Source organism: Globicephala melas, chromosome 2 (assembly GCF_963455315.2).
Source record: "Globicephala melas chromosome 2, mGloMel1.2, whole genome shotgun sequence".
Lineage (NCBI taxonomy): Eukaryota > Metazoa > Chordata > Mammalia > Artiodactyla > Delphinidae > Globicephala > Globicephala melas.
In genome coordinates, this window is record NC_083315.2 from 92367382 (window position 1) to 92436942 (window position 69561).

General features: G+C 42.0%; 1 protein-coding gene and 1 non-coding gene across 2 annotated transcripts; one reads left to right on the forward strand and one right to left on the reverse strand.

The window, feature by feature from the left end:
• Positions 1-3361: 3361 nt before the first annotated feature.
• RTF1 (RTF1 homolog, Paf1/RNA polymerase II complex component) lies at positions 3362-53616 on the reverse strand. The gene is made up of 18 exons (XM_030843083.2): positions 53419-53616; positions 39906-40016; positions 28463-28610; positions 26881-27085; positions 19390-19504; positions 18601-18712; positions 12965-13100; positions 12295-12472; positions 10685-10767; positions 9433-9520; positions 9218-9325; positions 8557-8634; positions 7907-8028; positions 7694-7751; positions 7159-7236; positions 6590-6685; positions 5746-5857; positions 3362-5501 (listed from the first exon to the last, which is right to left on the reverse strand). Exons 1-18 carry the CDS (start codon positions 53614-53616, stop codon positions 5395-5397), a joined length of 2133 nt encoding a protein of 710 aa, XP_030698943.1. The 3' UTR covers positions 3362-5394.
• Positions 53617-64955: 11339 nt separating this feature from the next.
• On the forward strand, positions 64956-65028 carry TRNAA-UGC (transfer RNA alanine (anticodon UGC)). The gene has a single exon. It is a non-coding gene; the product is annotated as a tRNA-Ala (tRNA).
• Positions 65029-69561: the final 4533 nt, after the last annotated feature.

Consider the following 69561-nt stretch of genomic DNA (forward strand, 5'->3'; position numbering starts at 1 on the left):
GCTTTTCTCGCGGTCTCGGGTCGAACCCATAAGACAGTTTGGGCTTCTACTGCAAGCAGCGTCCGCACCGCCGGGTCTCCTTCCCGCTTGCGCTGCGGTCTGGGGACACGATGGAGGGGAGAGGTGGCATCAGAAGCCCCAGAAAGCAGGGGCTTGGGAAGGACGTCGGCTTGCCCCGCCCCCCTTCCCTCCACTACGTTTATTGGGCGTTAACTAAGTGCTAGGCGGAGGAGGACACTAGTAGCTTCCAGGATGGTGGTGGTGGGGAGGCTCACAAATAACAACAGTACAGCGTGGTGGGTGCCGCCCTAGGGGAAGCCTAGGTGCTCCCAAACCCGAGTGGGAAGGGGCAATCAGGGAAGGCTTCCTGGAGGAGGTGGCCTTTGAGCGCTGAAGGGTGAAGAGGAGTTCTCCAGGGAAAAATCGGTGGAGATAGACCAGTGCATTCCAGGAGAGGTGAATGTGTTTATGGCTGAGCAAGATGTGGTCTCCACATGAACTTAGTGAAGCAGGGTCATCAACAGCTAAAAGAGAGAGAGAGAAAAAAAGTGATATTCTGAAGACGGTTATCAAGGTAGTCATCATGAAACAGATCAGAACTTGGTTGGACTTCTTTACACTTATTTTCCGGTTTGGTACTGTTTTTAATGTTTTAATTACTCTCCGTGGTGAGACAATCTTTCTGAGCCCGCTGGGGCAGTGGCGAGGTGGAGGCCTTCAGAGCCACTGAGGGCTGGGAGTGGGAGGATGCTTTCAGACTGACCATCAGTAAAGAGGGAGTGTGTTGGGGGCTGGAGAGAATAGCAGCAGCAAGTTTGGACCAAAAGGCAGCTGTCTTTCTCTGGACGGTTCTCCAGGCCAGCCCCAGCACCCACTGGAACCTCTGTGTGGAGACTGAGTTTCTTGACCCCCAAGGTGGAGGCTGCCGGGAGTCTCTGGGTCAAGTCATGCCCTCTGTCAGCTCTCAGGCTGTTCTCCTGTGACTTCCCACCCCTATTTCACCACACTGGCCCTTGCATCCCAACCCCTGCCACTCTGCCCCAACAGTCTCTCCTGCGAGGCCTAGTGGCCTCTACTCTCACTGACAACAGCATTTATCGAACCGTTATCGAGGAAAGGAACACTTTAACAGGCTCCTGACAGATCTTATAGTAAAGATGGGGAACTTGGGCTCAGAAGAGTTAACCAGCTCAGCCCTAGGTAGTTAAGTGGTGGAGCTGGGATATGAACCCTGCACTGAGCCCACTTGCCTTGTGGCTTTTAGGTCCTCCCTCCGGTCCAGGGCACAGTCTGGAAGCCCTAGACGTGCCTGTGCTCCACTGGCTAAGCCCCTATTCAGGGCCAAGAAACTCTGGCACTGAGGCTGGCCTGGGGAAACTTATACAGAAGGCAGGCTGCCCCTCTGCCCCCCACCCCACCGCCTTAGTGCTGCTGTTCCCTCCAAGCCTCTGACACTCTCCTCCCCAAGGCAGTTCAGCTGCCCCTTTGGTCAGGGAAGTCACACACAAAAAATCTGAGCTGGAGGTCCATGGCTTCCCCATTCCTGGACACCACTACCCAGGACACCCAAGAAAAGTCAGCTCCTTCGCTCCCTCAACTCCAGAAAAAGTCGATGGACCCTGCACCCCTCTCACCTTTGCATCCCTCCACCTGAGGCAGTCACAGCAAGTGGCTGCCTCACAGCAGGGAACCCTGGGAGATAACTGGACTAGGCTGTCCTCTGCTCAGAATCTCTGCTCTCTAGGCTCCCAGGGAGCCCACTGCTTCCAAAAATCAGGCAGCTGGGGACTTCCCTCGTGGTGCAGTGGTTAAGAATCTGCCTGCCAATGCAGGGGACATGGGTTCAACCCCTTGTCCGGGAAGATCCCACATGCTGCGGAGCAGCTAAGCCCGTGCGCCACAACTACTGAGCCTGCGCTCTAGGGCCCATGAGCCACAACCATTGAAGCCCTCACGCCTAGAGCCCGTGCTCTGCGACAAGAGAAGGCACCGCAATGAGAAGCCCATGCACAGCAATGAAGACCCAACGCAGCCAAAAATAAATAAATAAATAAGTAAAATAAATAAATAAACAAAAATCAGGTGGCTGGAGTGATAGAGAGCTTAAGAAAACCTCATGAGATGCAGTTGCTGGGTGAGCCCCAGGGACCCACCTCTCCCAACACCAAAGGCAGGCTTGGACTGGCCTTGTACCATTGTGATTGTCACCTCCACCTTCCCATCTTTAAAGGAGAGTTGATCCAGGATCTTGCTTCCTAGCTAACACATGGTCAGAAAGGTTTGAGACACAGCCTCATGCAGTGTTGGTGGTGAGCCTTACAGATCTCCCCAGCTTGGGCCGTGAGGGAAGGGTATCAGTATTTCCTCCATAGGCACACTCACAGCCCCTGGGCTCCCCCTTCACACTCGTGACAGGCTGAAAACAGGTTAACAAAGGAATTGTGGCTTAGCCAACTGAAAGCTGGAAGGACCAGACTCTCCCCAGTGTTAGGCAGTGTATCTGGGGCCCACCTAGTTCTGTTAAAGCTTGGTGATATATCTTCCAAAGTAGGAAGTAAACCAGGCCAGTTGGAGGTTGCCTTGGCTCTAGACAACTACTGTCTCAGAGAGGCTTCTGGGGAACCAGGTGGCTGAAGACGACAACAGCCACTTTCACTTCGGAGGTGCAGGGCTAAGGGTAGGGGAAGGAGAGAAACCAAGTGAAAGAGAGACTCTCTTGGACTTTTAAAGCATGACTTTGAGAGTTGCCACTCAGGATGCAGTCCTTGGACTAAATCTGATTCCCTTGTTAAAACAGGGCGTAAAGTTTATTTACAAGTATCTGTACAGTTTGAGTGACAGGTCAGGACTTCACAGAAACAGAAAACAAAAGCATTCTTTTTGAAGGGAAGTTGCAGGCAGTAGACTTTCCCTGCACCTGTCAGAAGCAAGACAAACAGACCTATACATCATGAGCTAGGCATATGGACATTGGCCTTTTTGCTTCTCGGAAGGAAGTGAAAAATGTAGAAAGCCGCCTTAGGTGCCGCACCCTTCAATACTGAAACCACATGGTGGGGTCGGGGTGGAGCAGTGGGCTGCTGCTGTGATTCCCCAGCACAAGAAGCCTGAACCACCTAGAAGCCCAGCTGGTGGGATAAAGCCAATGCCTGGACCAGATCTCAGTTCAGAGGTCCTGCCTCAGCTGAGACTGCAGACAAGCCCTCGGTCCTGACTCCAATCACCAAGTAGGCTACTCAGGTGACAAGTTAACATTCTGTCTTCTTTGGTTGGCTTTGCTCCCTGCTGTGTTTTGGTGTCTCAGAACGCAAGTTTCATTAGCTGCATGTGGGGAGGTAGGGGCAAAATGGCTACAGTGTGATGTAGTTTTAATAAAAATTTTATTACACAGCCATAATGTAACCGACACTTCTCCAAATCCAAATGATACTAAATACAGATCTACATGGTGGATCAGAATGACTCCAGCAAATTATATGGATTCTATAATTTCATGTCTTTAAAACCAGAAAAAAAAAAAAAAGTCCAAGTTTGTCACTATAGAAGAGGTCCCAGCAGCTTCCAGGACTCTGCTGGAGTCCAGGCAATGTTTAACAGTCTGTGATTCCACATTTACACAATAGTCTATAAAGAGTTTCGGTCAATGGACTATTCAAGTATATATGATTTTAATGAGTCCATTACCATTCCTTTGCCCAACCAAACTGTGTCACAGCCACCACATAGCTGTGTTACAGTCATATTTATCAATTTTACAGACACAATTCTTTTTAAAAACCATCGATTGCTGCTTTTTTCTTTTTTTTAAATAAAAAAAGTATAAACTAAGTTAAAGCAACACTGAGGCTCTACTAAACCCGGAAGAGTTACCAAGTTCATTTTTATGTTTAAAAACAACTTAACTCCATGATTTCCCATCATCCCACTTTCTTATAGAAAGTAGGGTGAAGAAATACAAAGCAGGGCTTTGAGATGCCTCTCCCTCTTGTGGGAATCAGAAGCTCTCAGCTGTTCCTTTATCTTAGTTCTTGTTTTATATAGTCAGCTGTACTTTGTTCTGAAAAGATCTGTTAAATGCCACTTTTATTTACACTTGGAGCTTTACACCTGAGAATGATTATCAAGCAGTCAGCTTATCTCTTTGCAAACATTTCATAAAGACATACATACTTCTTTGCTGGCTTCACCCTAGCTGCACAACAATATATATGCTTACCATATATATATGTATACACACACACAAAACTGCACATGCTTGTAACATTTGCAACCTAAATCTTTGTGTTCGTTCTCTCCACATTCATGTTGAATACTTTCTCTTAAAAAACAGAACAAAATATTATTCTTGCTGAAATGGCAAAACAGAATCACTAAGAAGAGACAAGTACATGGGGTGGAGAACAGACACACTCTACACTCAGCCAGGAAGCTGTGGGCTATACACATGGGCTGAGCAAGACACCTGCACTGCCCTCCCTGGTACCTGGCTGTGGGCTTCCCTCCCACCTGCCAGGACACAGCCGACAGGGCAGGGGCCAAACTGGGGAGATTTCTCCAAGGTGGGGGAGGTGATGGGGAAGAGGAGGTGGGGGAGGGGAAGTTACACAGCTACAGCAGTCAGGCCTGTTTAGTAAGAAGAATCACATTTAATGAGTTTCTTTCTTGCAGTTTCAGATGCTCAAGTACAGCTGAAAAAAATCTGAAACAGCTATAGACCCATGACAGACTGATACAAAGAGTACTGCATTTTTAAAAAATGATAAAAAATCCACACACTTACAGACACATACACACATACACACTCTCTCTCAAATAGACCCCCCTCCCTCCCCACAAATGTACACTTTTTGGAAACTAAACTGGTTTTGAAAATCCTTCTTCCACAGAGATGGGAAGAAGAGAAAGATGAGGAGAGAAGAAGGAGGACTGCAGGTGCCCAGTCCCCACTCCCTCCAGAGGGTCAGGTGCCAAATGTTCAATGGTTGGGTCCAAGGCAGTCCATAGAGGAGGCTGCCCAGTGCTGCTGCTATCACCGCCAGGGGCTCCAGCAAGAATCCCAGCTCCATGGTAACACTGAATGCGTGCAGAGTGGCCAATGAATTGTGCTGGTTTTTTTTTTTTAAAAAAAAAAAAGGCAAACACAAATCTAAAGACATGGATAAAGCCCAAGAGAGCCCAGGTTCACACTGGGTGGGGCCTGGGGGGTTGGTGGGAGATGTTGCAGACAAGGGAAGTCTATACAGCAAATGGTTTATATTACAGATGACTGGCAGTTTAGAGTCTCTTCCCAGTTCTACTGCTGCTCCAGCCCAGTGAGGGCAAATCAAAGGAAAAGAGGAAAGGTGGGGCACCGTGATGGGGCATGCAGGGTCAGAAGCAGCAGGCTGGGTGCGCTCAAATAAGCCCTCGTCGTTTTTTGTAGTCTTCCAAGTTCAGAGATCTCCTTGGAGCTCCATCCTTGGCTGGCGGAGCCTTGGAGGTGATGGCCAAAGCCTTTGACTCTATGGGAAAGAAGAGGCAAATCGGCATCTGAGGTCCTTTGGTCTTGTGCTTCACTCCTTCAGGTAGCCTTCCTTACTGTCCCTGTTCCCTCTCAAAACAGACCTGCAGCCTGTCTTACTCTGGTCTCCATAAATACTGGTAAGCAGACACCCCCATTTCTTCCCTAAAATCAGGCCTCCTTGCTGGCTCAGAGCCATGGAGCCACGTGGTCCTTGCTCATCACCAATCTGCACCTTCACCTACCTGAGCTGGGAACTTGTAAATCAATCTTCACGTCGAAATCATGTACTTTGAACAAGTCTTCTGAGAGGTCACTGGCTGACTTAGAATTCAAATCTTTATCCTTTCCCTGACCCTGCAATGTGAAGAGAAAAAGTAATTACAAAGTATAAATGCAAGTGGACTTCAAGAAGCAGTGACCACTAACAGTAAAGGCTCCTGCTCGAGTTCATTAGATCTTCCTACTAAGGCCCTTTTCTGATTCCTTCTCTCAGAGGGAGGACAGGAGAGGCCATAAAGAAGTTTCTTTTCTGAGCCTAAAAGAGGAGAGGGAAGGGAAGGCTCATGTCTGTGGTGTGAGGGAGAAAAGGTGGGTTTAAGACAACAAGCCATCTCTGACCCAAGGTTTTAGGAATTCCTGGAACAGTTTGGGCTCCTCAGGAAAAGGCAGAAAATGGCTTCTAAACGGGCAGTTTCTCTTGGTTTAATATTTTAGTTTTCAAAGAACTTTCACTTTTACAACTGCCTCATCCTTACACGTCAACTACCCCTTCTAATTGTCCTATGAGTTAAATAAGCAGGGTATATAATATTACCCCCACTTTACATATGAGAAAATGTGGATTAGAGGGCTAGAGGTCAGTTGCCTAAAGCCGTAGTCAAGGACTTCATTAAGTAGTGGTGTTGGGTTTAGAATTTAGGTCATCTGACCAGAATTCAGTAGTTGTTTATTACATTTGTAAATAATGAGGACGGAGAAAGGACTGCAAGTGGGACGCCATGTTCCTCCAGGTGGGGACAATCAAACCCGACCCAGGAAGTGCCTCTGGTGTCCGGACCAGCGGCTGAGCTCCAGTAATATACTTGCCTTGCTCATTTCCTTTGGAGCATCTGGTAACACTCCAGAACCGTATTTTGCGTTCAGTTGGGCCAATATGGCAGCTTGAACAGCCGGGTCTCTGGACTGAGAGACAATGCAAGTTATTTTAGAGATTGTTCAACACTCACACAGTCCTACCACCAGCTTCTGTCCCACCTACCACCACTAACATCACAGGCACCACAGTGGGCCCATCAGCAGATCAGTGGGGTTTTCCTCCACACTGCAAAAAGGGGCAATTCAAAGCTTTGAAGCCCAGCCCAGACGGGCCCTAGCTAGGCGCTTCAGCCTACACATTCCTCACCTCTGCTGCACTGGTAAACCTGCCCTGGCATAGGCGGTTAGTCCATAGGTTTCTACAAATCCATGCCAGGTTTTCACTACCTGTATGTCCTAGAGTAAGATAAAAAAAGGAAGTATCCAGACCCAAGAGTTTGAGGCAAGCAAATCCCACTAAGACAATATTATTTTTAACTTCTTTATTAATCTCCTAATGGAATTCATTTTATGTCCCAGAATCTAGGTCCTGACTAAAAACGTCCTCTCTAGGCACTCACATTAGAAACGATGGTAGGTTTACACTGTCGCCTGGTAAAAGGATCCATCTGTTGGTTTTTCATGTTGTGACTTTCAGCCTGAAACAGAGAGCATGTATTACAGAACTGTATCTCCTGCCCCCCGCCTCTCATTCATCGTAAGCTTACATATAAATAACAGTCTGCAAGGTCCTAAAAAAAGTCAAAGGCTGTCTATCGTCCTTTTCCCTTTAAGAACACCAGAGCAGATTATGGGGGCAACAACCAAAAGAAAAAGACTGGAAACTGATAAAAATGAATACGCATGGAGTAGAATCTAAAGATGGGGAGGGATAAGACAGGGTAGAAGACTGCTGCTTTTTATTATAAATTAATAACTTATGTGCTTGTATGTGTGCCTACAGAGAAACTATGTGTGTGTTAAGTGTACACGTTACTTCAATAATTGAAAGATAAACTCAAGCAAGATACAGAAAAGATTACATATTGTTTTATTACATATTGTTTTATTAATTAAAATTATTTTCAGTGATCCAGATAAAGTTGTCTTACTCACCACAAGGGCCTTCTCAGACTCCACAATGTTCCACTCCCGGTTCCGCTGGTTGATGTAACTGTGGGGTGAGTAAGAGGCATGAGTCAGTGGGCTGTGAAAGGAGGGAGGGGACCACTGAGTCCTCACCCCAGAGATACGTGGAGCCACTGGGGCACAGTGCGTACAAGGCCACAGGCTCGCCTGATAATTGTGGACCAAGGATCTGTAACACACCTGATCGCAGATATGTTCTTGGTCCGCTGGCGGTCCAGGGCCTCTGCTCGTTCCTCCAGCTCGTTCAGCTGGTCTTGGATTTGTTTGGCCTTGTCCTGATCCCCCAGGTCCTCAGCCATGGCCTGCACATAGAGAGACATGTGAGATTCTGGCTATGACTGGCTCTATATTAAGTGTCCCATTACTTCCAGCACAGGCAAGATACCTCACATGATGAACAAATGACAGGAGGTGTGAAAGAGTACTGAAAACAAACACCGTAGAACCCAGGCCCCACATGGCTAACTCAGCCTAACAAGGCTCACCCCACCCTGATGTGAAGAACGGAAAACCACCCACCGCAGCTGGGCTTGGCAATATCATTCGTCTGTTCAGACCCAGTGCTGATAGTACCCTGGGGTCTATCTTATTACACACGAAACTAAAGTGACTAGAAAGTGAGGAAAATGGAACAAGCAAGATCAGTTTCAATTTATAGAAAGGAAAACAGCCAAAGGATGCTGCCCAGGTGCCAGGAAAGCACTGTTGCTTACCTTTGAGCCCAGCATTTTCTCCCAATCCTGCCACTACTAACTTGAAAGACGGTGAACAAGTTTGATTTCCACATCTCCTTACAGGACAGGGAGAGAGGTTCAAGCACAAGTCCTCACCTTTTCCTTTAGGAGCTGCGTTTTCTTCATAGCATAGTTGGGTGGAGCTTTCCTGAATCTTTCTTTCTCTTTTACAATCTGTACCAGAGAGGAGATACCAGCAGTGAGGTATTTCTAAATTAGTTCTGTAGGCAAGATAGGTGAGCCCATTTTGGAGGTAAGCAGCTAGTTAAACGGGGGCTGCTCTTCCTATAGCAATGCCATGCCCCACAGAGAGAGCGAGTTCATTCCAAGGGATGCTATGCTGCTTCCGGGGTCACGGAGATTCTTCTGGGATAGTGGGAAGAAACATGCACCAATAAACAGCAGCAGCCCAAGGACCTTGTACTGTCGGGCTAGCCACTGTCCAAGCGAACAAAGATCAAGGAATTTTACCAAAATGTTTTGGAAAAAGAAAACTCTTAAAGGACCAAGCCTAGAAGAAGAATACAGATTCCTGAACCCTGAATACACTTCCTTAGTCTATGACTTCCAGTGAGAATGTATGGAGAAAATCTTGATGAACTATAAATAATAAGGTAGCGATATTAGTATTCCCTCTTTCTCACGCAACAGTAGCAGAGCCAAAAATGTCAAGATACAGGAAAGAAAAGAAAGGCATGATCTTCTCTAACACTGGTTCTTGATGAGCCTCCGGACTCTGGGGTACCAGGTTTCTTACCTCTTCAATGTCCTGGTCATTGAATTTATAATTAAGAGCTTCTTTAATAGATAATTCCTTCTTATTGATTTCATCTAGAGTGGGCAACTGCATGCCAGCAGAGAACATCTGGACCAAAACATGATAAAAGGTTATTTATGATAAAGGGTTTTGGAAAGAGGCTCTCTCAGTGTTTTCATCAACAACTGCTAGGGAGGTGCTGTCTGTCCACTTACCGCTTCTTTCCACTTCATGAATTCGCTTTCAGTAAACTCCTGGTTTGAGACAAACTCTAGGCGGAACACTCGCTGGTCACTGCCGTGCCTACACAAAAAAGAGCAGCTTCAGGAATGGGTATGTTGACTGCAGCGCCAGAAGAGCAACCCCACCAGACTGTACACCACCTGTCTCTGTGGGTTTCCATCATAGCTACCCTTTAGAATCATCTAGGAATATTTACAAAACTTCTAGTGCCAAAGCACCACTCTAGATCAACTGAATCAGAATCTCTGGGAGTAGGAACCAGGCACTGAAATTGTACACACAAAAAGCCCCTCCCAGGTTGTTCTAACGGGCAGCAGGGACTAAAAATCAAAGTGAGCCCCGGAAACAAGTGGATTTGGCCAGTGCTTCAAAAGTCCATTTACAATAAAATCCATCACAATCAACTGGCATCAAGAATACGAAATATTACATAGATATCTGAATGACAAGGAAGCTCTATCCCTAGAAAGAACACTGCCGTTCTACTGACTCCTGTGCTGGCCACGTGAGTCAGTGTCATCCTCCCAGAGATAGTCACTTTCAGCACGTCATGGCTGCTGCCCACACCAACTGGCTCTTTTCAAACAGTCCAGGAGAAATGACGGGAATGGGAGAAGGGAACAGAGAGACCAGAGAGGCCAAGTAAGGCCATGGCAGAGCCTTGTCTATGACCCACTATTTGCAGTCACCTGGCAAGCTATTTCTATTGCTTCCCATATAGGGCCTTTAGAATTTTCAGGCTCCAAGAGGATAGGGATTTGTGTGTGTATTTTGTTCTCGCTTCTATCCTGATGCATAGAACTGTGACATGTAGCCAGCATTCAGTCAATATCATGCTATTGAAGCAGAAACCAAGTCCAAAAAGGTAACCTGGCTTGTGAAAGATCAAGTTAGTTAGTGATGGAGCCAGGACCAGAAGCAAGCCTCCTGACCATGCTCACCGAGGAATGCCTGCAGGATTCTGGGAGGAGGGGGTCTCGCAATCTGACATTTTCCTTCTATGTGTCCCACTGCTCCATATCCCTGACTTCCCCTATGAGAGAGATATATCCTACTTTCCCTATAGGCAAAGGCAGAATACAAGTTTCCCTCCAAGTCCCCTGCGGGGATAACACAAACAGTATTACTGTAACAAGAAACATCACACTGGGAGTGAATAACAGCCGCAACAGGCAGTGCCTGTTTGCACGGGAGCAGAAGCTGCCACGGAAGCACCTCTCCTACCGTAGCTGTAGCCCTTTGTTTGTTCTGGTGCCACCAAGCTGGTAAACTTTGGCGGTTTCCACTACACCCGTGATTTCAGCAACCTAAGTGAGGACAGAGACACCAATCACAACAGACTCTTTCAGAGCTCTCCACCCCACCCTCTGGCTCCATCTGCATGAGTGCAGATGAGTGACCCCGCACTGAGAGAAGCCCACAGCTGCCAGGTGTTCTGGGCATCTTTCTCGGGCTTAGAACTCAGACGGCCAGGCACCTGTGCCCAGAGTTAAGCAAGCGCCAGGTGAGGAGGCAGTTAGCCTGGTGGGGTGTTGGAAGCTTCCCCTCCAACTTAATTCTACCTTACTAAGGGGTGCACCTGGATTTCAGAGGTCAGTTTTATCAATCAAGTGTGAAGACCGTGAGGTCTGTTTCTGTTGCCAAGGTTTCTGAGACATGACATGGCCCCTGGTCCTCACAGAAGGAGGCAAAACACGTTAAAACCAAACAACCCAGAACAAAACAAACAAACAAAAAATCAAACAGCTATGTTCTAGTCATCTAGACCACAGAAGCAGAGCTGGAACTCACAAGATAATCTCTATTAGGTTGGAGGGTTTTTTTAAAAAAATTAATTAATTTATTTTTGGCTGCATCAGGTCTTTGTTGCTGCGTGTGGTCTTTTCCTAGTTGCAGCAAGTGGGGTCTACTCTTCGTTGAGGTGCGAGGGCTTCTCATGGCGATGGCTTCTCTTTGTGTGGAGCACAGGCTTCAGTAGTTGTGGTGGTGCACAGGCTTAGTTGCTCCACAGCATGTGGGATCTTCCCGGACTAGGGCTCAAACCCGTGTCCCCTCCATTGGCAGGCAGATTCTTTTTTTAAAAAAAAAAAAATTAATTTTTGGCTGCATTGGGTCTTCGTTGCTGCGCATGGGCTCTTCTCTAGTTGCAGAGAGCAGGGGCTACTCTTCATTGTGGTGCGCAGGCTTCTCACTGTGGTGGCTTCTCTTGTAGTGGAGCACAGGCTCTAGGTGCACGGGCTCAGTAGTTGTGGCTCACAGGCTCAGTAGTTGTGGCTTGCAGGCTCTAGAGTGCAAGCTCAGTAGTTGTGGCGCACGGGCTTAGTTGCTCCATGGCATACGGAATCTTCCCGGACCAGGGCTCGAACCCGCGTCCCCCATGCTGGCAGGCGGATTCTTAACCACTGTGCCACCAGAGAAGTCCCTGTTCGTCATTTTTCACACCTCAATATAACTCCTTGTTCCAGAAGTCACTTAGTATGTAACATGGAAATTTTTCATTTATTTATTTTTCAAATGAACAAATCTTCCAGATTACATAACTCTTGAAAAATACTTCGTTAAGTGTCTGCCTTCTCACATCTACATGAAAGGAGGATAGAGAAAATTGTTCTAAATCTAAACCCTTGGGCTCCAAGTACTCCTCCTGGCAGCAGGTCACAATAGATCTCTGGTTGGCTCAGACTGTCACTGCTCTAAGGGCATCTCAATTGGAGTCTATTTTCCCATCAAATGGGAAAAGTGACAGATTTGTTCAGTAGTTCCTACTCCTAGCTAAGAATCATTATATTTAAAACATAAAACATGGACAATTGTCCAAGGAAAGAAATACTAACCCGGTAAACTGGTTTGCTGTTGTGGTTTCCAATGCCAATCCGTACAAAACATCCTGTGACAGTTTTAGCAAAGAAGGGCATGTGACACCAACGTTCCAGCTTATGCCGTGATAATCGAACCCGATTCAGTTCCTCTGGTAAGGAGACCGGTTGTGATTTTGGAGGGATCTCTTCTTTCCTGTGAGGAACAAAGGACACTGGGAAAAATGTGCATCATAAAAACAGATCAAGGTAAATAAATAATACCAACTTCTTAAAACTTAACTGAAGTATGTGTGATTTCATACAGTAGGAGAAATAAATGAAGCAACAGGAAAGTGGGACTAGAATCCTATTCCTAACCAGTAGTGTGAACTGTCTCAAATGAGGCTGCCATCCCAGATAACCTATCAGACTAGGAAAACTAATGGAAGCTCCTGGCCAATCTGAGGGTGACATGAAGGCAGCTCCTACCCGCCTGGCCATGATAAAATGTGCAGGGGTACAGGCTAAGAGCCAACAGCAGAAGTATATGTTTAGGCTGGTGTGCTGGGGAACCCAGCTCGGCAATTCAGGGTACGGAACCAAACCAAAGTTCGTCACCCGAACAGGGGAAATTTGGAAACTACACTAAACCTTTCCCCAAAGAACCACCTATCCTGACTACTAGACCAAAATGTACACAGCTTACTCCTCTTCTTCATCAGATGACGATGTTCGGGATGAGCGGTCTGACTTTTCACTGGACTTGTCATCTTCCTCCTCCTCCTCATCGTCAGAGTACACCTCACTGGTTTTTAATGGCTGTTTCTTGGCGAGGAGCTCAGCTTAAAAAAAGAGGAAATGTTTACCTAGATTCTCTCAATAAGAAGCTGAAACATCTTTCATCCCTGAAAAAGAACTGGAACATGGAAAAGGACTCAATAGACAGCTCCATCCTCTCTGGCCTGGTTTGTGATTACTTGTGTTAACAGGTACGTTAACCAGAAAGTTTAAGTCACACCGAATGTCAAGCCGCGGTAGACAAAAAAAAAAAAGGGCTGGAAGACTGTCACTAAGTGGGCAAAAAGGGTCACCAACTCTACTGACAGCTGTCTTTTATATCTCTCAAGGCACTTGAAGATTGGCAGGAAAATTGGGGATAAACTTAAGATGTCTTCAGAGAGTCTTTCAGGAAAAACTTACTTTGAGTTTACAGTACTATTTGTAATAGCAGGAGACTGAAAACAACCCAAATGTCCACAAAGGGGAGTGGCTGAATCACCTCTAGCACATCCACCCAATGAACTACGCTGCAGCTGTAAAAAAAGGAAAGAGCCGAGCCTTACACTGCATCCTGAGTCAGAAAATGTTTTAAATGAACACATAAATATTTTTAGGATAGGCATTATATGGTCACTGTATCAACTACTCAACTTTGCTACTGTAGACAGAAAGTAGTCACAATTATGAAAAAATGGGCATCATTGTATTCCACTAAAATTATTTACAAAAACAGGTAATCTACTAACCATTGCTTAACATAAAAACTAAGGAGTTATCTTTAGAATATATGGTTAAGTGAAAAAAGCAAGGCAGAGAGAAGTGTGTATAATGCACTAACATTAATCTAAGATGGAGGGTGAATCTGTGTCCTTTTGTTTAAAAAATAAAAAGGAAGGATATAAAAAAATTTTTTAAGTGGTCATCTACTATGGGAGGGAGGCAAGGGGTGAAAGAGAAGGCTATAGATGCTAAATTTCTCTGAATATACCTTGCTTAGTAGATTTGACTTTGGAACCTTGCATCGTGTATCATCCTAGAACAGAACAATAAGTCATCTCTACAGATCACAAGCAAAATAAAACAAAGTACTCATTTGATGGCACAACCACACAAAAAACAACTATAACAAGTGTTTTGTGTTGGTTTTTTTTTTTGACTGTGGGGCTTGTAAGATCTCATTCCCCTGGTCAGGGATTGAACCCAGGCCACGGCAGTTAAAGCGCTGAATCCTAACCACTAGACAACCAGGGAACTCCCAACAAGTGACTTTAAAACATAGTCATTCAAAAGACAGACATACAGACCAATGAAATAGAGAGCCCAGAAATAAACCCTTGCATATATGGTCAGAAGATTCCCAACAAGGGTGTCAAGGCCAATCAATAGGGAAATGACAGTCATTTCAAAAACTTGTGCTGGGGTGGGAGGATTTCCCTTGTGGCACAGTGGTTAAGAATCTGCCTGCCAATGCAGGGGACATGGGTTCAATCCCTGGTCCGGGAAGATCCCACATACCGTGGAGCAACTAAGCCCGTGCGCCACAACTACTGAGCCTGTGCTCTAGAGCCTGTGAGCCACAACTACTGAGCCTGCGTGTCACAACTACTAAAGCCCACACACCTAGAGTCCGTGCTCCGCAACAAGAGAAGCCACCGCGATGAGAAGTCCACGCACTGCAATGAAGAGTAGCCCCCGCTCGCCACAACTAGATAAAGCCCGCACACAGCAACAAAGACCCAGTGCAGCCAAAAATAAATAAATTTATAAAAAACAAAAGAAAAACAAAAAACAAACTTGTGCTGTGGTACTTCCCTGGTGGTCCAGTGCTATGACTCCGTGCTCCCAAAGGAGGGGCCCCGGGTTTGATCCCTGGTCAGGGAACTATACCCCACATGCCTCAACTAAGAAGCCTGCATGCCGCAACTAAAGATCTCTCATGCTGCAACGAAGATACTGCACATGGCAACGAAGATCCTGTGTGCCGCAACTAAGACCCAATGCAGCCAAATAAATAAATAAATATTAAAAAAGAAAACAAAACAAAAAAACCGAAAACAAACTTGTGCTGGGAAAACTGGATATCCCACATGCCAAAAAAAAAAAAAACAAAAGTGGACTCTAACCTTACACTGTATACAAAAATTAACTCAAATGGATCAAAGATAATTTTTTTTCTTTTCTTTTGGTTGCGCCAGGTCTTAGTTGTGGCACATGGGATCTTCGTTGCCACATGCAGGATCTTCGTTGCGGCATACGGGATCTAGTTCCCTGACCAGGGATCAAATCCGGGTTCCCAACACTGGCAGCGTGGAGTCTTAACTACTGAACCACCAGGGAAGTCCCTGGATCAAAGACCTAAATGTAAGAGCTAAAACTATCAAACTCTTCAAAGGAAACAGGGGAAAGCTTTATGACACTGGATTTAGCAATGATTTATTGGATGTGACACCAAAAGTACAGGCAACAAAAGAAAAAAAAGTGAAGGCAAACAGTACTTCACCAAAATTAACTTATGCATCAAATGACACTATTAAAGAGTGAACGGACAACCTATGGGAGAATGGGAGAAAATATCTGTAAATCGTGTCTCTGATAAAGAATTAATATTCAAAATAATTTTAAAAGTCTTACAACTCAACAAGAACCAAAGAACTTGATTAAAACATGGGCAAAGGACTTGACTAGACATTTCATCAAAGAAGATATCCAAATGGCCAATAAGCATACAAAAAGATACTCAACATCACCAGTCATTAGGAAAACGCAAATCAAAACCACAACAAGATACCACTTCATGCTCACTGAAATGGTTATAATCATAAAGACAATGACAAGTGTTAGTGAGGATGTGGAAAGAGTGGAACCCTCATAAGTTGCTGCTGGGAATGCAAAATGGTTAAGCCTCTTGGAAAACAGCCTGGCAGTTTCTCAAAAGGTCAAACACAGGGCTTCCCTGGTGGTGCAGTGGTTGAGAGTCCGCCTGCCGATGCAGGGGACACGGGTTCGTGCCCCAGTCCTGGAAGATCCCACGTGCCGCGGAGCGGCTAGGCTTGTGAGCCATGGCCGCTGAGCCTGCGCGTCCGGAGCCTGTGCTCCGCAACGGGAGAGGCCACAACAGTGAGAGGCCCGCGTACCGCAAAAAAAAAAAAAGTCAAACACAGAGTTACCATATGCTTTAACAATTCCACTATAAATGCTCAGAGCAGCATTATTCATAATAGTCAAAAAGTGGAAACAACCCAGTGTCCCTCAAAAGGTGAACGGATAAATGTGTATATCCATACAATGGAATATTATTCAGACATAAAAGAAGTATTGTTACGTGCTACAACATGGATGAACCTAGAAAGCATGCTACGTGAAAGAAGCCAGACACAAGAGATCATATATTGTATGAGTCCATTTATATGAAATGCCCAGAATAGGCAAGTCTATAGTGACAGAAAGTAGACCAGTGGTTGCCTAGGGCTGGGAGATAACAGGTCCGTAGAGGGGGGTGACAGTTAAGGGATATAGGGTTTCTTTCTGGGGTAATGAAACATCTTAAAACTCATTGAGTTTTACCACACAGCTGTGAATATACTACAAGCCCTTGCCTTGTATACTTTAAATGAGTAAACAGTATGGTACCTTAATTATACCTTAATAAAGTTGCTATAAATCAAAACAAAACAAAAAAACTTGGTATCCTGGTTTTGAAATGGACATACCAGTATGAGGCTCAAAATAAATTCTTAAAAAAAAAAAAATCCTAGCTGTGGACACTGAAAAGACTTAGAAATAATAACCAACCCAGTTGCACTCCTGCGTCTAGACTATGGTGTCTAAATACAATTTCTCATGAGAAAAAAAACCCCACCCAAAACCAAAAAAAACCCAGGGCTCCTTAGAGAAATGTCTGATTCCAAATCCAGAAAGCAAGAAAGCTATTAAAGACTACTGGGGTTTCACATCAAAAGGACTCAGGCTACAAAAAAAAAAAAAAAAAAAAAAGGACACAGGCTACAACTGCTTGAAGATAAGACAATTTGAGTCTCAACAATAATAATAATAATTGCAATGGAGTAAAAACATAAAGTATGGGGTCTTCCCTGGTGGCGCAGTGGTTAAGAATCCGCCTGCCAATGCAGGGGACACGGGTTCAAGCCCTGGTCTGGGAAGATCCCACATGCTGAGGAGCAACTAAGCCCGTGCACCACAACTACTGAGCCTGCAAGCCACAACTACTGAGCCCGTGCACCTAGAGCCCATGCTCCGCAACAGGAGAAGCCACCGCAAGCCCGTGCACTGCAACGAAGAGTAGCTCCTGCTCACAACTAGAGAAAGCCCGCATGCAGCAAAGAAGACCCAATGCAGCCAAAAAATAAATAAATAAATTTATAAAAATAAATAAATTTATATTAAAAAAACCCATAAAGTATGTTAAAATCCATGAGTTCACAGGGATATTCAAAATAAACAAATTTCACTGGTTATCTTTGGAGTTTGCCAAGGAACTATCTCATTCTTTTGAAAACTAGTAAATAAAAGGGGGAAAAAAAGGCAAGAATTTACTCTGCCTTTCCTATACAAAATGTCCCTGGTGGTAACTGAATAGCTGATGAGAAGTTTCTCTTTCCAGAAGCATACCAGATAATAAATGAAGAAAGAATGATACATTAGAATATCACCATTTTGTGGCTTAAAGACTTAAATATAAGACATGACACCATAAAACTCCTAGAAGAGAACACAGGCAAAACATTCTCTGACATAAATCGTACCAATGTTTTCTTAGGTCAGTATCCCAAAGCAATAGAAATAAAAGTAGGGACTTCCCTGGTGGTCCAGTGGTTAAAAATCCACCTTCCAATGCAGGGTATGTGGGTTTGATCCCTGGTCAGGGAACTAAGATCCCACATGCCACCAGGCAACTAAGTCCGCATGCTGCAACTACTGAGCCTACATGCCACAGCTAGAGAGCCTGTGTGTTGCAACTACAGAGCCCACGCGCCACAACCAGAGAGAAGCCCACACGCCACAATGAAAGATCCTGCATGCCACAACTAAGACCTGATGCAGCCAAAAATAAATAAACAAATAAATAATTTTTTAAAAGGGAAGAAATAAAAGCAAAAATAAACACATGGGAACTAATCAGACTTATAAGCTTTTGCACAGCCAAGGAAACCATAAATAAAATGAAAAGACAACCTACAGACTGGGAGAAAATATTTGTTACTATTTTTTAGGTATAGTAATGGCACTGTAGTTACATTTAAAATAGGAGTCCTTATCTTTTAGAGACACATATTGAAATATTTATGGTTGAAATATGATGATGCTGGGATTTACTTCAAAATAACCCGAAGGAGGAGAGCAGTGTATATTTAATAAGATTGGCTATGAGTTGACTGCTGAAGTTGGAGGATGGGTTCATGGAGTTTCATTACACTATTCTCTGTATGTGTTTGGAACTGCCTATACTAGAGAGCTAAAAAGGGGGAAAAATAAAAATTGGCATCAGGAAGTTAAATCATATGATCAAAGACACAAAGTAGCCATCACATTTTCCCCACCTACCTGTTCTGTTCTTCCGTTTTTCTCGCTCTGCTTTTAGCTCCTCCATGGCTTGAGATTTCTTATCTAGTTTCTCATCCCGTTTGGAACGTCGTTCCTTGTTATGGGATGTTACCTGGGAAGGGAAAAATATGTAGGATGGCTCTTTTTACCAACAGCTGATGATAATATTCTCTATACCTAAAAATCATTTAGTTCTCCAATGTGAATCTATATTGGTTGCAGAAATTGAAATTTGCTTAAGAGGAGAGAGCATCCTCTTGTGGACAAAGAGGATAGAGCAGTAAAGTCAGTCCTTGTCTTACCTGCCTAATAAACAGAAAGCCTAAGAAGTATAAGATAAACACTCTCTGGAAGGACTCCCTAGATCACAGCTAATATATGTTAATACTGTCAACAAAGCTTTTTGTGATAAATGCAGAGATGACTAATTTTCCCAGCTACATTTATTACCAAGTCCAGGATGACATACACCTGAGTAAACATCATAACCGATTCAGCTACCCAGGACAGGAAGTTTACAAACTTTCCCTTAAGGAGTGCTCACACACCAATGAGCTGCTTTTTACATGCAGACTTGAGTAGAATTCCCATGGAGTTAAACAGCACAGCTAATGGTGAAATGATATGTCCAGAGATTAATGAAACCTATAAGATGAAGATAGTACATAAATAGTCTTGCACTAACTGACCTAGGCTGATTAATATAAACCCATCTTTTATATAAACACACATACACACTCAAAATAGAGGTTTTATTCTTTGGATAACAAGGACTATTGAATCTCCTACCTGAGATTCTTGAATCTGTGTCAGTTTCTTCTTTTCCTGCTCCTCTTCTTGCTTTTTCTTTTTTTCTTTCTTTTCTTTCTTTTTGGCTGTTTTCAGTTTTTTCCTGATTTCAAATCTGTTTAAAATATATTTATTTGGTTTTTAAGTGGCAATGAAATATTTGTAGACTGATTTCTATTAGATAGGAGAAAGGAATTAAGTGCGGGGAAGGAGTTAATAAATGTTTTGGTTTCCTGTAAGAAACTCCAATGTATCTTATAAGTACATTAGAAATATTGAATATAAATACACCAGAAGTACTTGAAAGCATTAAGGTGGAATAGACTTAAAATGAGAGAATACTGAGGATACTGTTGTATCCTGTTGGTAATGCACTGCTCTTCCTCAACTTCACATAATGGAAGAAAATAGTTGATTCTTGGATCAACTCCAATGGTGTCCCATTAGAAACATAATGAAGCCACAGAGAGCCACTCTCCCGTTGCGGAGCACAGGCTCCAGATGCGCAGGCTCAGTGGCTATGGCTCACGGGCCTAGCCGCTCCGCGACATGTGGGATCTTCCCGGACCGGGGCACGAACCCGTGTCCCCTGCATTGGCAGGCGGACTCTCAACCACTGTGCCACCTGGGAAGCCCCACTGTCACATTTTTAAGGTGGTCAAGACACAGGCTGTATTTTAAAAACACCACTCTCCATCTTTCTTCATTAGGAAAAATGCCTCCCTCAGCTCCACCCCAGCAAACATGTGAATAAATATGCTATTCTCTTAAACAAATGCAATCTAGGCTCTCTCTCTCTGTAACAAAAAGCAGGCTTTTATGAAACAAAACTATTTTTTTGTGTGTGAATTTAAGGAACTTTGTGGAAGGAATAAAATAAATATTAAACTCTTTTCATAACATTCTAAAATAAACCCAATTATGAAATTTTTTACTTAGTTCTTAATAGGGTCAATATACAAAAATTAACTGTATTTCTATATACTTGCAATGAATAATCCAAAAACAAAACAAAGAAAACAATTCCATTTACAGTAGCATCCAAAAGAATACAATATTTAGTAATAAATTTAACAAAACAAGTGCTAGTCTTTCACACCCAAAACTAAAGGACTGTTGAAAGAAATTAAATAATACCTAAGTAAGTAGAAAGATATCACATTCATGGATTAAAAGACTTAATATTAGATGGCAATACTTCCAAATTTGATAAACAGATTCAACACAATTCCTATAAAAATCCCAGCTGCTTCTTTCGCTGTTGCAGAAATTGATAAGCTGATACTAAAATTCCTATGGGAATGCAGAGGGCCCCATATAGCCAAAACAATTTTGAAGAAGAACAAAGGTGGAGGACTTAACACTTCCCAAGTTAAAAATTGACTACATAGCTACAGTAATCAAAACAGTATGGTACTGGCATAACCATAAACATAATGATCAATGGAACAGAATACAGTCAACAAATAAATCCATATATCCATGAACAACTGATTTTCAACAATGGTGCCAAGACTGGGGAAAGAACAGTCTCTTCAACAAGTGGTACTGGGACAACTGGATAGCTACATGCCAAAGAATAAAGTTGGACTCTTACCTCACACCATATACAAAAAATGATCTCAAAATGGATCAATGAGGGGGAGAGGGATAAATTAGGAGGTTGGGATTAACATATACACACTACTATACATAAAACAGATAATCAACAAAGGCCTACTGTATAGTACAAGGAACTCTACTCAATACTCTGTAACAACCTGTATGGGAAAAGAACCTGAAAAAGAATAGATATATGTACATGTATAACTGAATCACTTTGCTGTACACTTGAAACTAACACAACATTGTAAATCAACTGTACTCCAATATAAAATTTTAAAAAATGGATCAATGATCTAAACATAAGACCTACAACTATAAAACTCTCACAAGAAAACATCCAGGTAAATTACTCATGAACGTGGATTTGGTAAGATTCTTAGATATCAAAAGCTGCAGCAAGAAAAGAAAAAATTTATTGTGCATAAAAATTTTTTAATTTTGTGCATTAAACAATACTTGACAGTGAAAAATACAACCTACAGAATGGGAGAAAATATTTGCAAATCATGTTATCTGATAAGGGTCTACTAACCAGAATATATAAAGAACTCTTATAACTCAACAACAAAAAGACAACCCAATTAACAAATACGCAAAGCACTTGAACAGACATTTCTCCAACAAGGATTTGAAAAGATTCTAAACATCATTAGTCAACAGGAAAATGCAAATCAAAACCACAATAAGACACTTCACATTTACCAGGATAGCTATTATCAAAAAAAGAAAAAATAACAAGTGTTGGCAAGGATGTGGACAAACTGGAACTCTTATATATTGCTGGTGGGAATGTAAAATGGTACAGCTGTTACGGAAAACAGTTTGGTGGTTTCTCAAAAAGTTAAACATAAAATTACCATATGACTCAGCAATTCCACTCCTATGTATATACCCAAAAGAATTGAAAATAGATACTCAAATATTTGTACATGAATGTTCATAGTAGCACTATTCACAACAGCAAAGATATCAAAAAAGATTAATAAATAAAATGTGGTATATACACATAATGGAATATTATTCAGCCATAAAAAGGAATGAAGTACTGATACATGCTACATGAATGAACTTCAAATGTATGTTAAGTGAAAGAAGCCAGGCACAAAAGACTACATATTTATGATTCCATTTATATAAAATGCCCAGAAATAGGCAAATCTATAGAGACAGAAAGTAAGTTAGTGGCTTCCTAAGGCTAGAAGCAATAGAGGGAACTGAGTACCAGTAAGTACAGGGTTTTTTTCTGGGGTGATGATAATGTTCTGAAATTAATTGTGGTGATGGCTACACAACTTTATGAATGTATAAAAAACCACCGAACCACTTTCAACCACTTTCAATGGGTAGATTCTATGGTGTGTAAACTACATCTCAATAAAGTTATTTTTAAAAGTTAATACCTGAGGTGCTGAGAAAACTGGACAGCTACATGTAAAAGAATGAAATTAGAACATTTTCTAACACCATATCCAAAAATAAACTCAAAATGGATTAAAGAACTAAATGTAAGACCAGAAACCATAAAACTCTTAGAGGAAAACACAGGCAGAACACTCTTTGACATAAATCGCAGCAATATTTTTTTGGATGTCTCCTAAAGCAAAGGAAATAAAAGTAAAAATAAACAAATGGGACCTAATTAAACTTAAAAGCTTTTGCATAGCAAAGGAAACCATCAACAAAACAAAAAGACAACCTACTGAATGGGAGAAAATATTTGCAAATGATATGGCCAATACACAGTTAATATCAAAAATATATATATATAAACAGCTCATACAACCCAACATCAAAAAAACAAACAACCTGATTAAAAAATGGGCAGAAGACCTGAAGAGACATTTTTCCAAAGAGGAAATGCAGATGGCCCACAGGCACATGAAAAGATCTCAACATTGCTAATCATCAGGGAAATGCAAGTCAAAACCCCAATGAGATATTACCTCACACCTGTCAGAACGGCCATCATCAAAAAGAACACAAATAACAAATGTTGGTGAGGATGTGGAGAAAATTAACTGGCGCAGCCACTGTGGAAAAGAGTACAGAGGTTTCTCTAAAAATAGATACTTCCTTTGTGGTCCAGTGGTAATGAATCCGCCTTACAATGCAGGGGATGCAGGTTCGATTCCTGGTCAGGGAACTAAGATCCTACATGCTGCGGGGCAACTAAGCCTGCATGCCACAACTACTGAGCCCACACGCCTCAACTAGACCCCGTGTGCTGCAAACTACAGAGCCCACGCACCCTGGAGCCTGCACTCCACAACTAGAGAGGAGTCCGCGAGCCACGATGAAAGATCCAGCGTGCCTCAACTAAGACCCGATGCAGCCAAAAATAAATAAAATAAAATAAATAATAATAATAATTTAAAAAACTAAGAATAGGGACTTCCCTGGTGGTCCAGTGGGTACGACTCTGAGCTCCCAATGCAGGGGGCCTGGGTTCAATTCCTGGTCAGGGAACTAGATCCCACATACATGCCACAACTAAACCCCGTGTGCCGCACCTAAAGGCCGGTGCAGCCTAAATAAATAAATAATAAATAAATACTTGTAAATGAAGCAACTGACAAAGGATTAATCTCCAAAATTTACACCAGCTCATGCAGCTCAATATCAAAAAAACAAACAACCCAATCCAAAAATGGGCAGAAGACCTAAATAGACATTTCTTCAAAGAAGATATACAGATTGCCAACAGACACATGAAAGGATGCTCAACATCATTAATCATTAGAGAAATGCAAATCAAAACTACAATGAGATATCATCTCATACCAGTCAGAATGGCCATGATCAAAAAATCTACAAACAATAAATGCTGGAGAGGGTGTGGAGAAAAGGGAACCCTCTTGCACTGTTGGTGGGAATGTAAATTGATACAGCCACTATGGAGAACAACACTGAGTTTCCTTAAAAGACTAAAAATAGAATTACCATACGACCCAGCAATCCCATTACTGGGCATATACCCTGAGAAAACCATAATTCAAAAAGAGTCATGTACCAAAATGTTCACTGCAGCTCTATTTACAATAGCCAGGACACGGAAGCAACCTAAGTGTCCATCAACAGGTGAATGGATAAAGAAGATGTGGCACACATATACAATGGAATATTACACAGCCATAAAAAGGAATGAAACTGGGTTATTTGTAGTGAGGTGGATGGACCTAGAGACTGTCATACAGAGTGAAGTAAGTCAGAAAGAGAAAAACAAATACCTTATGCTAACACACATATATGGAATCTAAAAAAAAAAAATGGTCATGAAGAACCTAGGGGCAAGATGGGAATAAAGATGCAGACCTACTAGAGAATGGACTTGAGGATACGGAGAGGGGGAAGGGTAAGCTGGGACGAAGTAAGAAAGTGGCATGGACATATATACACTACTAAACGTAAAATAGATAGCTAGTGGGAAGCAGCCGCATAGCACAGGGAGATCAGCTCAGTGCTTTGTGACCACCTAGAGGGGTGGGATAGGGAGGGTGGGAGGGAGGGAGACGCAAGAGGGAAGAGATATGGGGACATATGTATATGTATAACTGATTCAATTTGTTATAAAGCAGAAACTAACACACCATTGTAAAGCAATTATACTCCAATAAAGATGTTTAAAAAAAAGAAACCAAAAGGTAATAATAATAATAAATAAATATTTTTTAAAATATTAAAAAAAAAGAAAAACCTAAAAATAGAACTACCATATGACCCAGTAACTCCACTCCTGGGTATATACCTGAAAAACAAAAATGCTAATTCCAAAAGACACATACACCGCCATGTTCATAGCAGTATTATTTGCAATTGCCAAAATATGGAATGAATGGATAAAGAAGATGTGGTGTATATACATACAATAGAATACTACTCAGTCATAAAAAAGAATGAAACTTTGCCATTTACAACAACATGGATGAACTCAGAGGAGATTATGCTACGTGAAATAAGTCAGACACAGAAAGACAAACACTGTATGCTATCACTTATATGTGAAATCTAAAAAATACAACAAACTAGTGAATATAATAAAAAAGAAACAGATTCATAGATATAGAGAACAAACGAGTGCTTACCAGCGGGGAGAAGGAAGCAGGGAGAGGCAATATAGGGGTAGGGGATTAGGAGGTACAAACTATTATGTATAAAATAAGCTAAAGGATAAAATAAGCTAAAGGATATACACAGGGAATATAGCCAATATTTTATAATAACTATAAGTGGAGTATAACCTTTAAAAACTGTGAATCACTAAATTATGCATCTGTAACTTATATAATATTGTACATCAACTATACTTCAATTTTAAAAAAGTTAACAGCTTATATTTACATTATGTTCTTATATGTATTATCTCACTGAAGACTTACAACAATCCCCAACGAGAAAGCTGAGGAATGAGGAGGGTAAGTGACTAATTCAGATAACCTGGCCAGTGAGTTTGACTTGAGCCTAGATTTTTCTTCTTCTTCTTCTTTTTTTAAAAAAGTATTTATTTATTTGGCTGCATTGGGTCTTAGTTGCAGCACACAGGATCTTCGTTGTGGCATGTGGGATGTTTCCTTGCGGCGCACGGGCTCCAGAGCACACAGGCTCAGTAGCTGTGGCAGCGGGCTCTCTAGCTGCAGCGTGCAGGCTCTAGAGCACGCAGACTTAGTTGCCCTGCGGCACGTGGGATCTTAGTTCCCTGATCAGGGATGGAATCCGCATCCCCTGCATTGGAAGGCAGATCCTTAACCGCTGGACCACCAGGGAAGTCCTGAGCCTAGACTTTCTGATGGAAAATGTCAGTGCTCTTTGCACAACCAAGCTACCTTTATGCTGCCTGCACTTACCTTTAAAAAAAATTTTTTTTTAATAAAAAAAGAGGAAGCTCTAGAATAGGTGAAGAATCTAACAACCAAAAATGATACCTCACTACTGGTGTTGCTGGCTATAAAACAGGATGCTAATGGTGTTTACATTAAAAACATGGAGAAAGTTTCTGAGTTACCGTATTGTACTGCCTTGCAGCTAAACAAATGAGCTACAAAAACCTCCATTTTCTGTGATTGGCTCTGAACTTCTGTCTTAATTATCATCATTGTAAACATTCTTCCAATCACTAAAAAAGTCACAGAATCAGTCAGTCAACTGCTTCATTCATATAAGGTGAAAAATAAAAAACCCAAGTTTGAGATCAGCCACCCACTACTCTTAAGCTACTTTGTGATTTTATCATAGGGCCCTATTGGCCTTATATGAGAATCTCTTGTTATGCTCTCCCCAATTCAGAAATACAAATTTCAGAAGTCATTCTTAACCATGTGGCAACCGTGGTAGTTTCTTAAGTCCTGTTTGTTCCAATACAGGTAACCGTGGAAGCATTCACACTCAAAACAAATGTCTATTACTTGCTGCTGACTGAAAGCCAAACATTCTTGTCTAGAATAACTCACCAGACTTAATATGGTCTCCAGAAGGGACAGACAGGCTCCCAGACGAAATGGGACTAACTGCTGCCAAGGAAAATGCTTCTGTTTATTTTGCAATATTAGGTAGGTAGGGAAGGATCCAAATTGTGAGGACTATTTTATCTCCTGAGACAAAGTCAAGTTTATTTTCACCTTGAAATTCTGTTAGGAGATAAGGAAAAACTTCTGCCATTTAAATATGGCAAAAGTAATCCAAAATACTGAAGCAGCTTTGTATATCAAAATGCAATTTAACATTTGAGCTTAAAAAAAATACAAAAAGCATGCTGGGAGGATAGTCAGATTCCTAACTCATAAATAATGAGAAGAAATTTCAAGTCTTGAATCCTGTGAAGACAGGGCTCCAAATGTGAACTTTGGGAAATTACTTTATTATTTTATTTTATCATTAAGACTACCACTTTACCTTTTTTTTAACACCTCCCTCTTCTCTATGCGGTTGAACAGTTCTTGCTCTCTCTCCTTTTCTGTCATCTGTTCCAGACGGGCCCTGTCTTCCTCATCTCCCATGAGGTCTTCTCCATAGCCATCATGGAATTCCTCATCTTCTGAGGAAGAGTCTGAATCTGAACTGGAGGAGGAGCTGTTGCTGTCAGAATCTGACACTTCACCTGCAACAAAGGACCAAACACAAGATCAGGTGATGCTGCAGAAGACAGAGCCACAGGTGGCCCCACAGTGTTGATAATCATTACCCCTTGGCTCTTCTAGGTGAAGTGGAACATGGTCATCTCACCTCCCTTGGGAAAACGCTTGGTCTGCCTTTGGCAAATGCAAACACAGGTTACAGAAACTTAGGCTGGATTAAGAAACCAACATGATCTTTTTAATTTGACTTTTGTATTTTGAAAAAATTACAGACCTACAGAAAAAAGTTGCAAGAATAATTCAACTCCCGTACATCTGTTACTTAGGTTCACCCACTGTTAACATCGCCAGTTCACTTTCTGTCTACATACATAAAACAATTTACACATTTTTATCATTTATTTTGCTGAACTGAGAGTAAGCTGCAGAGATTGTGACCTTTCACCCCTAAATACTTCTTGTAAAAAGGACAGTCTCTTATATAACCAAGTATACAATGGTCAAACTCAGGAAATTTAACATTTAAGAAATAGCATTATCTGACATATAGTCCATATTCAATTTTCATAATAAGTATACGGAGATGCTTTGAGACTGTGTAAACATCTTGTTCCTCAACAAACTATCATCCAGTGGTTTTAACACTCATTGATAACACTTCAATTATTACTATGATGGTTGAAAATGGTGATTGTCTAACTATACTTTCTTCTACATTTATTAGTTGGCATTTAAAAAAATCAGTGTTTTAATAAGTCATTAAATTGATTAGTGAATTCCTAATGATACTGGATCTTGGTAGGACAAAGGGTGATGGAAAAAAGCATTACATATTGTAACTGAGTATTATGTTAAACTAGCAATTTTGTGCTTGACTCAATTTGAGCTAACATTCACAGGCATGTGCTTAAAAAGCAGGTTAGGCCAATTCTGTACAAGCCAGTTTGTATATAAACATTATTACTCAAAACAAATATAAAGTTTACCATTTTAGTCCTGGAACAAGTTCACTTTCAAACTAGTGTTAGCAAAAATTCTCATTTCAAAACAACATTTTTTTACTGAGTTTTGTATCTGGTTCAAGGATGTTCCCCCTATGAATAACCAAGAAAAAGGAAAGAGAAGGCACTCAAGTTAAGGTAAACGGAGATTCTAACGCAGGGAATCCTCATGGGTTTCCTGGATGGGTTTCAAGGGCTTCACTAACGCTTTGGAATGCATGTATTTTTCTTGCTTCATTCAGATTCTAAACAGACCATGACCATTGAAAAGATTAGAGACCCCTGCAATAAAGGCAGAGGCCATGCTGTAATTGTAATGCAGGCACCTTTTCCCTCCATTTCTGACTGCAGCTTCTACTAAATAAGAGTTCACTCCCAAGTCTGCACCACTTGACTCACCTTCCTCAGGGGCTGAGCTCTCAGCTGAACTGTCTTTGTCCGAACTGCCTGAGGAAGCAGTTTTATTGGCCTGTTTCTTCATGGTTCCTTTCTTCTCTATTTTTCTGGCTTTTCCTTTCTTCTTATTTTTATTGCTCCCAAAAGTCCACTACAAGGAAAAAAGAAAAAGGAAAATTGAACCAGGGATTTTATTGAGAAAAGCTGTAAGTTTCAAGAATTAAGAGTCTCTGACATTCATCAAAATGATTCCAAGTCTCTACTGCTTTGGATCTGAAACAAATACACTTTATAAGATGAAAGATATTGATTCTTGAAACCTTTGTTAAAACTTCATAACCTCTGGTTTGTAATTTCTTAATGTCAGTAGATAATTGATATAATAAACATAAAATTTAATTAGTATACTTTTTATCAATAGAAAAGCAAATATATCAACTTAATGGCAAGTCAACTGAGTTAACTAAAACTCAGTTGGTACAGGAAACAGCTTCTAATGTTTCCTGTGGCAGAGAGGTCAGCAATTGCTAGAGATGGGTTATGTCTGGGTTTCAGTACACAGTGCATGGCTGAGTTCTGGAGTGGGTCCCAGGAAAGCAGGGAATAAAGCTTTTTAGCAAGAGAAAACTTCAGAAAACACAGGGAGAAAATGATGAAGGCCACTCTTTGGCATGGATGGTAGTATCACTGGTACCAACTCCAAGGAGTCAGAAAGTATAATAGATCATTAAAATATATATATACATATATATGTATATATATATATTTAAATCTGCATATATTACACTACAACATAATGTTTACATTGGATCTTCAATAGGAGATCCCATACATCTAAATATAAGGAACCTGCAACTTGTATTATCAAACTAACAGGCAGGCAATACACAGCTGATCACTCCAGGGCCAAAAAAATCATCTTCATCAAGCACTTTAATTGTAAGTCTGAAAGACCATAAAATCATTTTTTAAATTCACAGAGACTATTTAGTTACATTAAACCACACCTCCTTTGATATTTTAACTTGTCAATTTAGGAGAATGATTTTAGGTGAAAAATACTTTACTCAGAAACTTTATTTTATGTACTCTAAAAATAATATTCATAACCAGCAAGGGCCTACTGTATAGCACAGGGAACTATACTCAATAATAACCTATAATGGAAAAGAATCTAAAAAAGAATATATATATAAAATAAAATAAAGTAAAATTCAAGACTTCCCTGGTGGCGCAGTGGTTAAGAATCTGCCTGCCAATGCAGGGTACATGGGTTTGAGCCCTGGTCCGGGAAGATTCCCACATGCTGCGGAGCAACTAGGCTCATGCACCACAACTACTGAGCCTGTGCTCTAGACCTCACGAGACACAACTACTAAGCCCATGTGCCACAACTACTGAAGCCCGCACGCCTAGAGCCCGTGCTCCGCAACAAAGAGAAGCCACTGCAATGAGAAGCCCGCACACCTCAATGAAGAGTAGCCCCCTCTCGCTGCAACTAGAGAAAGCCCGCACAGCAACGAAGACCCAATGCAGCCATAAATGAATAAATAAATTTATTTAAAAAAATAAATTAAATTAAAAATTTTAAAAAGTATATATAAAAACACTGAATCACTTTGCTGTACTCCTGAAACTAACATTGTAAATCAACTATATTTTAATAAATATTTTTTTTAAAAAAACGGAAATTGTAAAACAAACTGAGACAATACTAAATAAACAAACCAACCAACCAAGGAGGGGAAGGATAAAAAAATCAAAATAATATTCATCTTTCCATCATCACAGATTGAATTATAAATCTGGTATTAACATAAAAATTCTACATCTAATATTTAACAAAAGCACCAAGTCTTTGCTCCTTCTATAATGTGATCATATTATAATGTGATCATAAATGTACCTCCTACCTCACAATAGCCAAGATCAGAAGTAAATTTACTTTGGAGTTTTTTTGGGGGTGTGGGGTGAAGGGATAGTTCTGATGAGGTTTCCACCTTAGAAATGTTCCAGATGAGCTATTTTTAAGAACTACAGTCTGTTAATTTACCTTGATAAAATATTGTGAAAGGGCACTATTTTAATCTTCTGATTTTTTATTTTAATTTACTCTTAGTTATTTTAATTGCCACTTCGTTTTTGTACTCAGGAGCTAGGAAGAAGGGACAAGTGAAAATAAAACAGCTCCATGTTCTAGAATGATATATTAAGTGAATAAATGATATATTAAGTAATATACCACTTATGTATTAAGTGATATACATTAACAGCGACTTCTCTTTATAAATGAATTTACTTCTCAAACTTTTAACAATTCAACACTTAGATCACTATTTAGAAAGAAATCCTAATGCTTCTCTTCTAAAAGCTATTTTTCAACCGTTTGAAATCTTAATCATTCAAGGAAGATACTTTTTAGGTCAGTTTGAAAGAATCCAAAAGAGGCCAAAGTGTTCAGTTTCCTAGTTAACTGAGCTAAAATATATCAACTTCCTATGCTGAGAATACAGATATTACTAGAGGTAATAATGTATAAAACATCTTTTGCATTGGCTTTGTTTACAGGAAATAGCACAACTATGCACATAGTAGTCAATATTTATTGGCTGGTTATGAAAATGAGCATGACCCATCTCTTCTAAACAGGGTATCTTTTTGTACTTCTTTGTACAGAAATCCCTTCTTTGTACAAGGAAGTCCCTTTGTACTTCTACCCAATGGGAATATGAAAAGGCTGAGAGCATAAAGGGTGAGCTACCAGGGTCACATGTGTGTTAGAGTGGATAGATCTATTTTCACCTACAGATTTGGATTTCTCACGTGCAACAGAGTCAAATTCTGAACTTCCAGGGTGGGGGGAAAAGGGGGATTGTGTATGAGAGTAAAAAAAGGCTTAAATGTGAAGTCACACAGGTGAATCCAATTCAGGAGGTGCTAGAAAGCTATCTGGTTTCCTTATCCTTCCACTGTCTATCTGCTGCAATCTGCCATTGCCTAAGCTTAGCAACTGTCATCTATAGCCTATGATGTTTATCCCCTGGAGGGGAGAGATAAAAGATAAGAGTTAAAATAGAAGAAATAAAATGTTTCAATTTAACGAGGGCTTGCCTGGCTGAACCTGAGTGTGGGAAGGGAACCGTGGTCTTTTTCCTTCCAACACAATTTTCAAAAGAAATGACAGAAGTGCCTCAACTCCCATGAGGCTAACTCAATAGAGTCTGTCATGCCAATGGCAAACAACCAAACTCACTATATATGACAGGGTTTTAGGGAAATAAAATAATCACTTAAAATATGGGGACCAGTCACATTACTCCTATTTAATATAGAGAAAGAGACTCAAATGGGTACTGATAATTTCCCAAAAGATTTTTTTCCTGCAGAATAGATCGTATTTGTAATATTTTACATTTACTCCTTTAAACCAGAAGCTCCTGAGTGTTTTTTTGGTCTGAGCACATATTTTAAATACTTGCCCAGTACCTCTTCTCTCAAGATCACAGAATCTAATAAACCATAAAGGAGATGGTCAAGACTTGTGGTAGGCAAAACTGACATAGAAATATCTTAACCCAGCCATTAGCCCAGAGATTGCTCACCTATTCCTGCAAAAGCCTTATTCTGTTGACTCCAAGACAGAAGGAAAACTAATTCTTTCATTGCCAGAGTGTGGTAGTAAATGGAATCTAAAGAGTACAGTGCATGATTAAAGAGATGCTCTCAGGCTTTCCCCATCCATCAGAGAGTAGAAGAAATGACCTGGCTTTTCTTAATTTGTTTTGGGAACTATGGCTTCACTGAAAGGCAAGCTCTGTTGTGGCCTTAAAAGTGCTCTAAAATGTACCACACAGAAGGCAAGAATAAGAAAATGAGTGCCTGCTGATCTGCATCTGAGTACAGAGGCCAGAGCATCCCCCAAGGAGAGCTGCTTAAAAACAATCTGGGAAAGGGAAAGGGTCCACTGTCAGTCAGGACCCTAATACACACTGACACCCTGCTTTTCTCAAGCATTCTACATGCATGCAGGCTCACACAAAACACCAGGAAAGTATTACGTATAATGCAGTGATGAAAACCTAAAACAGTGACTAGAAGGAAGATGTCTTAACTAATAAATTAAAAGAGATTAGCACTTTGACTCTCACTGCTGTAACTGATACTCTAATGGATGGCAATTATCTAATGATACAAGGAGGGTTAGAAAGTACTACATAACCCTGTGCCATACTGAGAGTGTAGGGGTTGTTATAAGCAGGTCCCTACTCTGGGAAGCAGCTGACCTTCCTGGCATTCAGCTGAAAGACAGGAAGGAACATGGGGTGGGGAGTGGTTGCCTTGGACTTGGGTGCCATTGACATGCTGAGTACTTTTATCCTGGAGGCAGAAAAGCAAAGAAACTTCAACATTTCAGAGAGGTTATCTCTAATGGACAAGGAAGATCATATTCTAGGTCTCAGGACCCAGACTAGAAACCATTGCAGCCCAGTTACTCCTGAAACGAATTTACAGTGAAATGAAATACTTTGAGGTAAGTAGGGTTCAAGAAGAACAGCTGGGCTAGTGATAAACTATGGGACTAGAGGTTAAAAGAACTGGAATAAAGGCCCAAGCGCTTAACCTGAGACTGTTTCCTTATCTGTAAAGTAGGAATAATAATACCGCCTTGACCACCTATCCCGGTAGTGTGACACTCAAAGGAGACAGAATAAAAGACGCTAAGAGCACATCAGAAACCATGAAGTTCTATATAAATGGAGGGTACTATTTTATGATGGAAAAAGGAACTTCTGGGAGCCTGTTTTCTTATCTGAAATAAGGGAATCTAAATGATCTCTACGACCCCTTGGAGTTTTAAAGTTGTAGGATCCTATATGAACTGAGTGTTACACTAAATTGAAGTGTTTGTCAAAAGGATTCGGTAGTCATTATTCTAGATCTTAACAGTGACCAACAAAGAGGTGTGCTGAGAGGGCATGGTTCCTAATTTAGGTATTTTTTCCCTGTGAAGATACTGAAGATAGAAAAGGGTCAGCAAAGTTGAAGAGTATATGCAAATGTCAGCCTAAAGAACAATGAGGAATAGCTAAATTTTCTTTTCCCTTAAAAGAAATTAATTATTTGTAATTAATCAAACAAAGTACAAAGGGCACTACTGTATCTTATAATCAAGCAATCAGTTATATTTAACTGGAAAACACAGAGAATCCCTACACTCAATCACAAAAACTTATAATCTGGTTATGGAGATAAAAACAAAAGTGAAACAAATGACACCAAAAAAAATGTAAAATATAATCAGTACTCCACTGCACTATTTGGTAGGAAGTGTCAGAATTTGTTGTACACAGTTTAAGCAAGTGGTCCATGAAAATCACTTTATTTTTCTTGTGATGAGATTTTAGGTATCTAGATAAATGAGGTGCTACTGTATGGTAATCTACATAGCCAAGAACCCAGAAGCATGCTAAAAAAAAAAAAGGGGACTTCCCTGGTGGCACAGTGGTTAAGAATCTGCCTGCCAGTGCAGGGGACACGGGTTCGAGCCCAGGTCCAGGAAGATCCCACATTCTGCAGAGCAACTAAGCCCGTGCGCCTCAACTACTGAGCTGTGCTCTAGAGCCTGCAAGCCACAACTACTGTGCCCGCGAGCCACAACTACTGAAGCCCAGGCGCCTAGAGCCTGTGCTCATCAACAAGAGACGCCACTGCAATGAGAAGCCGCGCACCGCAACAAAAAGTAGCCCGCGTTCGCCACAACTAGATAAAGCCCGCGTGCGGCAACAAAGACCCAACACAGCCATAAATAAATAAATACATGTATACATACATACATTTATTTAAAAAAAACGTTTATGAGAAATTCAAATAGCTATTGTTAAATTCAAGTACTAAAGCAGAGTATTCCAACCTAAACTCTATGGGGCCCCCTGGTTTCCTGACCCCAGAGCAGATCAGAGACACAGGAAGATGGAAGTAGAGCAGATTACTAGGAGATGAGAACAATGGCCACTGCTTACCTTCGGTATTGGGGGAGAAAGGAAAAATAAAAACCAGCACCACAGAGCTTGGTATTTTGGAAGTCATTATTTCACAGTATAAGAACTGTCATTCATAATCATGACTAAATCAGTTAAAAAACTATATATAATAAGATCTATCAAAAAATTTTTCAAATATAGTGGTTTTATATTTTAAACTTTCAAAAGTTTAGTTTTAGTATTGGGATAATTCATCTATATGGAACATCTTTTTCCAGAGGTATTGTGTGTATGAAAACCTTACTAAATGAATATACACACAGGAAAATATTAGCTTAGCAGTGAAGGCCTTTATCAGTATGTGCTGATTATGTATTATCTGCATGGTAAAGCAACAACAAAATGCTCTTGGGTATCTAGGCTGACTTCCTGGAAAAATTATTACTAAATGAATTTTAAGTAGAAGTTGTATCTTTTTCAAAATGTTCTATTAATAAAAATATTGGAGCCAACAAGCAATAACATAGTGGGAATAGGAGTGCAACTAGATCAAAGTGGGAGTGCTCAAAAGATTAAATGGGGTTAAGAGAGAAAGAGAAGAAGCTTCAGAAAGAAAGAAAGTAGAAAAAAAAATGGAATGGGGGAAAAGCAAGAAGAGGCCAGAGACTCTGAAGTGGTAGTAAGCTGGAGCATAAAATGTATCCAGGAAGTTCTGGGGAAGAAAAAACAGGTGACAAGTGCTGAACTGCACGGCTGGGCCAAATGTTTTTATTTCTCAAAAATGTTGAAAACAGGACTGTGCATGAAGCTTTTTAAAATAATCATTCTCGCTCAGGCACAGGGCAATAGAACATAATTCAGCTGTTTCCTTACTTTGTCTAATGTAGTTATATTCAATTTTGAACAACAAATAAAGGGTTTTCTTGGTATCTATTGATAACATGATTTTTACTGGTAACAAGGGAAAATCTAGGCTTTATTCCTATTTCTTATCTAGGTGCAGCTATCTGTTTCCACAAGATTCACCATGTTTCTAAAAAGGACTCTGAAGTACCCGATTTAGGACTCTGTTCCTCCTAACGAATGGACTTTTTTGTTTTGGCCATTTTTTTTTTTAAACTTTAAATCTCATGAATGAGCACTGCTAGCTCCCCTCCTCCTAACCCTGTTATTTTTCTTCCCGGCCACTCCTGTCTGCACCCTTGGTGGTGCTTCTCTTACCAAATGCTTTCAGGGACAGGAAGTGACAGCACCAAAATGCCACACCACAGCATTGTAACCTACCACTGAGGTTGTGCTTTCCAATTTCCCAGGCTTGGTCAATGTAAACCTTACAGAAAGAGTTCTACTTCTCATGTGCCTAAGATACGACTGAGAATAATTCACAAGATATCTACTATTCTCTCCTTAATTGAACCTTTTTTTTTTTGCCATGTGGCACAGCTTGTGGATGTTAGTTCCCTGACCAAGGATTGAACCCGGGCCCTTGGCAATGAAAGCGCAGAGTCCTAACCACTGGACCACCAAAGAATTCCCCCTAATTGAGTCTTACACTTAATAACCAATGCACCCACTTTTTTCTGGATAGGAAACTTTCATAACTTCTGTGTCCCCCTCCCCACCCCCAACAATTAGCTAGATATCTTCTTGCTCTAAAGTCAGTGCATGTCTCTCCTTAAAACAAACTACCCATTAACCTCCTAAATCAGTTGTTCCTGCCTAGTTTTCTGTCCTAGCAAATCTGAGGAGAACAACATACTTCTTTCTACCTGTATTCAGCATCATGAATGACAATAAATAAGAGTCACGTGGGAGGGGAAAAGGGTTGGGAGGTGTATTTGAAAAAACTCCAGAGTAGCTTCTAGTACAAGCAGGCTCCATCTGACTGAGAACTGACATTTTAACAACCAAATTTCTTTTTTTTTTTTTTTAAACATCTTTATTGGAGCATAATTGCTTTACAATGGTATGTTAGTTTCAGCTTCACAACAAAATGAATCAGTTATATATATACATATGTTCCCATATCTCTTCCCGCTTGCGTCACCCTCCCTCCCACCCTCCCTATCCCACCCCTCCAGGCGGTCACACAGCACCGAGCTGATCTCCCTGTGCTATGCGGCTGCTTCCCACTAGCTATCTACCTTACGTTTGGTAGTGTATACATGTCCATGTCTCTTTATTGCTTTGTCACCGTTTACCCTTCCCCCTCCCCATAGCCTCAAGTCCATTCTCTAGTAAGTCTGTGTCTTTATTCCTGTTTCACTCCTAGGTTTTTCAAGACATTTTTTTTTTTTCTTAAATTCCATATATATGTGTTAGCATACGGTATTTGTCTCTCTCTTTCTGACTTACTTCACTCTGTATGACAGACTCTAGGTCTATCCACCTCATTACAAATAGCTCAATTTCGTCTCTTTTTATGGCTGAGTAATATTCCATTGTATATATGTGCCACATCTTCTTTATCCATTCATCCGATGATGGACACCTAGGTTGATTCCATCTCTGGGCTATTGTAAATAGAGCTGCAATGAACATTTTGGTACATGACTCTTTTTGAATTATGGTTTTCTCAGGGTATATGCCCAGTAGTGGGATTGCTGGGTCATATGGTAGTTCTATTTGTAGCTTTTTAAGGAACCTCCATACTGTTCTCCACAGTGGCTGTATCAATTTACATTCCCACCAACAGTGTAAGAGGGTTCCCTTTTCTCCACACCCTCTCCAGCATTTATTGTTTCTAGATTTTTTGATGATGGCCATTCTGACTGGTGTGAGATGATATCTCATTGTAGTTTTGATTTGCATTTCTCTAATGATTAGTGATGTTGAGCATTCTTTCATGTGTTTGTTGGCACTCTGTATATCTTCTTTGGAGAAATGTCTATTTAGGTCTTCTGCCCATTTTTGGATTGGGTTGTTTGTTCTTTTGTTATTAAGCTGCATGAGCTGCTTATAAATTTTGGAGATTAATCCTTTGTCAGTTGCTTCATTTGCAAATATTTTCTCCCATTCTGAGGGTTGTCTTTTGGTCTTCTTTATGGTTTCCTTTGCTGCGCAAAAGCTTTTAAGTTTCATTAGGTCCCATTTGTTTACTTTTGTTTTTATTTCCATTTCTCTAGGAGGTGGGTCAAAAAGGATCTTAACAACCAAATTTCTAAAAGGCTAGTTCGTAGGTAATAAGGATATTAAAGCCATAGCAGAAACTAGAAAACACAGCAAATTATTTCAGTATATGGGGTTCACCTACAAAGATGTATGAATATTCATTATGAGAGAGGAAAAAAACCAAGAGCCTCTGTCTCAAACACTGTATTCTAAGGATCTCTCAGAAGTCCCCTACCCACTCTAAAATATCTCTATGGCAGCCATAAATCTGAGTTTACAATACCACTGATTTCTCTAGTGGCTGGTAGGATTTTTTTAAAAAAGATTTTCTTAATTGTCCAAAATAATGAAGTATTTACCCTAACTTTGGGGTGCTCTGTACTTAAGCTAGTAGCCTGGGCCAGAAAGTGATAATGCAGACCAAAAAAACAGGCTCTTTTCAGAATGGCCATGATATAGAGACTGCAATTCCCAGTGCAGGGTGAGGAGGGACTAGAGTAGAACTGCCAGAAGCCAGTGGGCCAGGGGGCTGGCACTTGGAGGCAGTAGCAAGAGCTAAGAACCTTGGGAGGAAAGTTACACAAACTCTCAATCCCCACTAGACAGGGTACAGCTTGCCTGTCAGCTTTTTCTCCAATAAGTACATAAGTAGCTGGTAGCATTCTAAGGTGAAGACTCTCAGACTTGGTTAAGTAGCTGCGAGTGACAAAGGGAATCCTAAGCTGTAAACATTTTTATGGACGCTGGATCTACCCTAGCACAAGTTTTGGGCTTCTCTAATGCTGTGGAGTTGATACATACTTTGACCTTCTGGTAGAAGCAGCTCAAAAGGATGAAGGGAATCCCTACAGCAACTGCATACTTAGGAGTGATTTAATGACAGGAATATGGAAAACAAAATGCTTCAAAGGATAGTTATTGATTGTATCTCAAGGAAGTGCAAAGACAATAAACATGTTACAGGGTATTCCAAACAGATTCAAACTTAATGTCCCATAGCAGCTGACTTCTGAAACATGGAAAATGAAAGGAGTTGATGTAGGAATAGTGGGAAAGGGAATTATTTCAAGATTTTCCTGTATTATCTTTGCATTTTTTTAAAAATAGAAAAACAAAACAAAGCAAATTATTTCATAAAATCCACTGTTTTTCTAAGCAGATTGGGTTACTTTATCAATTTTAGAGGAATTATAGTACCTCCATGAAAAATAAACGAAACAAAAGAATAAAACTCGCACATTCACTACCTCTTGCTATCAAAGCAATTTTAGGTCTGTTGAATTATTTAAGATTAAGAGAATATCAGTACAGTCAATCAGAATGCAATCGTTCCTAATTTGCATATGCAGGGCACTGGTAAATACTGTTCTAGCTGTTAACTAAATTTCATTATAATAAAAAACATTTTTTACTTTAGAGGAACTTTAAAACAAAATACTGTTAGTGCACTGTTAAAAATATTTTCCTAGACTGCAGGGTAAGAGATTAAACAGAAAGATGATATCCGGCCTCCCCCCAGGAAATTACTAAGGGAAAAAAAGTATTTTAAATCAAATGAGGAACATGTAGGAATGCTTCAAAGACCTTTCCCCTAATCTCTCTCTCTTCCATTAAAGTTCTGGATCTTTCAGGGCCTTGTTTGGTGGTGGGCAGCAGTTTGGGAAAGTCACCTTAGCTTAAACAATGAACAGCTGGACGTTTCTCATTAAAAGCTAATGCCACTACTCTGAGAGATGTTGATTCCATCTACCCAAAGAAAGTTTCTTACCTTGCTAAAATATTTCCCACTAATACTTTATCAGGCATTACTGATAGACTTTCTTTTCTAACATAAAAGTGGGATTAAAAAGGTGCCAAGGGCTTCCCTGGTGGCACAGTGGTTGAGAGTCCGCCTGCCGATGCAGGGGACACGGGATCGTGCCCCGGTCCGGGAAGATCTCACATGCCGCGGAGCGGCTAGGCCCATGAGCCATGGCCGCTGAGCCTGTGCGCCTGGAGCCTGTGCTCCGCAGCGGGAGAGGCCACAACAGTGAGAGGCCCGCATACCACCAAAAAAAAAATGGTGACAAAAAATAAAAGAGATGGTGACTAACAAGTTGTGCTCCCTCTGCAAAAGGGCTGAAAATAAAAGACTAAAAATGGCCATGAATGCACTGCAGAGGTACCCACTAGGTAACTAGCAGTACAAAGAACATCACAATGCGAGAGCTTCTCATACACAATCTTCTTTCCAAGAAGTTCACATAGATCTTAGGCAGGAAGGTCTCAGTTTAAGGAAAAGAGGCTGCCAGGAGTCACCAACTCAGGACCCTCAAACACTCATTGGTCCCAGAGGCCTAGCCTTCCACACCCACCTCATCATCACTGTTAGACGTCTCCGAGTCTGAGGAGGCTGCAGGCTGACTAACAGGCGGCTCCTTCTCTTCAGAGTCACTTCGTTTCCGCTTTGCCAGGGACAAGAGCTCCTGAGAGGGCAAAAGTAGCCATGTGAGTATTGTTCACAGAGAAAATATATCCAAAAATAATAAAATGCCCACCTTCTCTAGATCTCTTTTACTTCTTTGTGGTTTCACTTGAAGGACATCATCGTGGGAACTTTGGTCACATGAACAGACCAACTGCCAGCACTCGCGCTAAAGAAATGCTTTCAAAGTCTGGAATTCCCTGGCTGTTCAGTGGTTAGGACTCTGATCGTTCACTGTAGGGGGCCCGGGTTCAATCCCTGGTCAGGGAACGAGGATCCCACAAGCTGCACGGCACAGCCAAAAAAAATCTGTTCCCTCACTCTTAATGGGAAATGTATGTCTGAAGTGGAAAAGTGACTGAAAACTAAACTGGAGGCTATCCCCGAATTTCCTCTGTAAGTTACAGAAGTACTGATTCTCAGCAATTGATACGATATGAACCATGTCTACAAAGGTAATTTGCTCCCTGTTCTTATTGGTATAGCTAATACTCTGAGCACCCTCTTATTATATATAACTCATGGTAAAATTGGCATTTGTGGGGCTGTTCTGAATAAGCTGACAAACTACAAATTTCTGAGGTCATTTTTAATTTTGGATGCCTAAACCAGGGGGGGAAAAAAGTATATTTCTGGTACTGAACCCAGGGTTAAGCAGTAAGTATGCTGGCCTCTACATGGGAATCCCAATTTGACAACCCCAATATTCCCATTCACCACCTCTGCCTTGTCCTGGTGATTTAAGGGAGTTTAAAGGAGAAGAGATATGCTATTTAGTAAGACATGGCTACAACCAGGATTTGCTTTCTCACATGGTTTCCCTCTCCTGTTACTTCTCCCCAACTCAGTCCAGTCACTCAAAAACACAACAAAAGGATACTTACTCTGGTTCTTGCTTTCTGCTAATATCAATACCAGCCCCAAATTATATTGTACTTACTAGATGCCAGGTACTTTTCTAAGCATCTAACATTTAATCTTCACAACCGCCTTAAGGTAAGTATCGTTATCTTCCCCATTTAAAGATACAGAAACTAAGGAGCAGGAGAGGTTAAGTAACTCACCCAAGGTAATACAGCTAGTACATGAGAGAACCAGGATTCAAACTAGGGCAGATAAAATCCTAGCTCCTATTTTAATCATGGTTTACATTTTCCCCTTGGGCCAAAAGAGAGAAAAATATAACTAATAAATACTAGTAGTATTATTCCTTGATGATGTTGGTGCTATACAATTATAGGTTAAGTGCCAAGATAAATTTTTTAAAAAGAGACTGCTATAAAATATGTTTTCTTCTTCCAGTCTTTCTATTTTAGGAGTATACCCTCCTTGGCCAGAATGAGAAAATGACCTTCTCAGATTAACAGCTGACACCATCTCTTCTTCATAAGCAGTAACTAAATGTTACTCTTCTCATTTCTTTAGATAGAGCTAGCATACTAACTTCCTGAAAAGACTTCAGATCATAAGAACACTCTACTTTTTCCACATCAAAATGGTAACTCCTATTGACCAAATGCAAATTACAGCAATGTTTGTGTGTTTACAGTCTTTTAAAAACTTGAGGGTGTAATTTACATACAGTACCTTTTATCCTTTCTTATGGATGGTTCTATGAGTTTGACAAATACATACAGTTGAACCACTCACACAATCAAGATATAGGACAGTTCCATCATCCCCCCAAATTTTGCTGTAATTTGCACTGGTCAATAGGAGTTACCATTTTGGTATGAAAAAGTAGAGTGTTTATGATCTGAAGCCTTTTCAGGAAGTAAGTGCTCTTCATATCTCTCCCTCCACCCCCTGGCAATCACATACCTGTTTTCTGTCCCTACAGATCTGCCTATTGTAAAATATCACATAAATGGAATCATATAGTGTGTAGTCTTTTGAATTTGGTTTCCTTACTTAGCATAATGCATTTGAGATTGGACAGGTATCAACCGTTTGTTTCTTTTTTTTTCTTTTTTTTTTTTTTAAATGTGATATTGAGTTTTTGGGACAGATTTCTTTCTTTTTTTTTTTTTTAATGTTGAGCCTTCTTTTAATTTATTTATTTTTATTTTTGGCTGTGTTAGGTCTTCGTTTCTGTGCGAGGGCTTTCTCTAGTTGTGGCAAGCGGGCGCCACTCTTCATCACGGTGCGCGGGCCTCTCACTGTCGCGGCCTCTCTTGTTGCAGAGCACAGGCTCCAGACGCGCAGGCTCAGTAGTTGTGGCTCACGGGCCTAGTTGCTCTGCGGCATGTGAGATCTTCCCAGACCAGGGCTCGAACCCGTGTCCCCTGCATTAGCAGGCAGATTCTCAACCACTGCGCCACCAGGGAAGCCCCAGTTTGTTTCTTTCTATTGTAAAGTAGTATTCCATTGTGTGGATACACCACACTTTATCCATATGCCAGTTGAAAAACATTTGGGTTGTTTCCATCTTGGGGCAATTATTTGTTCACGTACAGGTTTTTGTGTAAACATTAGTTTTTATTTCACTCGGATAAATACCTAGGAGTGGTACTGCTGGGTTATATGGTAATTTGTGTATGGCCTTTACTATTATCTTTTTTCCACATTACCTTCATGCAAATTTATAAAAATTAGAAAGACTTCTGGTAAGTAGTGTACTTCCTGACCCTTTGAGGTTCACAAATGCACTAGAAGTCTGTTTTAATACCAACTCATTAAAACAGGGATTTGGATATGCTAGCAATCAAATCCTTTCCTGAAACAAGCAGTAGATATATTACAAACAGTAGATATCCATTAAAAGTTACTGTAACTAAAGTGTTAATGTGTTAGTATCGCCTTCCTGTTAAAGAGATTCCACTCTATACTAAAAACCTAACAAATGTCTCTCCATCAGCAAACAACTGCATCTGATAGGCACAGTCCTTCTTCTTCTACTACATTAAATACCATATTAACAATAGCATAGAGACAGCAAAGACCTTCCTCTTAAAAAGTGTGAAAGATACCCTTTCCACAAGCTGAGAATTGTATAGGAAGTTACTGGGGGAACTCATGGCAAGGCTACTCTTCACAGTTAAGTCCTTTATATTCTTTTTTTTAAAATAAATATATTTATTTTATTTATTTATTATTTTTGGCTGCGTTGGGTCTTCATTGTTGCGTGTGGGCTTTCTCTAGCTGCCGCGAGCAGGGGTTGCTCCTCCTTGTGGTGCACAGGCTTCTCATTGAAGTGGCTTCTCTTGTTGCGCAGCACGGGCTCTAGGCATGCAGGCTTCAGTAGTTGCGGCTCGCGGGCTCTAGAGCGCAGCCTCAGTAGCTGTGACGCAAGGGCTTAGTTGCTCCGCGGCATGTGGGACCTTCCCGGACCAGGGCTCGAACCCGTGTCCCCTGCATTGGCAGGCGGATTCTTAACCACTGTGCCACCAGGGAAGCCCAAGTCCTTTATATTCTGAGGGCTCATAAATACAGCTGGACACACTAATGTGCAACAGAAAGGTCTTGCCAACACTCCACACATGAAGAGATCATCAGATTTGTTACCTGTAGGGGTTGATTTATCCAACACCAATACTGAAAAAAGCCAATCTAAAACTGATTCATGCACAGGGGGTAGGTCCTTCTGCAGCTCTCTCCTGCTAGCCCACTTCACTGTGCCACACTGGTTGAGATGACATTTCTGTGTGTCCAGTGGTTCTCTCTCACCATCCTCCTTGTATTTCATCACATCTAGTGAAAACCTCCCCTACTTATCTCAGCATTCCTCTAGGATGGAATGGCTGTGTGTGGTGCCCACATGGTTTATCAAACTTAAGCTGAACTAAAGATCTGCTGAGAGTAATGCCAATGCCCAACACACTATAGGTGACTGTGTAGGATGGCACATCTGGCTTCTAGAGCAGTTTCATTAACATTGCTTGAAAACCATATTTAACAATAAACTAGACAGCCAAATTGCAAGTCTAATTGCACTAAGGTAATATTTATTAAAATAGTATTATTCTGGTTAAAACTAGAATTCTAATCCATCAATATATGAAGACTCATAAACCTTAGGATTTAATTCCTCCACCCCATCATTCACAAACAGTGTATTTTTGCAATGCCATGTCGGGATCGATCTGTAATAAAGAAACTTATTTAAAGGAAATTACTTACTTAAAGGAAATTAAATCTCATCTCTTTAATCAAACCTCCCATGATCACACAAAAGTGGGATACAGATTCTGCACCCCAGAAAAGGAGAATAAAAGCCCAAATGGATAAACCTCAGAGGTTTTTTATAGCTAATTAGCATGCTGAGCTCTTTTTCACGTATTCATTCCACAAATACAACTAATGCAAGTGATTACTACCATCTAGGGTGACCAAACATCTTGGTTTGCTTAGCACTGTCCTGGTTTTAGCACTGAAAGTCCTGAATTCTGGGAAACTCAGTTCCTGGCAAGCGGGACAGATAGTTCCCCTGCTACCAGCACCTACTATATACCAAGCTGTGGGTAGAAAGTCAAGAATAAGAGATACATAGTCCTTGACCTCACAGAATTTAAAATCAAGTGAGGGTGTGTATGTATAACTGATTCACTTTGCTGTACTAACCTGAAACTAACACATTGTAAATCAATTATACTCCAATAAAAATTTTAAAATAAATAAATAAAATCAAGAGAGGGAGACAGACAATAAACAGGTAAACAAGTATATCTAGTGATAAGTGCTAAGAAGGAAGTGAATCAAAGTGAGTGGGAAACCTATCTGCAATAGGGTGATTGTGGGAAGGCTTCTCTGAGGCAATGGTATTTAGGCTGAGACTAGAAACGGGGGGAAGACACAGGGTGCAGTCTTCTGGATAGAAGTCTTCAGATAGAACAGATAAGGCACTGGACTTCTCTAGTGGTTAAGAGTCCGCCTGCCGCGGCTTCCCTGGTGGCGCAGTGGTTGGGGGTCCGCCTGCCGATGCAGGGGGCGCGGGTTCGTGCCCCGGTCTGGGAGGAACCCGCATGCCGCAGGGCGGCTGGGCCCGTGAGCCATGGCCGCTGGGCCTGCGCGTCCGGAGCCTGTGCTCTGCAGCCGGAGAGGCCACAACAGTGAGAGGCCCGTGTACTGAAAAAAAAAAAAAGAGTCCGCCTGCCAATGCAGGAGACACGGGTTTGATCCCTGGTCCGGGAAGATCCCACATGCCGCGGAGCAACTAAGCCCGGGAGCCACAACTACTGAGCCTGCGCTCTAGAGCCCGTGAGCCACAACTACTGATCCCGCATGCCGCTACTGAAGCCCGCGCGCCTAGAGCCCATGCTCCACAAAAGAAGCCACCACAATCAGAAGCCCACGCACCGCAAGGAAGAGTAGCCCTCACTTGCCGCAACTAGAGAAAGCCCTCATGCAGCAACGAAGACCCAACACAGCCAAAAATAAATACATAAATAAATAAATTTATATATTAAAAAAAGGATAAGGCCCTGAAATTGGCAATAGCTTGGCTTAACCAAAGAACTAAAAGGGAACCAGGGTGACTAGAGCTTCATAGGCAAGGGGACAGGGGGTGGGGGTGGGGGTGGGGGTGATGGAATGAGGCAGGTTAAAGGTAAGAAGAAACCACATCATTCACAGGTTTATACACCAGGATCAGGAAAATGAATTTTATTTGAAGGCAGTGGGGAGCCATCAAATGGTTTTAAGCAGGGAAGTAACCATCCCCTGAGGGTTTTTAAAATAGCACTCTGACTGACAGAGGAACAGATTACAGGGCCAGGGAGGAAGTGCAGAGAGGAGTCCACAGCAGGGTCATCAAAGTGGATGGTGACCTGGACAAGGTAAGAAGCCACAGGGACACAGAGAAGTGGGAGGACTTGAGAGAAGCTAAGAAAAGAGTAGTAATTCATAGAGGTTTAAATCTGAGACATTATTTTCTATTATTTCTTTCATATCAAAATTTTTGATTGAAGAACATCATTCCAACAGTGGACACTGGTTATTTTTCAGGATAAGGAACAGAGCCATTGCGCGCATATACGTTTGTGGAACAGGGAGGTATTTTTGTTTCACTGGAACTGTTTCAACAAGCATGTACTATTTTTATCATTAAAAAAAAACAAAAGAAAACAAACCAAAACAATGAACACACACACGAAAACCCTTCTGAAGTAGTAATTCCAAAGTGACAGTGTAACATTCCTTTACATTTCACATGACTGGCATGAAATGTGGCAACTTCCCTTTCCAATTTCTAGCAAAGTGATTATAATTATAGATAAAATACTGAGTTATATAAATGCCCACAATGTCATAGAATTGATAAAATAAAAGCAGTTTTCAACACATTCAAAATAAAAGGTACATTAAAAATTTTTTTAAATTTCTACTACTGTTACTTGTTTCTACTTGGTTCCCTCTTCTAATACACTTTCTAACTAATGCACATTTCCATGGTTTACAGAAGAGGTTTCAGTATTACAGCAGAGGGGCTAAAGCAAGAACTCCCAATCTGACAGTGTCCCTTTACCTCTAAGTAATACTACTATAATCAGAAAAGTTAGAATCTAACTTTCTACTGTGGATATGCCAAGCAGCACTTGCTTATTCAACAAAGATTTATTGTCTACTCTGTGTCAGGCAGGCATTATTTTCAACTACGTACTTAAATGTCTCCACTTGAGTATTTCATAGACAACTTTAATCTCTACCCATACAAGACTGAACACATGCTCTTCACCTTTAAACCTGATCTTCCTCCAGGGTTCCCCATCTCATGCCAGAATCTCCTCTTCCTCACCCTCAACATCCAACCAGTCATCAAATCCTCTCAGTTTTACAGCATGAATATTATGTCCAATTAATCCACCTTCTGTCGTCTCTATAACTACACCAGTCCAAGTCAGGCATTCATTCAACAAATACTGACAAGGTATATGCTGCAGGCCAGGCACTGTTCTAGGTGCAGGGATACTACGTTGAACAAACAGTCTTGCCCTCTTGGAGCTTCCATTCTAATGGAACTTATGCTCTCCACCATCTCTCACCTGGACTCCTCTATCTGCCATCTAACCAGTGTCCCTTCTCCAGATTACTCTCCACATAGCAGCCCGGGAAAACTTTTCAAAAGACAAGTTGGAACACCTATTTCAGCTTAAAATCCTTCAGTGGTTTCTCATTACCCTCAGAATAACGTCCACAGTCCTTACTATTGCCAACCTGGACCTGCCAGTGGCTTAAAACGTCTTTTTAACCCCAGCCCACAGAAAGATAAATTATACTTTATGACCCTGTATATACATACATACATATATGTGAAACACAAGTTTTATGAAACAACACTTATCTTTACTAGGTCTGACATATGATTTTTTTTTCTATTTGATTCAATTTCGTTTTTATTTTTAACACTGGTTGTGATTCACTAAACTGGCTTTTCCATCCTCAAAGGGTCCAAACAGACTACTTCTGCAGCTTCATTTGTACCACTCTCCCTCCAACTAGTGATGTCCCAGTCACTCTCCTTCTTTCAGTTTCATGAGGGTGCTAGGTCCTTCCTGCCTCAATGCTTTTGTACATTTTGGTCCCTCAACCATGAACATTCACATGTCCCTGTACTCTTCAGTCTCCTATCTCCTTATCCCTAACCCATATTCCAGATCTCAGTTTAAATGTCACTCCCATCAGGTGAACATAGAGTCCCTGGTCAAACTCTCACAGCATCCTTGCTCTTCCTTCATAGCCTGTAATGCAAGTGTAAGGAAATGACTCTCTGAGCAATGCCTGCCCCTGTCCCTCCCTTTGCCCCCATCCCCTAAGCTCCTTGAAGGTAGAAACTGCTTCGATTTTGTTCACCCAATAGCCCTATTGCCTCGCTCTGTCTAACACATTTGTTGAAAGAGTAAAAACAACAAAAAAACAATCTTTGCCCTTGGGCAACTTACAGTCTAGGGAGCAAATAAGTACACCAAGAGAACCAGTGTTGAAAGATAGGTTTTGAATTTTTCCTGAAAGCCTCTCTGTTAAAGGTCCCATGGGACTCAATTTTCCCTGCACTACTTCTAAAAGAAAATCAAGTGAAATTGGCAGATGAGTTACATCAGGCTAGATGCAACATTATGACACAAATTTAAAACTTCACAAGTTAACCCAACACTTCTCACAAGTTCATCCTAGACTTCAAACTCTGCTCTAATGTAAAAAGACTTTATCAATGAGAAGCACAACTTTTATTTTTTATTTTTTTAACATCTTTATTTAAGTATAATTGCTTTATAATGGTGTGTTAGTTTCTGCTTTATAACAAAGTGAATCAGCTATACATATACATGTATCTCCATATCTCCTCCCTCTTGTGTCTCCCTCCCACCCTCCGTATCCCACCCCTCTAGGTGGTCACAAAACACAGAGCTGATCTCCCTGTGCTATGCGGCTGCTTCCCACTAGCTATCTATTTTACATTTGGTAGTGTATGTATGTTCATGCCACTCTCTCACTTCGTCCCAACTTACCCTTCCCCCTCCCCGTGTCCTCAAGTCCATTCTCTATGTCTGAGTCTTTATTCCTGTCCTGCCCCTAGGTTCTTCAGAACCTTTTTTTCTTTAGATTCCATATATATGTGTTAGCATACGGTATTTGTTTTTCTCTTTCTAACTTACTTCACTCTGTATGTCAGTCTCTAGGTCCATCCATCTCCCTACAAATAACTCAATTTCATTTCTTTTTATGGCCGAGTAATATTCCATTGTATATATGTGCCACATCTTCTTTATCCATTCATCTGTCGATGGACACTTAGGTGAGAAGCACAACTTTTTAATTTCCCACCTTTTATGGGGAAGGTTTATGGAAGGATACTTTATAACAATGCTATTTTAACACATAATGTCTAAAAATAACTCCTAGAAAATACTTAGGGGCCTATTGTTTCAAAAAAATTTTTAATTTATGGTTACTTCAATAGAATGAGCATAGAAAAAGAGGACAGGACAACACAATCCCCATTTTAAATAAGGATGGAAATTATGAAATAAAGCATCCCAGTATGCATGTAGCTTTTTTTCCCTTGAAAACGGCAGAGTAAAGTTTTTATAAATACTGAGTTGTATTTATCTGAATAGACAACTCTGATTCCTTTATTATCTTGGATGCTTTTCATGTTATAGCACCCACTGCATAGATATTATTCCATAAAGAGTGCACATGTTATCTCCGTGGAGGTACGTGGTGGGGTAAAAAAGCCTAGGTTTGGCTCAAATTCTGTTATTTTTTTCCAAGAAGCACCAAAAGCAAGTATCTCCATGATTTGCAATTCTGAAATGTTGAAGAAAGGGTGTGGCCAACATAAAAAAATAAGGTCACTATCAGGTCATATGTTAAAATAAATCCTTCAAATTCTCAAAGGTCTGAGTTTTTAAAACCTTTGAAAGTTAAAACAAATTTTAAAGGACTCCAATTCAGTTACTACATACCTCTTCCCACCAAGAAGAAGGAAGGGAAAAAAGAAACAGGCCTCAAAAAAAAAATCATCCCAACAATTCAAACAGCTTCAGGGATTTAGAAAAACCGGCAGCTTTGCCACTTTGAACATCTCTGTTAAGTTCTTTTGCTTATATGTGCACACACTATGGCTGAGACAGGAAGCTATTTCTCTCCCAAACTACTTACAGTGTCTTACTAAAAGATTAACTTGCATACAGACAGTGGTCTCAGTGTTTAACACAAATAAGTACCTGGGCTGTACCTGGTAAAAATGCAGAGGAGAGAGTCCCCACAGAGTCTGGTTCAGTAGGTCTGGGATGGGAGCCCCTGCAAAGTACATCTTAAACAAGCAACCCAAGCAGTTTCTGACACACATGTTCCTCCTCTCACCACCAGGAAAAGCCAATGTAGAAGGCTAAGGACTAACTTGGAGGTAATATTTCTGACATAATGGCTTAGATTCCCACCTGGAAAACTCAGAGACAAAGGATCTCCTTATTAACTGTGCTCCACTCTCACACTTGACACTCAGAGATTTGTCATGGTTTGTTCTTTCCCACTAGACAGCAAATACAATGTTATACCCCCCAACGAAGACCCAGAACTAGATGGAGCAGTCCAAGGCATCTTGGTAAAGAAAGGTCCAGAATGCATTAATTTTGCTCAGAGGAGTCCTAAAGTCCCCAAAACTAGGCTGACTTTGAACTTCTGCTAAAGATCTCTGGGAGATCTTCTAGAGAGCATAGATCTTTTTGATTCCTCTGAGAGCCTCGCACAGTGCTGAACATATAGAGAAGGCACTAGTGCCTGTTAGGATGCGCAGGAAAAGGGAATTCTGATCTGGCTCCCATCTGATAAAAGAACGCCAATGAGTAGTTTGAAAAGGAGGAAGTTGAAATTGCTGTTAAAATGCATTACGTATTACTTACAAATTTTATGCTAATTTCTTTTTACAAATAGATAAAGTTGGGTTTAAAGTTGCAATCCCTCCAGTTCCCACTTTGGAAAAGCTTTCTGTGGATCAGAAAAATCTCTCTACTACAAAAGGAAGCTCTCAATTCATTTCATATGTCAGACTTCTGTGGAAAATCACCAAAGACAGAATAATTTACAGCTTAGTTCATGCATCATCAGAACAGGTGACTTAAGAGTGCTTCACCAAGGAAGTCCCCCAAATAATTTTTTAAACTGATGTATCAATTTTCTCTAAACTATTCAATATACTTTACAAACATGAATTCTAGCAACACAGAAAATGGCTGTGCAACATCATTTTCATTTTGCAATATTAAAAACAGATTAAGTTAGTATAGTGGAAAGAGCATAGGCCTTGTAGTTGTACAGATTTGGGTTGAAATGCCACTAACAAGTTGTGTGAATTTAGATAAGTTACATCTTCAACCTCCATTTTCCTCATATCTAAAATGGGGAAGGGGCTTCCCTGGTGGCGCAGTGGTTAAGAATCCACCTGCGGATGCAGGGGACATGGGTTCGATCCCTGGCCCGGGAAGATCCCACATGCTGCGGAGCAACTAAGCCCATGTGCCACAACTACTGAGCCTGCGCTCTAGAGCCCGCAAGCCACAACTACTGAGCCCACGTGCCACAACTACTGAAGCCCGCGTGCCTAGAGCCCGGGCTCCCCAACAAAGAGAAGCCACCGTGATGAGAAACCCACGCACCACAACAAAGAGTAGCTCCCGCTCGCCTCAACTAGAGAAAAGCCCGCGCACAGCAACGAAGACCCAATGCAGGCAAAAATAAATAATAAATTAATTTAAAAAACAATTTTTAAAAATATTTTTATAAATTTCAGGAGTCTTCCGGGTAACATTTTCAATTTACCTTTTACTTCCTATCCCATAACCAGGTGTCTATCCCTTTTATACTTCTCCACAGGCCCCACTACTCCCCACCTCCCACCTCCATACCACCATTTTCAAAACAGCCCTCTTTTCTTCAACACATCTTCAGTCCCTCTTTCTTAAAGTCCTCCTCTTTCATGCCCTAATATTTAATTTCTGAGACCTCTGACTTACTACAAAGGACTCCCAAGAAGTCATTTATAGAAATGCTTTAGTTTCTAAGTGCTTGTACCAACATTAATTCTTTTTTTTTTTTTTTGCAGTATGCGGGCCTCTCACTGTTGAGGCCTCTCCCGTTGTGGAGCACAGGCTCCGGACGCGCAAGACCCAGCGGCCACGGCCCACAGGCCCACCCGCTCCGCGGCATGTGGGATCCTCCCGGACCGGGGCACGAACCCGCGTCCCCTCCATCGGCAGATGGACTCTCAACCACTGCGCCACCAGGGAAGCCCTAATTCTCTTTTTAAAAAATAAATTTATTTTAGCTATTGATTTTTGGCTGCGTTGGGTCTTCATTGCTGTGCGCGGGCTTTCTCTAGTTGCGGCGAACGGCGGCTACTCTGCCGTTATGGTGCACGGGCTTCTCATTGTGGTGGCATCTCTTGTTGCGGAGCACGGGCTCTAGGCGCGCGGGCTTCAGTAGTTGTGGTTCGCGGGCTCTAGAGCGCAGGCTCAGTAGTTGTGGCTCACGGGCTTAGTTTCTCGGTGGCATGTGGGATCTTCCCGGACCAGGGATCGAACCCCTGTCCCCTGCATTGGCAGGCGGATTCTTAACCACTGTGCCATCAGGGAAGCCCCCAACATTAATTCTTACAAATACTTAATCCTTTATAATAACTCAATCAGATACACAAGGCTGATGTTTTGGGTTTTTTTGCGGTACGCGGGCCTCTTACTGTTATGGCCTCTCCCGTTGCCGAGCAACAGGCTCCGGACGCGCAGGCTCAGCGACCATGGCTCAAGGGCGCAGCCGCTCCGCGGCATGTGGGATCTTCCTGGACTGGGGCACGAACCCGTGTCCCCTGCATCGGCAGGTGGACTTTCAACCACTGCGCCACCAGGGAAGCCCAAGGCTGATGTTTTATCTAGACTTTACTGTTCTGGTCCAAGATACATAGCTAGAAAACAACATAGCCCAGCCTAGAACTCAAAAATTTCAGATTCTAAGTTCAGTACTCTCTCTACTCAACTTATAGAACTATTATCTCTTGCATATCCTTTCTTTATATCATTTGTTCACAAAATGTGGGGGAAAACCCTCTTTGTATCTTCTGGTATCACTGGAGCACTGCTACAAAGGACAGCTTCCTCCCCACAGTATTTTCTAGAGTATATAACAGTTCAAGCAACCCCAAGACAGTGAGACCAAAAGTTAGTTTCAATGTCTCCTGTACATCTTTCAAGTAGAAAGAATTTCTGGGATGCTGCATGAAAAGGGCCAAGAGGCCCCGCCACACTCTCTCCATGACGCCCTAGATATTTCTCCACTTATGCCCTCTTTCCTCCTCCCATGAGCCGTCTTCGGTCTGACATCTCAACGGAGACCCTTCTCAAAGACAAACGACCCTAGCTGCCAAACAGATTCGTGCCCACAGCTACGTATTCCTCGCCAAGCACGACAGAGGTTCCCCTCCTCTCTGTTCACACCCTTGTCTGAAAAACTTCATCTTCCAGAGCTTGCACCTTCTCGGCCTCCCTCCCCCACACCGCCCCACGATCACCCTTGCACCTCCTCCAAAACCTCCCAGTCTCCCGGGTTGGCGGGCGATACTTCCTATCTCTCCGTGCCCGGATCGCCTGGCCTGCAGCCTGCCGCCCCGATCTGACCCTGGCAGACCAAGGACCCCTCGAGTCCCCCGAGCCCGAGGCCCACTAGCCTGGCCCCTGCCCCGCCTCCCCGCCCAAGGCGCCAAGTCCTCGGGGCTCTGTCTCCAGGCCCCGGCCAGACTCCAAGAGCCGCGGGCACTGTGGGGAGAGCAGAAAGGGGCGGCAGCGGGCGTTCAGGACACGAGGCAGGCCGGGCGCTCCGGCCAGGAGGCCCGGGGCCCGACCGGCTCCCGACTACCGTGGCCAGGACTCAGCTCTCCCGCTCCGCTGGCCCGCGCCTCCGCGGCCTGCCCTCACCTGATCCAGGTTCTCGTCGCTGCCGCTGTCTTCCGTGTCTGAGTCGATCACAACGCGGCCTTTCCGCTTCTTTACCATCGTGGTCCCCCGGCTCCCACGCCGGACGCCGCCCGGACTCCCCTCTTGCCCGCCTGCCAGTGGGACCGCCACTGCCGCCGCCGCCGCCGCTGCTCGACCCACACAAAGGCGACCGCGCATGCGCGCTCCGCTCCGCCCCTGGCCCCGCCCCTTGCTCGTCGCACGCCGTTCGCCCGCGCCCAGAGCCCCGCCCACCCCGCCCCCGACGCAGCGTGGGAGGCGGGGGCATCGGGTTGGGTTCCGGGCTCTGAACCGCCGTTCCGTAACCAGCGCTGCCCGTTGGTAGGCTTGGGTGTGTCTCTGCTGCGGGGCTGAAGCTTCACGTGCTGCCTACCTGTCGTGGACTGCAGCGGCAAGCATCTGGGTCCGCTCTAAGGAGCCTTTCAACTGTCCGACACTGATGGAGTGTCGAGGGCACCGTCAGGGCCGTCCGCCTGGGAGACACAAATCGACTGGACCACGCTGAGGGCACCTGTCGTGGGATGAAGCCTTCCTACCTGGGCTGTGCGAGTGACAACTGAGCTGGGACGTGGAGGATGCATCTGATTTACCCAAAAAAAGAGTAGCGGGAAGGGTGTTCCAAGCAAAGAACCTCTTGGTCAGAGACCTAGCGATAATAGAAAAAGTTGGGCTCAGGGAACTGAAAGTTCATTATGGCCGAACAGAGGGTACGGTGTGTGGGGATGAGGCTGCGGAGGGACCCAGCAGCTGAATCATTCAGACCTAATAAACTCTTAGGAAGTTTGAACTTCGGAAGTTTGAACTTTGGTATTGAAAGATTCTAAACTGAAGAACAGCATTATCAGATTCGTGTTTTTAAAAAATTACTCTGGCTGCAGTGTGGCGAATGGATTACAAAGAAGGGAGACTAAGGCAGGGAAACCACAGAGGCTATTGATTGCATTTTGGCAAAAGATGATGATGCCCTCAAGTAAGGAAGAAGCAGTGGAATTGGAGAGAAGTGGATGGATTCTGGATAATTTGGAAGGTAGCATTACCAGGACTTGAAGATTAGTTGGGAGAGGGAAAATGTGACGTTCCAAATACAAATGGTGCTCAGGTTCTGGCTTAGGAAGCTGGTGGGTCCTTCGTGGAGATAAGGAACACAAGTGGAGAGGAGGTTGGGGAGACTGGAGGGTGCAGGAAATCAGTTCAGTTTTATGCCTGTTGAGGTCAGCTGATAAAAACAAATTCAGAAGTGATTTCCTTGTGGGATTTGGAATATAAGGTAGGGAGTGTCAGCAATAATAATTTGAAACTGTTCTCAAAAGTTTTTGGAGTCCCTTAATTCTTTCTTCTGGTAGTGAACTTGAGAGCTAGACTTCAGTCTTCCCTGAGCTGTTATTGGGCAGAGGCAGGCTGATGAGTTCTTGCTGTCTGGTTTCCCTTTTCCTTTCCCCTTTACTGTCTATATTTTATTTTCTCCAGCAAGTTTGTATCACAAATGTGCATGCTTTAAAATAATAATAAAAGAAGATATAACATACACAGAGAAATCCCTGGAACTAAACACATACATACATGTCAAGTTTGCTGCCAGTTAGCTTGAAAAGGGTTCAGGATTAAGGTAGAGAAGACAACCCAAATAAGGCTCAACTATCTCTTTACTCCAAAAGATTTTTTCCTAAGAGAAGTCCCCTAGACTTCTCTCCCGCAGCATACCCTTGGAACTGAGCCCATGGCCAAGATGACCCAAAATGACCAGGTCATCTCCCTTGCTTCTGGCTACCCCAAAGGCTGGTGCCCTTCTCTGAGGACCCTCTCTAAATGTGTGAATAAAAGAAAGTCATAATATAGTCAGTGACCCCTGACTGCAATGAAGAAAGATAGGTTCTTTATTTGAGTGAAATCTATTGATATTGATCTTTCTGCAAGGGGTCTTCTAATGCATCATGGACTGGAGTTAGTCCATACTGAGACTAAACTGATATGAATGAATTAACACTGTACTCTAAATTTCCTCTTGAGTTGGCTTCCCAAGGAACCCAACCTGTGAAAGTTTCCCCTTGTAAAATGAGGATAATGATAATATCTGCCTCTTTGGGTTATAATAAGGTATAAATTAGTTAACACAGGTAAAAAAAAAAAGTGCTTAGAATACTTCCTGGTAAAGAGTAAGCACTCAGTAAATGTCAGGTATCATTGTTATAATTGGAGAGGCAGATTACAGTAGAGTGGGAAGGGGCTGGAGGAAGAGTGTTGGAGATGGGAGATTTTTATTTTTTAATTTGTACACGGTGTTCTGTGAACTTATTACACTGAGTATGAATTTTTCATAATTTTAAAATGTTTTCTGGGGAAATAGAGTAATTTTTAAATTATAAAAACGATTCCTACTTATTATAAATAAATTTAAGGGCAGAACATAAAGGAATAAAAAAAACTATGTAAAATTCTCCCATCCCAAGATATCCATCCACTCTTTATCAAAACAAACAAAATTGTTTGCATGTGTATATATTTGTTCAACATGTATTTATCAAGCACCTACTATATGCCTGAGCTCAGGCACTGAGCTAGATGCTGAATAAGATGAAAAAGTCACCAAGACAAGATCTCTGCTCTCAAGAGACTACATTTATTCACACATACACATTGCAAAAGTCATGCACATTCAAAGTGCTGTGAGGATCCCTTTTCATGCAGACCACCCCAAAGGACAAAAGAGATTTTTTTTAAAAAAAACTTGTTTTATTTTCGTTTTTTTTAATGTATTTATTTATTTATTTATGGCTGTGTTGGGTCTTCGTTTCTGTGCATGGGCTTTCTCTAGTTGTGGCAAGCGGGGGCCACTCTTCATCGCGGTGCGCAGGCCTCTCACTATCGCGGCCTCTGTTGTTGCAGAGCACAGGCTTCAGACGCGCAGGCTCAGTAATTGTGGCTCACGGGCCCAGTTGCTCCGCGGCATGTGGGATCTTCCCAGACCAGGGCTCGAACCCGTGTCCCCTGCATTGGCAGGCAGATTCTGAACCACTGCGCCACCAGGGAAGCCCAAAAGAGATATTTTTAACATCTGTTGTTTCTGAGAAAATGCAATATGACAAAAATTACTATGCATTCTTAATCCCCAATGTGATGGTGTTAAGAGGTGGGACCTTTGGGAAGTGATTAGGTTATAAGGGTGGAATCCTCATTAATGAGATTAGTGCCCTATCAAAGAGACCCCAGAGAGCTTTCCCACCACTTATGCCATGTGAGGACACTGCAAAAAGATAGCAGTCTGCACCCAAAGAGGGTCTTCACCAGAACCCAAACATGCTGGCAACCTGATCTTAGACTTCCAGCTTCCAAAACTGTGAAAAATAAATTTCTGTTGTTTATATGCCAAAAAATTACTATGTATTCATTAAACATTTTAAATGAACTTGTATTCTGTTCCTTACAACTATATCTAAAAATATATTTGAAAATAGTAATACATGTATGTATGTGAACTTTGAGAGAAGGACACAGAAATCATTACTGTGTGTATTTGCCATGGTGTTGCAGGGTCCTCCTTTTGGTGACCAGACCATCTCTTAATGAATTCAGGGTCTGAAAATTGACCCAGATCTGAAAGTGGGCAAAGGATGATCACTTTCCATTGGGGCAACTGCCCTCAGCCCCCTGATCACACAACCTTAATTTCTTCTGATTGAAAATTGAGGAGTACCCTCCTTGTCTGCCTATCTGTTTTGCCCTTGGGGATGTTATATTCTGTTAAACATCTCCATAATTCTCTGAGGCTCAGACTTCTGTGGCTGTCATTCTGACCTTTCCACTCATTATAATAATTGCATCTACCTGGCTTCTGGCAGTTAAGTGTTGCCACCTGGCCTCTTGTTTCAAGACCCTATTGCCCCCTTGCTGTTAGTTAGCCCAGTTTTCTAACAGCCTCTCATACTGTCAGTCCTGGCCCAAATAGGAAAACCACCACTGAACTTTTAGTGATGCTGGTGCACCTCTTACTGTCATATTCCTTATGGCCTTGGTGAATGCAGTATCCTCTTTGGCCTTCCCACAGAAAATAATCAGTCTGTGGGATTTCTGACCTTGTATAGTACATCCACCTCATGCTGACTTCTCTGAGTTTTTAAAATCTCCTCCTACACCATCTGTCTTAGCAACTCTGGCATTTTTTACCTCATGTGGGCTGTAAAGTTTTCTGTGCTTCTGAGAGCCATTCTAGTAACAAATTTGTACCATTTCCTGGGGTCCTTGGCAGAATGATAAATTCTGTATCTTAGGAGAGTGCTCCCAAATCAATAAACTCTCCCTAACCCAATTTTACAACCTGGTCCCCTGATCAAGCACCCTCAGAATCCAGTCCCTTGCTTCTCTCCCAGTTCCTGCCCTTACATGCTTGGCTAGTTCTTGCAGCTCCTTTGGGTAGTCCCTTTCCTCCTTTATCAGTCCCAATATGTCCTTTGCTAGGTTATATGGTGCTTTAACCCGGTTATCGGCCGAGTATCCAGGAGGGAGACACAAGCAGATTTCGAGGAGGGTACATGCAGTCTTACAGGGTACAGGCTTCTGTACTGTCTACAAGAAAGAGGGAAGTGTGAAATGGTGGGTCATTTCTTTAGGTTCAGAGGGTTCAGGAGAATCTGGAAATTCAAGATGTTCAGGAACATCAATCAGATATCCCCATTCCATGTGTCATGATCTCATTATTTCCTAACTAGGGCCCTTAGCTGACCTGCATTGCTTGGGAGTTTAACCTTATTGGAGCTTAAACTATTCTGATGATTATCTGGGACCTCAGCTTTCCCTGCCGTCCCACTGCAGGTGTTGAAGACCTCTTCATATGCTGTTAAGGAGGCCCTCTGGCTTTCACACTTGGCTTTCAGTAACAGAACCCAATTTCACTATCCTTATAATTATTATGCCTCCCATATATATTTTTTGAAATATAGTTGATTTATAATGTTGTGTTAGTTTCTGGTATATAGCAAATTGAGTTTTAAATATATATATTTTTTCATATTCTTTTCCATTATAGTTTATTAAGGATATTGAATATAGTTCCCTGTGCTATACAGTAGGACCTGTTTATCTATTTGATATATAGTAGTTTGTGTCTGCTACTCCCAAACTCCTAATTTATCCCTCCCCCACCCCCTTTCCTCTTTGGTAACCATAAGTTTGTTTTCTATGTCTGTGAGTCTATCTCTGTTTCGTAAATAAGTTCAATTGTATCATATTTTAGATTCCACATATAAGTGATATCCTGTGGTATTTGTCTTTCTCTTTCAGACTTACTTCACTTAGTATGATAATCTCTAGGTCCATGTTGCTGCAAATGGCATTATTTCATTCTTTTTTATGGCTGAGTAATATTCCATCATATTCATATACCACATCTTCTTTATCCCTACATCTTTCGATGGACATTTAGGTTGTTTCCATGTCTTGGCTATTGTGAATAGTGCTGCTGTGAACATAGGGGTGCATGTATCTTTTCAAATTAGAGTTTTGTCCAGACATATGCCCAGGATTGGGATTGCTGGATCATATGGCAATATTTTTAGTTTGTTGAGGAACCTCCAGACTGTTCTTCATAGTGGTTGCACCGAGTTACATTCTCACCAACAGTGTAGGAGGGTTCCCTTTTCTCTGCCCCTCTCCAGCATTTGTTATTTTTTAAAATATATATTTATTTTTGGCTGCGTTGGGTCTTTGTTACTGTGTGCAGGCTTTCTCTAGTTGCAGCGAGTGGGGGCTAGTCTTCATTGAGCTACGGGCTCAAGGCGCGCGGGCTTCAGTAGTTGTGGCACACGGGCTCAGTAGTTGTGGCTCACGGGCTCTAGAGCGCCAGCTCAGTAGTTGTGGTGCATGGGCTTAGTTGCTCCGCGGCATGTGGGATCTTCCCGGATCAGGACTCGAACCCATGTCTCCTGCATTGGCAGGCGGATTCTTAACCACTGTGCCACCGGGGAAGCCCCAGAGTAGCACTCTTAACCATCGTCAGCAATTTGGTGCCTCTCCCTGGTCTGGTAGACAAGCACCTTCAGCTTGTTTACTCAAAGCAGTAAGGGACCAGCACAGTGGAAATAATTTTAGTGTAAAACATATGGAGGGGCAAGATAGTAAAGGTGGTCAAGACGGGGCAAGAAAGGAGAAACACAGTAGCCAGAGGCGGGATAGGGAAGGGAGAGTCTTCTAATACGTCTCCAGTGCTGTAGGCTGGAGGGGCCTTGAGCAGCTAGCATGCCCTGTCCATCAGCCTGGTCATACTCTCCTGGGAGTCCAAGAGTGGGTGACATTCCAGATTTCCCCAGTTTGGAGAAAATATCACTTAACACCCTCCATATCCATCTGCTCTGAAGGCCCTGAACTCCAAGCAGCCCCCTAATCTAAAAAGGCTTTTCCTTTTTAGACACAAATATTCTTGACAAATATACTTTTCAAGTATATTTGGCTGAAACAAATATTCTTGACAAATATACTTTTCATAATAAACTGTTGATCAATCTTCTAAATCATTCTCTCTGTCTTTGGTTAGCAGGGACTGGTTCACCAGAGCCTGAGCACTTTTCAGTGATGAACTGAGCAGCCAGACTTCAAGGGGAGAGAAGAGATGACAGCCTGGGGACTGTGAGCTCTGTGTTCCCTCAGCATAACACCATGCTTTTCATGCATGGCCCTTCCTCTTTCTCCCTGTTTTTCTTACTTTGCCTTAGACTGGATGACTTTCTCTTTCAGCCCCAAATCATGCCCTAATGCCCCAGTGTGTGAATAGAATCATATTTTCCTACTGACTGCTCTCATGCAGGTGCTATTTTTTTTTTTTGGAAGAGGAAGAAGAAGGAGAAGAAGGGAGAAAGGGAGAAGGGGAAATAAAGATGAAATCAAAAGGAAAGGAAGAAGGCAAACCCCTGGTGTGTTGAGGACAGAGCTTAAAGCCACAGTTTCTTTCAGTGTCTCCTCAAGGCTCTTTATTCATTCAAAAAATATTTTTGCAACACCGAGTGACACACATTTCTAAGTTAATCCTTTGAGTAAAGTGTAATTTAATTAGTTGGGGGGAATGTGGGGTGTGTTTCAGTCACTCTCAGATATTTTGAATTTATTTTTCAAGTGAAAAATTAATATATGCCCGTTGTGAATAAGAAATCCAAATACCGAAGTGTATAAAGTAAAAAGGTAGCCCTCATCCTCATTCTCCTTCTCTCCTTAACTCTTTTTTTTTTAAATATTGATTGATTGATTTGCCTGTGTTCTGTCTTAGTTGTGGTGCGTGGGCTTCTCTCTAGTTGTGGTGAATGGGCTCCAGAGCATATGGGCTCAGTAGTTGTGATGTGAGGCTTAGTTGCCCCACGGCATGTGGGATCTTAGTTCCCTGACCGGGGATCGAACCTGCATCCCCTGCATTGGAAGGCAGATTCTTAACCACTGGACCACCAGGGAAGTCCCTCTCCTTAACTCTTTTTTTCAAAAAAATTATTTATTTATTTATTTATGGCTGTGTTGGGTCTTTGTTGCTGCTCACAGGCTTTACTGTAGTTGCAGTGAGCGGGGGCCACTCTTCATTGCAGTGCGCAGGCTTCTCACTGCGGTGGCTTCTCCTATTGCAGAGCACGGGCTCCAGTAGTTGTGGCTCGCGGGCGCTAGAGCACAAGCTCAGTAGTTGTGGCGCACAGGCTTAGTTTCACGGCGGTATGTGGGGTCTTCCCGGACCAGGGCTCGAACCCCTGTCCCCTGCATTAGCAGGTGGATGCTTAACCACTGCGCCACCAGGGAAGCCCCCTCTCCTTAACTCTTAAGACCAGTTTGGTGTGTATTGTTCCAGACCTTTGGGGGAGCACATGTAAACACACCCCAAAAACAGGATTGGGCAACATGTATTATCTTGTAATGTGACCTCTCCCAGTAGTGTTAGACTGGCTTGATTGCCAGGCCAAGGTGGCACAAAGGAGTCTGAGAAAATGCTGCATGTAACTACAAGGTAATGTCTATCCCCATAGGCCTGAGCTCCATGACTAAGTTGTATATGCTGTACATGTTGAACACTTATTAAATGGGAAACCTGTGGTTTTTTTTGTATTTAATTGTTCCCTCCTGGTGACTGAGAATTGATTTTAAGATGTTGAAAGTCAGCTCTCTCTCTGGACTCTCTCAGTATAGCTCCATGGTTCATAACCTTTTCCTACCTCAGCACACATAACAGATGCTGTGTGCACTTGATACACACATAACCTGAAGTGTCCTCTGTACTCAAAAAAGCACTCAGGAAAAGCATGTCAGAGTGCCAGGAAGTGAAAGGGATGCTGCCACAGGGATAACCTTATATCTTTAAAATTACTTTTATAAGGGACTTCGCTGGCAGTCCAGTGTTCGGGACTCTGCACTTCCACGGCAGGGGGTGTGGGTTAAATTTCTGGTCAGGGAACTAAGATCCCGAAGCTGCTCAGTTAAAAACAGAAACAGAAACAAAAACAACAACAAAAAGCATTCAATTGAGCACCTGCTCTGTGCCAGGCACTGAACCAGGTGCTGAGGAAACAAAGGTGAACAAGACAATCTAGTACAGCATTCTTGAACTTTACTGAGAAGCAGCTGGGAGCTTATTAAAATGCACAGTCTGTTTCAGTAGGTGAGACCAAGGAATTTGCATTTTTAACAGATACCCATGGTGATTTCCTCAAGAGTATGGGATGGTCTCATTTTATTTATTTATTTGTTTATTTATTTATTTGGCTGCACCGGGTCTTAGTTGCCGCATGCGGGACCTTCGTTGAGGCACACGGGATCTTTAGTTGCAGAATGTGCGAGCTAGTTCCCTGACCAGGGATCGAACCTGGGCCCCCTGTATTGGGAGCATGGAGTCTTAGTCACTGGACCACCAGGAAAGTCCGGGGATGGTCTCATCTTGAAAAACACTGGTCTCGACACAGAGAAGCCCAAAAATTACATTAGGGGTTCAAGATCAGGGACTATTTTTATCCCTGATATTTCCTGAAATAAGCAGCACATGTGTATTATCATGTGCTGAAATTAGAGTGACCCTCTGACAATGACTCAGGAAGATTTAAATGCAGAAGAATGCAGACTTATATAAACAAATTGTCTGTCAATATGTAGGAGTTTTCGGAAGATTCCAAATAATTAACATCCTCACTTGACAAATATTGAGTGCCTAGTTTGTCCCGGGTACTGGTGGGCATTCCCTTCTGTCTAAATCTCCTCCTATGCCTTATATTCTGCTACTTCTATTTTTCTGAACCATTATTCTATTTATTATTGCCCTTTCCTGTGTCTTCAAGCTCTCTTTTTCTGCTGGATCCTTCCTTTTAACACATCTCTTTTGTCTGAAAAGTAAAAATTCTTTGACCTTATGTCTCCTCTGGTTATAATTATGTTCTATTTTCTTCCTCACAACCCCATCACTTAGGATACTTTTGGCTGCAAGTGACAGAAAACTCAATACACATTGGCTTAAACCAAAGCATCTATTGGCTCATGTGACTGAAAAGTCCAGAAGCATGTCTGGCTTTAAGCAACACTTGATGCAGTAGCTCAAATGATGTCTGAAGGAGCCTAGTCCCTTTGTGTTCTTCGCTCTACTTTAATCCTTGGTGTCCCATCCCATTCACCCCTGGCAGTTTTAAGTTCTCTCTTCATGGTTGCAAAATAGCTCAAATCCTCCCACCACCTTACCCAGGGAAAGATAGAGGATCTCACTGAGGAACCTCCAGGGAAGAGAGAGGAAGCTGTTTCTTCCTAGAAGGCCACAGTACTCCTTGGCACTGACTGAATTAGTTGTCAATTTCTGAACCAATCCCTGGGACCAAGGGTTGGGCTGTGCTGATTGGATTGAGCCAGTTAGGGCAACCCTTGGAGCTGGATTTGGAGTTAATCCCACCCAAATCTTGTGGCTGAGAATGGAGGAGGAGTGGTTTTCCAAACAATATTTGGGGACACAGTACTGGAAGGAGAGGAAATGCTGCTTATCGATCAATAACAGAGACTCGCTATAAGAGCCATGCTTCTGAAAATATAGGCCATGGTCATAGTCGAATGCTCTCATCTTCCATCTATTCTTTTTTTAAAAAACAAATTTACAGGGATGACTATTTATTTATTTATTTATATAGCCTGCACCATGTGGCATGCAGGATCTTAGTTCCCCGACCAGGGATCAAACCCCTGCCCCCTTTGTTGGAAGCTCAGAGTCTTAACCACTGGACCACCAGGGAAGTCCCCTCTGTCTATTCTTTACCCCTGATCCTGGGAAAAAAATTGCCCCTCATGCCCACATCATTAAATACTACCAAATCCATTGTTGCTTCTAGGTTCTTACCTTGTTTGACTTCTCTGTATCATTTGACACTATTGATGACTCCTCTCTTGACTCCCTTGGCTTATGTGATGCCTCTTTGTCTAGGTTCTACTCTTGCTTCTCTGACCACTCTTTCTCAGGCTTCGCCCCTTAAGTGTTGGTTTTCCATGTTAGGCCCTTTTCTCTTGTTGATCTGCAAACTCTGTTGTATCTGGCCCATTGCCCAGCATGATGTCTGGCACATATTAGCGCTCAAACAATATACTAAACAAATGAACCAATGAATGAATGGGTATTCACTTAGGCTTGAACTCCACTCTGCTAATATAATTCCCAACTGTATAATCAGCTGATTCTGCTCTCCAGGTCTCCATATATGTCAACAGGCTTACTGCACACCCCCTACCAGGTAACCCACAAGTGCCTCGGATTAACGTGTGTAAACTACCCTCCTTATCCTTATCTTTAAACCTGTTCCTCCGCTTTTACTCACTCTACTAATTGATGGGGTCACTGTCCACCCAGTTATCCAAAACTGCTTCCTGGTATCTTTCCTCATACCTCCCTCAAACACTTCCTAAGCCTTCTGACTCTACCTCCTTAGTACATCTCACTATCTTCTTCATCCATGCCCACTGCTACCGCCCTGACTTACGTTATGTTAGTCTCCTTACCTTTTTCCTCAGCCTCTACACCATCATCCATCTCTTAAAGCCATTATGACTTGTTCTTAGAGAACATTTTTAAAAGTCATATCTTATTTGTATTTCTCCTTTCAATGAGCACCCCTTTGTCTACAGGATAGAGTTCAAACTCTTGGGCTTGGTGTGAAATATGATTTGTGATGCTGTCTGGCCCAGACCACTCTTCAAAAATGTTTTTCATACTATGAGTGGTGACCTGTTTGCAAGTCATGAAATCAATTTAGTGGGTCACATGTAACATTTAAAAAAGTGTAATATATAGAATTGAAACTATGAGAGTGTATTACTTAGATTATTCAAGTATTATGTTTTGTTTATATATTACATAAGTGAGGCTAGGATAGCTTTTGCTGCAGTAACAAATAACACCCAAATCTCTGTGGCTTAACACAGCAAAGCTTATTTTTCGCTCATGCAAAGTCTACTGTGAATCTCAGAAATGCTCTAGGGCAGCTGTCCTCTTCTTGTTGGATTAACAATTAAGGGTGGGGAATTCCCTGGTGGTCCAGTGGTTAGGACTCCGTGCTTGCACTGCAGGGGTCACAGGTTCGATCCCTGGTTGGGGAACTAAGATCCCACATGCTGCGCGGTGCAGTCAAAAAAACAAAACAAAAAAAGAGCAATGCAGGGTGTTTCAATTCTGTGGTACATCCAGCTCAGTACATGCTTTCACAATCACTGTGGTGGGGAAGAGAACATTGGATGGTCTTGAACCTGAAATGAAATGTTTTGGCCAGAAATTGGTAAGTGTCACTTCTGCTCATAATTCACTAGCCAGAAGTAGTCATATGACTGCCTAATTGCCAGGAGGCAGAGAAATATAATCCTCCAATATGCCCAGAGGGATAGAAGAACTGGATGTTTGTGGGCCCTGGAAAATTCCACCATATTAATATGTATGTATGTATTGGGTCATAATAAATTACATTTCTTACTGTGGGTCACAGTAAAAAAAAATAATTGAGAAACTGCTCTATTGCTTCCTTTTCCCTCTGCCCTCACTATACCCTATGATCCAAAGGAGTGCATAGAGATATAGGACCTACAATCAGAGGCCAGTTCTACCACTTCCCTGCTTCTGTGAACTTGTTCAAGTCACCTAACCTCTCTGAGCTTCATTCTCTTAAGAGATATCAGAGGGAAATAACATTTGTCTTGTAAGATTGTGGTAAGATGTAAGAGACATGATATGGTAAATGTCTGGCCCTAGGCTTGACTCTGTGTGTGAATTTAGTCCCTGGAAATTGTCAGCATTCTGCCAAACAGAACTCCTTTTTTCAGATACAGGATCTCTTTCATAACCCCGTGCATTTGGACATGCATGCTGCCTCACCTGGATTGCCTTTTCCCTTCTCATCTGTCTGTTAAATGCTTTATCCTTTAGTACTCAGCTCAGTTTCCTCTAGGAACTACTCCATGACTCAGATGAGCAGATATGATACAGAGTAGTGGATAATGGGCATGTACCCTGGAGAGAACCAACAAACATAGTTTGAATCCCAGTTCCACCACTTCACCAGCTATGACAAGCCTGTGACTAGCAAGTTATTTAACATCTGTTAGATTCAGTTTTCTCACCTGTGAAATAGGCATAATATTAGTACCTACTTCATAGGATGTTGTGAGAATTAAAAGAGAAATTGCCTCAAAAGTGTTAGGTTTGGTGCCTGGCCCATCACACCCTTCTTTGGGCCACCCTGTACCTAGTAACTCCCTCTGCTATAATTCCTCTCACTCTGTGCTGCCATTTTTTATTTGACACCATGACATGCACTAGACTGTGGACTTGTTGAGCACTGTCCCAGAGTTCAACAATAATAGCTAGCTTTTTTGGCTTCCCTGGTGGCACAGTGGTTGAGAACTCGCCTGCCAATGCAGGGGACATGGTTTTGAGCCCTGGTCCGGGAGGATCCCACATGCCACGGAGCAACTAAGCCCGTGCGCCACAACTACTGAGCCTGCGCTCTAGGGCCCGTGTGCCACAATTACTGAAGCCCACGTGCCACAACTACTGAAACCCGTGCGCATAGAGCCCGTGCTCTGCAACAAGAGAAGCCACCACAATGAGAAGCCTGCGCACCTCAACGAAGAGTAGCCCCCGGTCGCCGCAACTAGAGAAAGCCCGCGCGCAGCAATGAGGACCCAACACAGCCAAAAATAAATAAATTTATTTAAAAAAGAAAAGCTTAAGTACTAAATCTTGAGGAAGCCCACATTTAGGGGATGGGGGAGAGAAAATGCAGAATAATGCCCTACTGGTTGAAACCACCCAAGCCAGTATTACCTGACTCTTCTGATGGTTTAATCTGTGACAAAATTTATACTTGAGTTATATATTTCCCATATGACGTTTAGTAATCTCTGGCTTTCACATGCTGACCCATTCAGGAGTAATTCAGGGTTCTTGCACCATTATCTAGGACCACACTGTCCCATATCGCAGCCACTAGCCACATGCGGCTATTTAAACGTAATTAAAATAAATAAAACTAAAAATTCAATTCCTCATTTCAAGTGTTTAACAGCCACATGTGGTTGAGGTCTACCATATTGGACAGCGTTGATAGGGAACATTTCCATCATCACAGAAAGTTCAGTGAGTTTAGGAAGTCCCTGCCTATTTGTCTGTCTTTCCTGGTGGGTCTACCTGGATGTGTTGTCATCGTTGTTTGTTGTTGGCCACACTCTTGTGCGAGATCTTAGTTTCCTGACAAAGGATGGAACCCGTGCCCCCTGCAATAGAAGCGTGGAGTCCTAACCACTGGATGGCCAGGGAAGTCCCTGGGGGTATGTGTGTGTGTTGGGTTTTTTAAAATCTTTATTGGGGTATAACTGATTTACAATGTTGTGTTAGTTTCAGGTGTACAGCAAAGTGAATCTGTTATACAGATACATATATCCACTCTTTTTAAGATTCTTTTCCTATATAGGCCATTCCAGAGTAATGAGTAGAGTTCCCTGTGCTACACAGTAGGTCCTTATTAGTTATCTGGATGTGTTACTTTTACTAAAAAAGAAACATGACCCAAAATTGGTCAAGCTGTACACTTACAGATAGTGGTACAAAGTGGGATACATTATTTAGGATTAGAGTCACCTGTGGATGATAAACTCTAATTAGCAGTGTTAATAGGAAAAAAAAAAAGCTTACTTTTCATGTTAGAGTCCAGATATAGGCGATCCAGGGCTGCTTTGGCTGCTCTGATTCACAAAGTCCTCAAGGTCCCAGGCTCCTTCTAGCTTTCTACTACTTCTGCAGGAGCTTGCCCTCATCCTCCTGGTCCAGGATGGGGTTCTGTCATGACAGGTTCTAAGCAGTAATATGAAAACAAAGGGGAAGGATGGAGAGGACACCTGTCAACTTTTTTTTTTTTTTTTTTTTTGCAGTACGCGGGCCTCTCACTGTTGTGGCCTCTCCCATAGCGGAGCACAGGCTCTGGACGCGCAGGCCCAGCGGCCATGGCTCACGGGCCTAGCCGCTCTGTGGCATGTGGGATCTTCCCAGACCGGGCCACGAACCCGCATCCCCTGTATCAGCAGGAGGACTCTCAACCACTGCGTCACCAGGGAAGCACCCACCTGTCAACTTTTTTAAGGAAAGCTCTTAGCCACTATCACATAACATTCCCACTTCCATTGGTAGCTGCAAATGGGAAATGTAAACTTTATTTATGGGCCCAGCTAAATATTCTATTACAATGAAACAAAGGAAGAACAAATATCAGGAAGCAATGAGTAGTTTCCCTCTTAGGGCTCAACTCCAGAAAACAACTACCAGTTAGGAAATGTCAATCAGAAACTGAAGCTATTAAGTCTGTCCAAATCTTGCACCCTGGCAAGTGAAAAATAAATTTTCTCCTAGGTTTAAGCAAAAGCAATTCAGGTTGAGGAGATATGTAATGCTGTGGCAGACACAGCGGATCTTTCCCAAATCTAAGTCAGGAAGGGACAGTGATAGAGCCACCTGGATTGTGATTGTAATTGTAAAGGAGGATAAAATCACCTCAGTCTGAAGGGATTGTCGCTGCTCATATACTGGTGGGGGATGGATTGGGGTTTACCTACCTGGAGTCAACTAAGACAAGAGCCACGGAAAAAGAACATGTCTGTGTTTATATACTGATTAAAGTGGCGTCATAAAATGTCTGGTCTCAGAACAGCAGATAGAAATATCCCCAAAGGAAGAATAGACAATACCTGTTGTTTAAAGGACAGTTTGCTTGAGCACTGCCAGCTGTTTCTAATTATGTGACCCTCCTCACCCACTGGTCTGTGTCTGGCCTGGAGGGTGGGTTTCCCCACCAGGAGGGACTGTCCTGGGTAGGTGGTCTTGGGTCTCAAATCAGACCCATTTTCTGTTGTCAATTAATAAATGGACATTCTGGTTTGTCATTTCTCCTCCTATGAAGTTGCTTGTCATAAAGTAATCCTCTGAGTAAACAGATAAAATCGAGTTCCTGGATTAGCAAAGCAGGGAACTAACCCTGGATCTGTAGGGTTACAGATGACCTCAAACTCCCACCAGGTAATCTTTTTCTGAAATCATTTATTTCCTTTGCCTCAAACTCTGAAAGGACTCCATCAAGAGGTGAAATTGCTGAATCATATTTGCCTCTTGCCCTATTACAATATTCTTTGCTTGACTGTGTCACTACAGCCCTTCTAAAATGTTTTCATGAAATTTGTCTTCTGTTTGGCTTCTTGAGGCAGTGCCCATTCTGTCTAAATTTGTGCAGGTTACTGTCATATATATTTTAACGTATATGACAAAAATCACTACCTTCAAGGGTCTCACTCTCTGTTGAAAAGTCTTGTATACGTAAAACAATGAAAAAGCAGTTTAGTCATGTTTGTAATCTAGTTTTCACTTGAACACAAGTAATTGCCAGTGTTACAGCATAAAGAATAAATATTATAGGATGTCAGAAGGAGAGCAATCATTTTGAGATGGAGGCATTAGGGCAAGTTTTTAAGGAGAACATGGAATTTAAGGTGTGTTCTTAAAAGGTGGATTCTATGTATCAATTAAGACCTATTGGTTGCAAGTGATAGAAACCCAACTCAGATAAATTTAGGTAAAAAAATGTATTGGTGCTTAGA

What these genes read in the sequence shown, in the direction of transcription:
- RTF1 (XM_030843083.2), bottom strand. Translation starts at nt 53,616, where the DNA reads ATGCGCGGTCGCCTTTGTGTGGGTCGAGCAGCGGCGGCGGCGGCGGCA. An exon ending in AACAAAGGGCTACAGCTACG is followed by an intron (nt 9,521 to 10,684) that starts GTAGGAGAGGTG and finishes TTTTTTGTGTAG; the next exon opens with GCACGGCAGTGACCAGCGAG. An exon ending in CGCAGCTCCTAAAGGAAAAG is followed by an intron (nt 8,029 to 8,556) that starts GTGAGGACTTGT and finishes CTCTATGTGCAG; the next exon opens with GCCATGGCTGAGGACCTGGG.